Genomic DNA, 65,115 nt, shown 5'->3' on the forward strand with positions numbered 1-65,115 from the left:
CTTGCTACTTATAAAGATGGCAAAACATGTAGGAGTTGTTCAAAAAGAAATTAGAAATGCACCGTTTATTATGTTTGCATTATAAAATAAAACATGTTTAGGTTCATTAAGCTATTCAGATTGTAGGTATACTTTGAATTGATGTTAAGAATATTCAGAAAGCCCTTTACCTCTAGGGGGAGGGGTGGCATGATTTAAGGCCAAGGGTCCCTCCCCTAAGGAGCTATGAGGTCAGGCCAGGGGTGGGGGTAGAGAAGGGTAGAGAAGGGTATATAAGGCGGGGAGGGATCTTACCTGTCTCTTTCTTCACGGATCTGCTGAAGTGAGATTATTTTGAGTATTCTGGTATCCTGGCATGATGTCTGCGCAGCGCGGAGGAAGAAAGTCGAGGTCAGATGGGCCAGCGGTGATGATGGGGGTCGAGGACGGCGGTGGAGAGGCATGGATGCGGGAGCTGCAGGAGGAGGCACGTCGGCGCGGTCTGGTACAGCTGCTGGACAGAGTATGGCGAGGTGGGGCTCTCAGCTGGGCGGTGAGGCAGAGGAGTCGGATGGCAGTGTTGCAGGCCTCAGCGGCAGCACAGGCCTCCATGTAGGCCTGGAGGTAACAGCTGTGGACAAACTCAAGGAGCTCAGGTCAAGGGTAAGTACATGAAAAAGAAAACTACAAATAGTGCAATCCTGTATATACACAAAAATAACAATGGAAGTGATAGAAACTCCTACTGAATGCACACTCACAATCGCAGTAAGATGTGCAGGCCTGTAAATCACAGGGTCAGGTAGGATAACTGGATGAACTCGGCTGGCCAGGGTGCTTGAAGTGTAGTACAACGGGTAACTCAGCTGGAAGAGAAAAGAAGAAAGAAGCCCACTTGCCTGCGCTGCTTTCTTCTTTTCTCTACCATTTGACTTCTGCATCAGCGGCTGGCACGCCACTGCGGACTCGTCAAGACTCAAGGAGTGGGTAAGATTTTTCCAAGATATTCTTTATGTGATGTATGAATATGGATGAGTACCAGGACATATTTGATGTCCTCCAATGAGGTTACATCAAGGTGATTTTGAGCATTTTTGATTGTTTCCTTCAGGAGAAATTATATTGTATTTTGACTGGTCCCTCACAGATCACTTTAGTATCTACCCACTCCGTAGTATAGTCTTTGATAGGAGCCCTATACTTATGGATTTAATTGCATGAAGATGTCACCGTCTTTGGAGCACCCACCCTCTACACATATCGAACAGGTAACGCAGCTGACCCAGGCGCTGCAAGTGTAGTAGAACGGGCAGCTTCACAGCAATACTCGCCCAGAGGTGCAAAATAGAGACACAGACAGCATAGTGTAGAGGGTTCGGAATATATTGGTATATACACAAATGAGCTAAAATACGCACTCACATCTCCACCCTCATACAGGGCATGGTACGATACAGTGCTGGACCCTCCCTCCGGTGGTAGGAGCTCAAGGTGCCGCGGTCGTAGGGGCTCTCGCAACGGAGGCTGGTGCGGAAACAGTCTCCGCGTTACCTGCGTTCCCCAGCTTGTAACGGAGTGCTCACCACAAACAAGGCGTGACCGCGAGGCCGAGGTGGGGATTGATATAAACGCCACCCACAGCCGCGTGTGCGCATCTGGAGTGTAGATTAGTCGAGGTAGCCGGGTCGGGGTTGGAGAGTTAAGAGTAGTCGTGATACTTGCCGAGGTCGGGGTTGGAGAGTAGCTGATCGTTGCAGGTACTATTAGCCGTGGTCTGGATTGGAGAGGTACGGATCGTCGTTGGTAGCCGGGGTCATAATGTCAAAATGTTCATTTTTAATACTTTGTCGAGAATCCTTTGCAGGCAATGACTGCTTGAAGTCTGGAACGCATGGACATCACCAAACGCTGGGTTTCCTTCTTTGTGATGCTTTGCCAGGCCTTTACTGCAGCTGTCTTCAGTTGTTGTTTGTTCGTGGGTCTTTCTGCCTTACGTTTTGTCTTCAGCAAGTGAAATGCATGCTCGATCGGGTTGAGATCAGGTGATTGACTCGGCCATTGCAGAATATTCCACTTCTTTGACTTCAAACACTCCTGGGTTGCTTTCGCAGTATGTTTTGGGTCATTGTTCATCTGTAAAATGAAGCGCCGTCCAATCAACTTCGCTGAATTTGGCTGAATCTGAGCAGACACTATATCCCTATACACTTCAGAATTCAGCCGGCTTCTTCTGTCTTCTGTCACATCATCTGGCCTTTCTATTCTTGAGGCTTATGGTTTGCACCTTGTGGTGAACCATCTGTATTTGCTCTCGTGAAGTCTTCTCTTTATGGTAGACTTGGATAATGATATGCCTACCTCCTGGAGAGTGTTCTTCACTTGGCTGGATGTTGTGAAGGGGTTTTTCTTTACCATGGAAAGGATCCTACGATCATCCACCACTGTTGTCTTCCGTGGACTTCCAGGCCTTTTTGTGTTGCAGAGCTCACCAGTGCGTTCTTTTTTTTTCTCAGCATGTACCAAACTGTTGATTTTGCCACTCCTAATGTTCCTGCTATCTCTCTGATGGATTTTCTTTTTTTTGCAGCCTAAGGATGCCCTGTTTCACTTGCATTGAGAGCTCCTTTAACCGCATGTTGTGGGTTCACAGCAACAGCTACCAAATGCGAATGCCACATCTGGAATCAACTCCAGACCTTTTACCTGCTGAATTGATGATGAAATAACGAAGGATTAGCCCACACCTGTCCATGAAACAGCTTTTGAGTCAATTGTCCAATTACTTTTGGTCCCTTGAAAGAGATGTAATTCCTAAACCCTTCATCCAATGTGGATGTGAATACCCTCAAATTAAATCTGATAGACTGCACTTTAAGCCCATATTCATTATTTAACTGTAACTTGAATTTATTTTGGTACACAGACGAAATAACAAAACTTGTATAAGTGCCCAATTATTTCCAGACCTAACTGTGTGTGTGTGTGTATATATATATAAAACATGTGTGTATATATATATATATAAAACGTGTGTGTATATATATATATAAAACATACTTTACCACCAATGCAGATGGTAAAAGAGACGACAGCACTCACATGTAGAGCAATGAAACTTGTATTCCAAAGGTAAGACACAAAAATCCAACGTTTCGATCCACCAGAGGGATCTTTCTCACCTTGAGAAAGATCCCTCTGGCGGATCGAAACGTTAGATTTTTGTGTCTTACCTTTGGAATACAAGTTTCATTGGTCTACATGTGAGTGCTGTCGTCTCTTTTACCATCTGCATTGGTGGTAAAGTATGTTTTATGTTATTTTATGACCTTAGCACCAGACCCTATTGTGATTTTACAGGAGTGCTAGCTAGTATCTGCTTTTACTATATATATATATATATATATATATATATATAGTAAAAGCAGATACTAGCTAGCACTCCTGTAAAATCACAATAGGGTCTGGTGCTAAGGTCATAAAATAACATAAAACATACTTTACCACCAATGCAGATGGTAAAAGAGACGACAGCACTCACATGTAGAGCAATGAAACTTGTATTCCAAAGGTAAGACACAAAAATCCAACGTTTCGATCCACCAGAGGGATCTTTCTCACCTTGAGAAAGATCCCTCTGGCGGATCGAAACGTTAGATTTTTGTGTCTTACCTTTGGAATACAAGTTTCATTGGTCTACATGTGAGTGCTGTCGTCTCTTTTACCATCTGCATTGGTGGTAAAGTATGTTTTATGTTATTTTATGACCTTAGCACCAGACCCTATTGTGATTTTACAGGAGTGCTAGCTAGTATCTGCTTTTACTATATATATATATATATATATATATATATATATATATATATATATATATATATATATATATATATATATATATAGTCAGATAAGGCAGTTGGCACTCCAATAGGTGCTGTTAAGCCACAGGTGCACGTCCCATATAGAGAATGTAGTTATACGTTACCGTTCCAAGGATTGGTAAACAAGAGACAGCACTCAAAGTGTATTAGTGAAAGCAAAAATACATCCAGAAACCCAACGTTTCGGTCCTACAGAATGGGACCTTCCCCCTGAGGAAGGTCCCATTCTGTAGGACCGAAACGTTGGGTTTCTGGATGTATTTTTGCTTTCACTAATACACTTTGATCTTCAACATTGAGTGCTGTCTCTTGTTTACCAATCCTTGGAACGGTAACGTATAACTATATATATATATATATATATATATATATATATATATATATATATATATATATATATATATATATATATATATATATATATATATATATATATATATATATATATATATACACCACTTGTGGGTACATTTGCCTGTCCCAGATAGGTTACACACACATTACTAATACACATACATCTCTAATTCCTAACACTAAACATATATCCTCATCAATAACGCTTCTTTTCCAAGCTCTAACCATTTGAATCCCAACATTCCGAGCTATTCCTCATTATTAGTGATGTCATACAGAACATGTCCCTCTTACAATAAGAAAAAAGATATATACTGCATTTTGTATTTTTTTGTATTTTTAAATAGTATAAGCCACCCACATTTAGCATGTGCCATAGATGGAATCGAACAAGAAGGGGGCATAAGCTTTAGGGTGCTCTAATGGACATAACAAGGCCTGACATGTTGGTGGACGTTTTGACATACAGCGGAGGTCATCAGTTGCTTGGTTACTCCATTCTTAGTTAAGCAGAGATCTCACATTGACCACTCTATTCGAAGGTGGACACGGTCTGAATGGGAGAGGAGAACTCCCGCTACCACTTCAGCCACTATACGGCGAGTCTCAACCACGTCATCACTACACAAATACAATACCAAATAAACCACTGCGCAAAACACCTCTGCCAAAGGTCTTCCAGCACACTAAATGTTATTGCCCTTAAAATTCCCATCTTCCTTCTGGACACACTAAGAAAAAACTGCCCCTGTCTCATTCACGCAGCTCACCGTTAGAACATCTCCTCCTCCCCATTTCTGCCTTCCTGCTCCTTTTTTCTATTGCCTTCGAAAATTGGACTTTTAATTAAATCGTATATTTGAGCTGACAAGTGTTCAATTTGCATATCTGATGAAGAGCGGGCATTGCATTCTGCCTAATCCTTTGAAGCGCAGCCCATTAACCCCTTCACCCCTCAAGTGATGAGTTATATAGCATCTGTGGTCGCATTTCATGGTCAGCAACACGAAGAAGCCTTTACTCACGCCAGATGTCTTCAAGCAGATAAGACGTAGAGAGTGGGTGATCCGCACATGCAGCTTGCCCCTGTCAGCCACTGCAGGGGTACAGCATGAAAAAACAGGTCTGGCACTCTGTATAAATAAATGTAGATACTCCATGCAATGTAGCGTTAAGTTAATATAAATAAGTAACGTGTTTATTTCTGATCAAAATCAAATTTGATAAGATTCTGCATTATCACCACCATTGAACCCTTTGAAATCTCTGTGATGTTCTGCGTTATCAGTGGGTAAAATAAGGCACCCAGTGCCATACGAAAAACAACCTTTTTGAAGGATGCATGGCAATACAAGTATATCGCCATGCTGTCCAACATATGAAATATCACAGAGAAAAATTAGCGAGATCTCTACCATCAGCTTGCCTTGTTGTGAGGCAGAAGTTATCGGGGCCAAAGTAAAAACTGATTCATAATCCATCTATGAACCTGGTAGTATGTCTAATAAATCAGGAGAGCTGGTCAGTATGGACACCACCTGTAATATTTACAATGTCTGGAGTCAAGAGTCGCATGCAGAGCTCTTGAGCCAGGGATTGTGGGTAGAGACAGGGCCGCTTTAAGGCACTGGTGGGCCCTGGGCAAAGTATAAACTAGTGGGCCCTCTTGAGCCTTAACACTTAAAAATTATTCAACTAATAAATGTTGGGGGGCGGGGTTGTTACGGACCTGGGGGATGGGGGTAGGTATGGTCGTGAGCTAGGAGAAGGAGGTATGAGCCTGGGGAGCGGAAAGGTCTACAATGGGGGGGTGGCGGGGAGAGGGGGGCGCGAGTGTGCCTTCCTGTAGCCTCAGAGGATGCATGGGCCTGCTGGAGGGTGCCCACAGAGGTGCTTGAGTTGGTTTCCCTTCCACCAGCCTCCAGTCGGCCCCCTCTGATGGGTGCTTGCTGGAAGGTGTCCACAGAGGTACCTATCTGTTAGACTGCTCTACGGAGAACCTTCAGAAGGCCCCCTCTGACAGGTGCCTCTGCTAATCTGGTACTACGTTAATGTCGCTGGCAGGGGGGCTCGGGCCTCTTGACTCCACGGGTCACAGTAGTCCCGGCTGTTCCCCCTATCGGTGGCCCTGGGTGAGCCACTGATGGTGGTGGGCCCTGGGCAACTGCCCCTTTTGCCCATTGGATAAAGGGGCCCTCGGTACAGAGAGGGGCTGCTGTATAAGCAGATTTAGAAGCCATGAACGTCATCTTGTAGGGTTACCTGTCTGTGACAAGGAGGGCAGCTAGGATATCATACCACACTGTCCCAACATACTCACTACCCTCCAACATATCTCCAACTCTTGCTGCAAATCTTTTAAACATACCATTTAGAGCAGTGGTTGGCAATCATTTTCAACTGCCCCCTCAAAATGTAATTGTTGATTCGGTGCACAAATCAATATGGCTTGGGTTTCGGAGTTGAAATATATTTATTAGGTAGTGTATGCATGAAAACTATCATTCTTTCTAACACTCTATTTGTCACTCTCTGTTCCTTTCTGTATCTCCCCATATGCATATATCTCCTGTCACCAGGGTCTCCCCAGGGGGACGACATGCACCCAGTTGGGAAACACTGTCTTACGTGTGGGTGCACAAAGCTGTGATGAGCTTATTAGAGCTTGATCTGCATCAAGCTGCTCATTTTTAAAATAGAGTATATACATATATTATAACAGTATTTCGACCTGGAGCTGTACTGTGTTATTTTGAGCTCCGGGGAACCGCCGACCAATGGGAAGCTGCAACAGAAAACTGTAAATATCTCAGGGACGGCGATCCCCGGAACGGAAAAAAGTGTGGTCCAGCTCCGGGGGACTCTCCTGGTCCGAGTACTGTAAAAGATTGCGGCTTATCTTCATGCATCCTGGCATTCATGTGTAAGCCCTTTACAGTCTCCCACTGTTCAGTGTCATGTCTGGGCTTATAACGCTCATACTATTCTCTATATGCAAATAGATCTGGATTTATAATGCCAACATGTTGTGTACATAACATTCACTATTCAAATACCCAAGCCAAAAAAAAAAAAATAGACATGAAGTCACAAAGAGAGATGGAGAGAGAAAGAAATTGTATAAGAAAACAGAAAGAAAAAGCATTGCAAATCTAATAAAAAAAAACCCAGCTCCAAAAATACAACGCGGCTAATTCATTTATAGTTTTAATTAGTTCTTGTCTGGGGAGGGGGAGGAGGGGGGGCACTTTAGCACAGAGAGGTTGAGAGAGGGGGGGGTGGGGGTTTAGAAATGTTACCGGTGCAACAGCGCTTTTTAATTACTAAGCTGGGGTTCGGTCTCAGATCTGCTGATGTCTGGGGAACGAGTTAATTAAAATCCGCATTATTTTACTTTTAATTAGTTTCCCTCTTTTGTTTCCTCCTCGCCATATGGCCGTGTCCCGTAGTCAAATTAACTTAATTAAGCTAATTACGCTGATCAGTTTAATTATTCACGAGACTCTGATTGGGTGAGAGGGGAATTTTTTTTTTTAACTACCCTGAAGCTTTTTGATTTAAGTTTCCTCCCCCGCTTCCCCCCCACCCTTCCTAACAAACCCAGAACAGATGTTAACCCTTTGCTGCCAAAGCAATACGTTACTAGCCTATTGGCAACAAAATGGTTAACACTACATCTGCTGGAGAGACATGAAATAGCAGACTGCAGGCTATTGCATTATTGATTTCAATGCTGCAAGAACCCCTTTGCAATAGTAGTGAGAAGCACAGTTAACAACCAAGTGACTGTGACCTGCTGCATTGTTAACTGTGCGTTCCACAACCTCTCATTATATTGAACTGTGCCCCATATATTACGGCAAATTTGGGGCAACAGAGTATTTTCTGAACCACGGGAAACGCGTAGACCCGTCCATGAGAGCGGGTTTTTTTTTTCAACTTAAAATTTTATTGAATTTTCATCAAGTCAAGCAAACAATAAGGTCTGTGCATCATCTTAACTCCGGCGCAGCGGGGTTTAACCCTAACTCAATGCCTGGCCAACCAGCAGAAACCGCATTTAATAACATAAAACATAGACAGAGAGTTGTAACTCTGTGCCACAGAGTTCAGATATTCCTTCAGTTCTTTACGTCAAGTCTGGCCTGGAATGTGGCTAGGTCCTCATCTACACCTGTCCATTTCCTTGGCCTAAATCCCTTCCTCTCAGGACCTCTCCGACCATCAGAGGAGAACGCGTCTAACACTATCATAGCCAAGCAGTGGCATTGCTCACCCCTTGGAGATCCGTCTGGGCCAACCAAGGTAGCCGGGCTTTGAAGTCACAGAGTGTATTTGTTGCTTGTTTTATTTTTTTTGCGTGGGTGGGAGGTGGGGGAGCAGGATTGCAGATTTGACTATTTTGCTGTCAGATTGGCCTTGGCAAAAGACTGTGCCATGGACCTTATAGCTCCAGCCTGGGTCACTGCCCCCGATCTCCGGTACCCTCTCCCCCTCCTCTGCCAATGCTCACCAAGCTTCTCTATTCCTATCTTCAGGGCTTCAACTGAAAAGCATTACAGGAGGCATTACAATCTATTTACCCACCTTTAAACAAAGGGACTTATTCCTACTGTCTCACATTATCTCTACACTGCAAGCTCTTTGAGCCAGAGATCCATTTTTTTGTGTTCACTGAACTACCATTGGTGCAGCAGGTGCAAGGCACCGCCGCCCAGCAGCCATAAGGGGCTCACTGCACAGTACAGAGGGCAACGTGCCCCAGGGGAACCCAAACATATTTGTGCACCAGGGCTCCCCCTTTCACTAGTTGCTCGTCCGGTTGGCACTCCATGTACTTTCAAATCCTCCATATGCCCCAGCTGTGAAGCACAGTGTGCACCGCTTGGGATATTTATTCATTTCATATTAGAGGTGCTTAGCCTTTGAAGTGGGTGATCCCAGCTTTCCATGTGATATTGGGCAAGTCACTTTATTTCCGTGTGCCTCAGGCACCAAAACTATCTTGTAAACTCTTCAGGACTGCCACAAATTCAGCGCTGCGCACACTGTCAGTAATATGATCAGTAGTATAGTGCTCACATGGACCTGACTCCATCCCTTCCTACCGCAGGCGTGTTTGCCACCACTTGCAGACACAAGCAGTTGAGCGCTGGACCGTACGGACTTCACAGAACATTACAATGTAAAGGTTAACCCGAGGGTTCTCAACTCCAGTCCTGAAGACCCCCCCCCCCCCAACAGGTCAGGTTGTCAGGATATCCCTGCTTCAGCACAGGTGGCTCAATCAGTGGCTCGCCTGAGCCACCAGTGCTGAAGCAGGGATACCCTGAAAACCTGACCTGTTTGGGGGGGATCTTCCGGACTGGAGTGGAGAACCCCTGGGTTAATGTATACATGTTTCTTACCTTTTAATGCTGCAGGTGCACTCTCCATAAAAAAATGCCTTATTTGGATACACAGCCATCCTCAATATAGTTTCTGGTGTCAGGCAATAGCTCTCCGTATCGTTCCTAGCAACCAAGGGCTTAACATCCATGTCAACTTGCGGGGCTCAGTCCTATAATTAAATATATGCCCAGGTGTGGGACATTTTCAGGGGTAGGGAAAGCTCTGAGACAAAGCACCACGCTGGAACTGGAACAGATGAAGTACTGTATGTGCAAAGTCAGGTCGCATGTTTGGAAATGTATCAGTCATTTTCTATTTGGGAAAAATGATGATGTTGAATTAACTGCTCTCTGACTGAGCCATGGTCACTGCAGCTTTGGGATTGCTGATGCATTTCCCCAGTCGGTTAAAAGAACAGTGGTATTGTAACTTGGGTATTAAAATAAACAACTAGTGGTACGCCCCAGTTCCATATGACCACTGCACTCGGAAGTATTTTTGTACTTTTAATTTTTATATTTTTCAAGTTTTTTTTTTTTAAATAAAAAATGATATACACATATATGTATATATATCCCACACATTACAATGTTATCATCATCCTCCTCAGCCCTTGTCGATCCACTGCTGGATGAAGCCTCCCCAATGATCTTCCAGGTATTGCAGTTCCAGCCTCTCTTCTCCACGTTACTACAGCACATTTTCTGATTTCATCCTCTCATCTTACTTTTAGTCATCGTCTTTGTCTTTTAATCTCTCTGGGAATACAGTTGAGTTCCATCTTTTTCCAACGATGGTCATTTCTTCTGGCGATATGTCCACCCCACTACCATTTTAATTTCTTCACCCTTGTGATGATGTCACAGGCTTTTGTTTGGTTTTGAACCCATTCATTCTTTTCCCCTTCTATCTGGATAATACCCAGCATGCATCTGCCCATAATTATTTTAGTTGTCTGAAGCGTCTCAATTATCTTCACATTCAGGGTCCAAGTGTCATATCCACGCGTGAGCACGGACAGGATACACTGGTCGAAAACTTTCCTCTTGAGGAGCAAGAAGGTTCCCTTGAAATATGGTCGTTTCTTCTAAATATGCTCCACCCCATCATCATTCTCCTATTGATGTCATTCAAAAGGTTCCCATTCGTTGTTACTCCGGTTTGCCGGTAAAATAGACTAATTAATCAATATTTTTAAGTTTCTTTGAGAGAAAAAAAAAAATAAGGACTTCAATATTAGGTGATACTTTTTTTTATTTGGATTAACGATTGGTAATATAAGACAAGCTTTTGAGAGTTCTCTCTCTTAACCTCAATAATATTTAAAAAAAAAATGAAAATATGGCTTTGGGGTCACCAACAGACAATCGGAGAGAGATCGACAATCCGAAAGAGAGCACTGGACTTGTAAGGAAGGGACGGCATGATTTTAGGCCGAGGTGCCCCTCCCCTAAAGTGCTGTGATGTCAGACTAGGGGGAGGGGTTAAGGACGGGGTACTTAGGGCAAGGGGGAGGGACCCGAGCTTCCTCTTTCTTCTAGGATCTACTGGAACGAAGTTAGATTTTCCTGGTTCCTGGTATCCTGATCCTGAGAAGCTGCTGTATGGCACGGAGGAAGAACGACACGGCTGAGGGCCCAACGGACCTGATGGCGGTCACTGTCGGCAGAACCGTATGAATGAGGGAACTGCAGGCGGTGGCGCGGCGGCACGGTCATAAGTGGCTGCAGGCTCATTTTCTCAGCGGGAAAGCAGGGACTTCTTCTGGAGGGAGCGCCCGGCGGAGATGCAGCAGCAGAGGTGGACGGCGGAAGGTAGAAAAAGTGGAATGTTATGTTGTGGTTTTTCAAACCACCACAGATCGGATGGTTTCTGGGTCTGTGGATTTCTTCGGGCTGGGTTTGGGAGGGGTAGTGTGTTTGGGTGTTATTTGCACGGCGGGATGGTTGTGGATTCCAGAATCTGTTGGCGCATGATCATTTTGATGATCCTCTGGTTTATGGCGGATTCCACCAGGGTAGGGAGCTGGCGCTGTATCAGTGGATTAGTGCGGATTCAGCGGAGGGGGAGGGGGGCAGATTTGTTAGCAGAAACTCTGACGGATAGACTTTGGGCGGATTCCCAGTCATATCCACGCGGGTCAGATACCAGGGTTAAAATTTGCGCGGATTAAACACAGTGGTGGATTTTGAGGGTAAATCCCAGTGGATCCTATGAAAGCATGGAGTCTTGGGAAAATCCACGGGGATAGAGATTTGATCAAATCCGTCAACGGATTTCGCACCACTGAACAAATTGTGGAGAGCTGGTTAGGGAAATGGTTTTTGATGCCTTTACCCATCTTTCCTAGCAGGGCAGGCTCCGGCGGTGGAGGCCGGGAGGTGTCACAACCTGGACTGGCGAGCACAGCAAGGAGAGGACGCACTATGAGGAGAGGGAGTGGGGGCGAGGCTACACGTGGCAACGTTGCCCCAGCGCGGGACATCGTAAGGGGCGGGCCAAGGCAGCAGGGAGCCTGGGATCAGGCACCGCAGCAGGGAATGGCTAGGTCTACGGCGCTTCCTGTGGGTGCAGTGCGCTTCTGTTTTTTGTATCCCTTGGGACCCCGTGGCCGTGACACATGCGACTATTAGTAACACCAGCCCTTATTCATCACACACAAAAACATGGGAGCTGTTTTCTTATCCACAAAGTACATTTATTTATTAAAGGTCTTCAAACCTAGGACTCCGCATAGCACCAGGTTTAGCAAAGGGAAAAAGAATTCAATCAGAAGCAATTCTTTTCTTCTTCACTGTTGCAGCATGGAGTATAAATACCTGGCCGGTGTATTAAAAAAAAAAACATTTTCCATGGTCATGATCAGTGGTCTACGTGTGATGTTACCAGGAGGTAAGAAGAACCATTACTTTTATCTTGGTATATACACTGGTGGGTCCCACTACTTTTTTGTATATACAGAAACTTCAGCTGTACCACTGCTGTTTGTATACACCATCCCTGATTACCACTACTCTTGTGTATGCAGAAGCCCAAAGCACAATTACTTTTTGGATATATTTGTATATCATTTTTGTATATACAGTACAAGCCCAGAGTACCAAGACTTTTTTTATTTATGTAACGGTATTTCTGGCCCGGCCTGACCCACCCAATCTCACATTGGCCCCTGTGGTCTAACCGGACCCCATTACAGTGTAGATATGCCTGATGGTGCACCTGTTGGCTACAGGACTCCTGAGTCTCCCGCATGATGGTGTGTGGGGAGGACCCGTCAGACAGGCAGCTGAGGTAGTGTGCTGAGTCTCACCTAGTTCCAGTGCAGCGCCTCCACCTCACCAGGGTCCCTGCGTCCGCAAGGGGATGATCCTGGCGAGGAACTCCTCCGTGGTGCTCCTCTCTGTACACTCATTCCAGATAGATACACGAGAGGGTTTCTGGCTGAACTCATCTTTATTGACACGGCAGGGCAGCTGCCCTCCACAAGGAGTATCTTCAGCCGCTCATCTCGCCAGTGCTCCCTTTTGATAGGTATATCACCTAGATCAGGGATTCACTTATTCCCGCAGGAATCACTGTCCTGTGCCAGGTCCCTGGACACAGCCTCCCATGGAGTTACTATATCATAACTGACAGAACTCTTCCTCAACTGGACTTGAACTAGACAGCAACTCAGGTAGAACTTTCCAGCAACTAACTTTAGAACACAGTGCTGTGCCTTATGTAAGCTTCTGAGGCTGACACACCTCTGACATCACTAACCATGGAGTCAGAGCATGTGACCAGTCCCAGCCATACACAGAGCACCCCACCAGGGTGTGAGGGAAAACCTCCATGATTACTGCTGGCATGCCCACACTTACCAGGCCTTACTGCCAGCAGGAGAGATGACTGTAGGCATTTTACATGACCGCTACATTCTCCCCCTGGTGAATCCCATCGTCCTCGCTGGGACCTAAATTTGCATACCTCTTTCCAGGAAGCACTGCAACACAAAACATAATTAACATCACACAAATTTTCTCATAATGCAGTACAAATGAATACAGTACATATCTCCATCATAAACATTACAGATACATCCTAACATAGATGTATAACAACCAGAGTTACTCCCTTATGGAGTATCCATTAGTGGTACTACCATACCCTCTTACGGTGGCTTGCGCACAGCATGGTCCACGGGGCTTAAAGCAGCAATGCTGTAACCCTCTGTGCGACACTTCTCATGTAACCCGCCAGGATCCCAATCTTTCTCCCCTGATCCTGCCTCCTCATCAGTGCCATATCCCCTATCCTCACCAGTGGAACCCATTTTAAACTCAATTTCTCCTTCCATGAGGGGTTCAGGGACATACAGGTACTCCAACCTGTGGGGCGCTTTGTACTTAGCTATAATAGCCCTCTCGGCCCGGCTGCTCCTGGTTAACTCGGCATTCCCTGCCCTTCCTGGCAACACCCATGACAGGGGCTCGTCTGTGTCCACGGGGTCAGATAATATCCCAGGCCCCATAGGCTCTATATTATGCTGACATATCTGAAACCATCGTTCCTGTATCTTCCTCTTCTTCTGGGCCGGTGTAAATTCCCCCACCGCCCACCATCGGGTCTCCTTACGTTCCTCAGACCCCCACTCTAGTGAGTCCCCCTCCTCTGTATTCCCCCAAGAAGATATCCCCGCGGTTCTTTCCGAGCGAGGCTTGGACCATAGGTATGATCCCGGTACCTTTTCCTCTGCCGAATCGGTTACATTAGGTACCCACCGGGCCATTGATGCCATACCCAGTTGCCCTCCACCCCTGGAACCCCCCTCGGAAGCATAACTGTTCAGTCTCTCCCCAGTCCGTTCCTCACCGGTTCCCTGGGACCCTCCCGACATTCCCAAACTGGACGTGGACCCACGGGAAAAGGTGACTGGGACAGGGGCTTTATCTAGGGCATGGGTTTGGGCGCAGGGACAGGTAATAGGCATCCACGGGGTTCCGACCCGCTCTCTGCCTTCGGATAGTCCCGTATCATTGTGCGGAGGTGCCGCTGGTTGGGCCTCACCCGTCTCAGCTCTCCTCGCAGCCTGCCAGCTCTTTGTTGACACAGGTGATCGGGAAGCACTGCCCGATCGCGAGGCGTTGTGGTTCTCTCTCTGGTCGTTCCGCTACCTCCGCCGGAAGTGACGTCATCACCGGAACCGGATACTCCGCCATCTTGCGATGGATCCCCAAGCGGGATCTCTTCCTCCACAACGACATCCTCCGCCGGAAGTGATGGTTCTGCTCTCCGCTCCGCTCGGGCCTGGGCTAGGCCTTCCTCCGCCATTGCCAACACCGGCGCCTGGGAAGGGTAAGGATGTATCTCACCGCTCCGTCGGCTCGGGATGGAATCCTCTCCTCCTTCCGCGCTGCAAGTCACCACGGCCGTGGGACTCCGCCTCTCGGGTTGATTCTGCACCGACGACACGAGACTCTGCTCCGCCGCGACACAGGTAAGTGCCGGTTCTTTCTCCGAGGAGCCGAACTCCGACTCGGGGAGTGGCACTCCCGCAGGGGACCGACGGTGAGGTTCCGGGTTCTCACCGCGGTTGTAGACCCCTCTCTCTTCAGGCTCCGTTCTGATCATTAGGAGCGATCCCCATTCTTCGGGATCAACTGGTTCGGTGCAGGCCGCACGCGGGGCTTCAGCCGTCAGCATGGCTGTGTCCGCTCCCGCCTTGACTACCAGGGAGCCTCCTGGCAATAAATAGGGATATACCCCAATGTCTATCTCGCGCTTTGTTGTGCTGGTTACGGGGGACACTTTGCACAGTGGTCTCTCCTGTTCCATAGATAACGGGGCAGGTGATTCCTTATCTCCAGCTTCACTGGTGTGGTCCGCCGGCTGGGGCATCACCACAGCTGGGTGTTGGTCATGGGAGGCACTAGGTAACTTCTCCCTGAAGACAGCCTGAACTTCAGCAGGGCTCATAGTGATATAGAGTCCCGGCTCCTCCTCCTGGTGAACAGAAATGGCTGATGACTGCTCAAAACTCTCGCTCCCCCTGGTGGAATTTAAAGGAGGGGCGGCACACTCTTTCAAGGAGTGACTCTGGCTCTGCACAGCGTCACTCGGCTGGCGGGGGTGGGGTTTAGGTGTTCCCGCCAATCCCGGGCAAGTTCCTGCAATTTTATCATTTGCAGCATTTTCTGCAACTGGCTCTGGAAACTGTACTCCGCAGTAGGCACACTCGGGTACCCACGCCAATTCACCACCTGAAAAGTCACAAGTAACACAAGTGTTGTGCAGACACCTTATCCCTTCTATGAACACCTCCTTGTAGTCTAGTAGCAGCAGGTTGGGGTCATAGATCATACTAACAGGCAGTCTCAATAGGTTTTGTATACACGGACACAACAGAAAGGGTAGCTTCCTGTTCTCTGATAGCCAGACTCCAAATCCTTGAGGATGTGCTTGACTGCACCTTACAGTTCTATTGGTTTCATTATGAAGAACAGATTTGGCCGACTGCAGTTCTTCAAACAATCTGTCCTTGGGATAAAGCGGAAATGAGGCACATTCTATGAAGGAATAGACCTGGCTCTGCCCTGCGTCACTCACAGTGTAGGGGCGGGGCTCTGGTTTTCCCGCCAGTCCCGGACGGGTTTCTGCAACATTTTCCCGCGCGGCCACAGCTTTCGCGTCACTACCCCTGACAGGGCGGGGTTTCTTCATTGGCGCCAATTCCGGCCAATTTCTCTGCAAGTCTAGCAATGTACGCATTGTCTGCAACTGGCCCACGCGGTCTCCCAGGGAAGCGGGAGCCGCCATTTTGCTTTGCATCGCCATTGGATTACTGTGTTCGTTCTGATTGTACAATGGGGCTCCTCTCTGCGGGGCAGCCACCACACCGGTACAATAAAGATTAGCTTCAGATGCACCACCACATGTGTACCTTATCTAGGTGTGACCCAGTGTTGCACTACCTCAGGCTAGGCTCACTCTCTCAGTGTCTGCTGTGACTCCTTCCTCCCAGTCTGTGCTCCCTATGGTAAGTGTCTGGAATGGGCTAGAGTACTCTGGCTCTGCCATGCAGTACTTGGGGCGTCTACCTCTCTTGGTCAGCCTAGCGCAGACCCTCTCCAGGATTCCTGACCACGTTAACAGGCTATCCCTTCTGGCGTCCTACCAACTAGCACTACCTCAAAGTGACTCGGTCAGCTATAGCCCGGCTCCAGACCCCTCACTCCCTTCAGGCCCCTAGGTTGTCCCTGCGAACTGACAATATCCCGTCAGTCCCCTGACTACCCCTAGGTCCTTCCCTACGCAGCACAGAGTGGCAGCAGACGCTCTCCCTGTTTCCCAGTGTGCCTAGCTAGAGCCTGTCCTGATGACAGATCTGATCTCAGCAGCTCGCCTCCAAATGTAACGGTATTTCTGGCCCGGCCTGACCCACCCAATCTCACATTGGCCCCTGTGGTCTAACCGGACCCCATTACAGTGTAGATATGCCTGATGGTGCACCTGTTGGCTACAGGACTCCTGAGTCTCCCGCATGATGGTGTGTGGGGAGGACCCGTCAGACAGGCAGCTGAGGTAGTGTGCTGAGTCTCACCTAGTTCCAGTGCAGCGCCTCCACCTCACCAGGGTCCCTGCGTCCGCAAGGGGATGATCCTGGCGAGGAACTCCTCCGTGGTGCTCCTCTCTGTACACTCATTCCAGATAGATACACGAGAGGGTTTCTGGCTGAACTCATCTTTATTGACACGGCAGGGCAGCTGCCCTCCACAAGGAGTATCTTCAGCCGCTCATCTCGCCAGTGCTCCCTTTAGATAGGTATATCACCTAGATCAGGGATTCACTTATTCCCGCAGGAATCACTGTCCTGTGCCAGGTCCCTGGACACAGCCTCCCATGGAGTTACTATATCATAACTGACAGAACTCTTCCTCAACTGGACTTGAACTAGACAGCAACTCAGGTAGAACTTTCCAGCAACTAACTTTAGAACACAGTGCTGTGCCTTATGTAAGCTTCTGAGGCTGACACACCTCTGACATCACTAACCATGGAGTCAGAGCATGTGACCAGTCCCAGCCATACACAGAGCACCCCACCAGGGTGTGAGGGAAAACCTCCATGATTACTGCTGGCATGCCCACACTTACCAGGCCTTACTGCCAGCAGGAGAGATGACTGTAGGCATTTTACATGACCGCTACATTTACACACTTCAGTTCCCTGTTCTTTTCAAAGAAAAAGAGGAGTTAGTTTATAAATGATTTCATCCTTTCTGTGTCTATAGCATAAATATTGTTTTCATCTTTAAAGAAAAAAGTGGTTTGAAACAATACGGTGCATGGCACAGAAAGGAATATAGGTGACAGCTGTGTCTGTTACTGCATCATTTTAATTATTTGGGAGCATTGCTACGACCGTAGGGGACAAAGTCTGTTAATATACATTTTTTCTCTAAAAAATAAGCGTGTGTACTTTTGTGTATAAAAAACTAACAGCAGAACCTACACTTTGCAGTCAACATCAAAATTATGTCTGTCAATCTAAAAAGATGCAAAGGGGTTAAGCCAGGCCTAGTTCTCTAAATCTCCCTTCTACAAAGTATGGCACATCCCAGAATCCTCTGGGGTGTGCGTTAGAAAACCAAGGTTGAACTAAAACCTCAGGCCTTCGCTATTGCGTTGATAGAAACTTGTATATTTATGTAGCCCAGGGAACTGATAGGATCTCAGCCTGTGCAGAGGTCTTTCTGCAAAACTGGCATTTTGATAAGTTACAAAGGGATTTGTGTCCCTGCAGGTGTCTGCCGAAGTGGAATTGTTAATTGAAGCCTTATGTTTCAATCAAGCCAAAAAACAGGATCTCCACCTGATAAAGTGAGTGCCAGGCTGGGTGGTCTGCACTCGGCAGCTGTATTACTGGCGTGTGAAGTTAAAAGCTCCCCGTCTATTGATTCAGTTAAGAGTGAGATTTCTGTATAGAAAGATACAATCTCGTTGGCGTCTATAAGGGTAATTGATCCCCGCAAGAGAGTGAAACTAACCAAAGTGGGTGATAATGTTGAAGTGTAAAGGGTCAGCTGACCTGAGCAAGAAAGTTATATATGTTATTTTTTACATGGTTTGTCTCGAGTCGAGATATCCACAATGGATCAGCAAAATATTATTAGTTTTTTCCACCGAAAGTCAATTCCTTGCAAGAAGTTTCGCCAAGTCACAAAGAGAGAACAATGTCACCAAGTTAGTAAGCTTTTGGCAAAATATCGCCAGTGAGCGAAGCATGGTCTTATATATAGTCTCAAAATTAAAGGGGAAATCCAAGCGGGGGATTTTGTTTGTATTTTTTTTTTTACGCAGGGGGTCCCTGAAGCTAAACCCCATTCATTTAATCTCTGCGGCCCCCCTGCTTCAGAAGATAATTACCTCTGAAGGGGGCGCCAGTAAGTATCTCTCTTCTTTTTAAAGCACCCACATCGCGCGGGCCAATAAGAAGCCGTACCTGATGACGTCACAGTTTTCTATTGGCCAGCAGGGCGCGGGAGCTTGCAAATTCGGCCATTCCATGAACTCTGCTAGCCAAGCAGAGCGGCTACTGGCACCCCATACAGAGGTAGTTATCTCTGAAAGTAGGGGGTCTCCCCCGAGCTGAAATAAATGGGGTTCATCTCCGGAGACCCCCCCCTGCTTCAATCCAATGTAAAATATAAAAAAATTGCTAAAAGAAAAATACGCCGCTTGGGTTGCGTCTTGAAGCGAATTTTGAATGAAATTGCAATGCACATTGACATAATGATCGGCAAATATTCTGCAAACTGTGACTGAGCAGCGACTTTTTTGTCACGACTGAAAAAGGGCCAATTTGGCCTGCTTCGCGTTCTCATGCGAAAGGTTCTCACGCGTCTATTCTCTGGCAGAAATGGGTAACGACTGAAATCTAATGGGGTGATGTTGTGTAAGTCTATGGGGCAACTGATGACTGCGTGTGATGAAATGGGCAGTGGTTAAAAAAAGTATGAAAAACCGGTGCTCTAGGATCAGGGGTGTGCAAATTGGGGGGCATGCCCCCCCAGGGTGGGTTCAAGATTTTTCAGGGAGGGTGCGGGCAGGTTGCAGAGGCCCCACGGTATTTAAATTAAATGCCTGCGGATCGTGTGAGGCCTGTGCAATGTCGAACTACCTTGTCTTCAGTGTCGCCCTGGCAACGGGGTCGCGTGACATCACGCTGCCATGGCAACATGATGTCACATGACCCTGCGGCGTCATTAGACACCGGAGACAAGGAAGGAGGGGGGCGCGAGCAGGTAAGGAGAGTAGGTAGGGGTGCGCAGGAGGGAAAGTATGCGCACCCCAGCGCTAGATCAAGGATAGAAGAGCAACAATACTATGTATAACCACTTGTAATAGCATTTGTATTAACCATCCAGGAACTGTATGAACGCTGCACAGTGAAAGTTTGAATTGCAGGCCAAATTGTATACTGTGGATGAAAAACACAGGTAGGGGTAAAAGAGAGGGGGGGGGGACGATCAGCACCGGAGGACCCCCTGTGAGGTGAGCTGCACGATGCCGACCCGACCCCCACAAACCCCCAAATGTCCCGCTGTCACACACCAGCTCTGCATGGGGCGGAAGATAAGCAGAATAACTCACAGATAGAAGTGTCCTTCCGTCCGTCCGCGGTGCAGCGAAAGCCAGTCCTGTTAAGCGCGTGCTCCAGCCGATGAATAGATACACCAAAAATAGGCAAAGAAGGCGTGCACTGCAACCCGGTGGAGACTCTTTGATAAAGTACTCCTTGATTAAGGACACTTGGTGTCTGAAATGCGTAAGAGGGTTTTCACCTGCTTGGGTGATGTTCTGTTTCTGTACTGAATACATAGATTTTTACACCACCTGACTCCCTGGCAAGTGCGCTGCTTTCCTCTTCTCTCTATCATTAGATTGTAGGGGAGACAGGTGAGAGGCAGGAAGGCCGGACAGCAGGAGGTTACAATAATCGAGGTGGGAGAGAATGAGGGCCCGAGTCAGAGTTTTAGCAGTAGAGCAACAGAGGAAAGGGCGTATCTTTGTTATGTTATGGAGGAAAAAAACACAAGTTTTAGCTACATTGTGAATGTGAGAGGAGAAAGAAAGTCCTGGACTTGTAAAGGAAGGGTCGGCATTACTTAAAGCTGAGTGGGTCCTCCCCTAAGGAGGCCAGGGGGAGGGGTTAAGTAAGGGGTACTTCGGGCAAGGGGGAGGGATCCTAGCGTCCTCTTTCTTCTAGGATGTACTGGAGCGAAGCCCCCACCCACCCTATTTTGAGGCATGAGGGATGTCAGCATTGGAAATAAAGTTCGGGATTCTGCTCTATTTTTGTCGCAGCTGTGAGTATGTATTGGCGGGAATAATGTTACTGTGGGGGACTCCGCCAGTTTTATCTCCTGGAGGGAGATCTCAGACCTCGGAAGTATTTTAAATGGGGAAGGCCATACCACTGCAGGCTGTTGCGGCCCGAATGGTGGTGACCTTCCGGATGACTTTGAATTTGTACCATTCCAGACTAGACTCCGTTGGTGTGGTAGTGACCTTCTGATGGGGGCTCAGTGCATTTAGACTGAGGTACTGAATGGCTAGATGAGCACGAGCTGAGGGTATCCATCGTGCTCCGGTAGATATGAGCGGAGCAATCTGACTTGGTCCCTTGTTGGGGATACATCTGTTGTAATAAATAAAACTGTGGCCGTAAATTTCACCCAAAAAGTTGTATGGCCTGTTTATTGGGAATGGGAGAGAGGTCCATCTCGAGTAATGGGTAAGTCATGTGATGGAGGAATTGAATGTGACACCTAGGCAGCATGCTTGTGTGTATGATGGAGCTGCCAACAGTAATATAGAAAGGGGCAGTATAGCCAGGATTGTGGGGAAGTATGAGAAGCTCCATCTTTGACATGGTAAGTTTGAGTCAGCGGAGGGCCATCCAGGATGATATCGTAGAGAGACATTCAGAACTTTGTTCTGTACAGCCGGTGTAAGGTCAGGGGTTGAAAAGTAAATTGGCGTGTCATCAGCATAGAGCTGATATTTGAATCCAAGAGATGTCATAATGTGATCTAGAGAGAGTGTGTAAAGAGAAAAGGTCCCAGAACAGACATCAGGGGTAACCCCACAGAGAGATCAACAGAGGAGGAGATGTTAGCAAATGAGACACAAAGTATGATGGGAGAGGTGAGAGGAAATCCAGAATAGAGCTCTGTTACGGTTACCAAGAGTATGGAGAATGTGAAGGAGAAGATGGTGGTTCACAGTATCAAAGGCTGCAGAGAGGTCAAGTAATACGAGCAGAGTGTAATGACCTCTGTCTTTGGTAGCATGAAGTCATTAGTTATTTTGGTGAGGGCTTTCAGTGGAGTGAGCAATGCGGAACCCAGATTGTAGGGGATCTAGGAGACAATAGGAGGTGAGAAAATGGAGAAAGCGAGAGAATACAAGGACTTTAGAGGCAAAAGGCAGGAGGGAGATAAGGCGATAATTAGATTGACAGGTATAGTCAAGCTTGCGGTTTTTGGGTATACAGTAACTGTTGTGTGCTTGAAGGAGGTCAGAAAGGTACCAGAGTGGAGGGAGGAGTTGAAAATATGTGCGAGTGAGGAGATTAGAATAGGAGAAAGAGGTTTGAGATGGGAGGAATGGGGTCAAGAGGGCAAGTGGTAATGGGAGAAGAGGAAATCAGCACTGACACATCCCCTCTGTGATGGAGGAAAAAGAGTAAAGGAAGGCAGGAGTAGAGTTAGAAAGAGTAGGTTTAGAATATGAGGAGGATACAGAGAGGATGTCTGCAAGAATGGAATCCACCTTTGTCTTAAAACAGTCAGCAAAAGTTCTGAGAATAGATGGAGGTAGGAAAATATGTAACAGACGGTGGTCTGAGTAGAGAGTCAAAGACAGAGAAGAGTCTGCGTGGGTTAGACTTGTGAGTGATGATTAGTGAAGATAAGTTGGTTTGTTTAGCCTGATAGAGGGCAGACTTGAAACAGGTTAGGGTACATTTGTAGTGAAGGAAGTCTGCGAAAGTGTGATATTTTCTCCAGAGGCGTTCAGAGGAATGAGTGCAGGAGCAAAGCATGTGTGTATGGCAGTTTAGCCAGGGTCTGGGGTTAGAAGGACAAGAGCGCAGAGAAAAAGAGGGGCATGTAGATCAAAAGAGGAGGATATGGCAGAGTTTTAGTTCATGGCCAGGTTGTCAGAGTCTGTAGCGGAGCTGAGAGAGGAAAGTGAGGAGCGCAAATTAGAGCCAAGAACTGGTAGATTAATAGAGCACAGGTCTCTGCAGAAACAAGGGGTAGATGGAAGTGGATAAGGGGAGAAGTGAGAGAGAAAATTAAATGAGATGATGGCTAGAGAGAAGACTTGAGAAATCAGAGAAGTTTTTTTTTTGTGAAAACAAGGTCTAGGTGGTGGCCGTCCTTGTGGGTGCTGGCTGCAGTCTATTGGTGAAGGACAAAAGAAGAGGTTAGGCTAAGGCCCCGGTCACGGCGCTGTAATGCGCGCCCGCGCTTTTGGCTGCGCGTTCCGGCGATTCCCCGGTCTGCAGCTCACTGCAGGAGCAGAGACCGGGGGGGGGGCGTGGCGGAGGAGTGACGGGGGCGCGGCCATGACGTCACCCGGCAGGTTCGCCCTCATTGGCTGAACCGCCGGGGGGCGTGCCTAGCCGCTCGACGCGAGTTCCTGCTCTCAATTCTCTTGAGAGCAGGAATAGCTCTCGCGCGAGCGCTGTGGCCCCCCCTCGCAGCGGGCCCGGCGCCATTGCGGGGAGGGCTCTCGTGAGCGCAGCATCCGCCACAGCGGACGCTGTAGCAGGCAGCGGGGGCAAGGCCTTAGAGAGAGAAAGCGGGAAGCCCAAAGGAGAGAGGGGTCATCTGTATGGCAGTTGAAGTCCCCAAGGAGAAGATTAGGGGTCTTAGAGGAGAAAAAGGAGAGCCAAGATTCAAAGCAAGAGAGAAAGACAGAAGGGGGATGAGTAGAGGAAGGTGGTTAATGATTAGAGGTAGGTGGGCGATAGATGACCGCCACGTGAATGGGAGAGGAGAAAAAAGCTGGACAGTGTGAGCCTCAGAGGAAGGAAAAGAAAGAGAGGGAGGAATAGGAAGGATTTGCTAGCGGCGGGTTGAGGAGAGGATCCCCACTCCTCGGTTATATCAGAGGAGCAGAGTGTGAAGGTAAAGAAGTCATGTACAGAGAGGAACCTATTAGAAAGGGAGCGGACATTCCAAAGGGCACAGGAGAAAGGGAGAGGGGAGGGAGAGTGACAGGGGATGGGGAGGAGGTTAGAGGGATAAACAGCATGTGGAGTACAGGTTGGATGTGATGGGCGAGGACAAGAACATGTAGAAATCAGTCAGGGACCAGGATTAGGAGAAATATCCGCAGAAGTAAGGAAGAGAAGCATGGAAAGAAAGCGGGTGTGTGAGCAGGATTTGTAGGGGAGTAAAGAGCACGGAAAGGAGTTCATGTGAACTGAGAAGTGTGTGTGTATATTTGTGTACACACACTGTTACCTAATTTTCCTCTGTGTATGCGTGTATGTATATGCATATCTATAAGCATATGTAGATAGATAGATAGATAGATAGATAGATAGATAGATAGATAGATAGATAGATAGATAGATAGATAGATAGATAGATAGATAGATAGATAGATAATGTGTAATAATAATAATAATAATAATAACAGAAAATACACATATATATATTTATCTCTTTTGGATAGCATCTTTAAGTGAAACTCTGAGGGGGTGGAGGCCTTAACATGTATATCAGGCCTCTCTTATCTGCAAAGGGGTTAAGGCAGCAAGAAAAGCCTTTCATAGAACATCTGCCGTGCAGAGAAGCTGAGCAGGCAGACAGGAGTCTGGGGCTGGGAAGCAGCGAGCATTGTGAGGCTCATTAGTTTCAACAATCTGAGCAGCAAAAAAGATTAATGCCTCATTAATCCCCGATAATGAACACCTCTCCATTAACAAGTGCAGACACAGAGCAATGCAGCCTACACACACACACACACACACACACACACACACACACACACACACACACACACACACACACACACACACACACACACACACACACACACACACACACACACACACACACACACACACACCAGTGTTTAGCCTTACAAACTGACTTACTGCACAGACGCAATTAACCTCTTGTGTGCCGACAGGTAAATGGTGTCACGCTTCACCCAGCCAATCGCAACGTGACATCGGGGATGTAAAAGGAGGGGGCTGGTCCTCCTCTCCCGTTCATATGGCATTCAGCGCTGATTGCTGCAATATCCCCTAGAAAATCAGCAAAAAGTCAGAAAGTACAGCATACGTGACACGGGCCTCCAAGGTGTCGGCATTTATAGGGTGTACATTAATAGGGCACTCAAGTGGTTAAGAGTTTGGGTTTTTCATTAAAGCTGAATGTGTTTTCTTCACTGGGAAGTCTAAAGTTGAGATTCCCTTTAATATGTGCATCAATACAATCAACATAATGATCAGTAATTAGCTAAGTCGCTGATCGATCCGTTCTCCTGTGATCGATTGGAGAAGATTTGGCTCGGGGGGTTCACTAAATGGCTGTCAGTGCAGCAGAAGAGGACCAAAGATGCAAAGTTCTGGTGGGAAGATCATGTGACTAGGCAGTCACTAGATACAATTGGTGCACTGCTAGAGAGAGAGAGGGAGGAGCTCAAAAAGGATGTGCCAGAGGCTGTTTCATAAGAGAAAGGGGATGTGACTTTGTAAATGGTAGCTATAGAAACAAAAATGCTTGTAACATTATAATACATTAAAATGTAATTTAGAGTTATTTTAAAAAAATGCTACAAATATTTTCTCGTAGTACAGAACTAATTTATTTAAAAAAAAAAAACACAAATAGGATATTGCTTGGTCTGCAGCTTTAAAGGGGCAGTTCCACATCGTAATAAAATGCATTGTTTGAACACTCTATTAACTGAAGACAACAATGACAATATATATATATATTTATTTATTTTCAAATATAGATACATGTGTCTGATCTGAAAACAGTGTCAATCACCCACATTTAGCCTACAGTATTGCCACTGCCATTTATGTGTTCACCTTGGTCTTATGCTAAGGCCATACAGTGACGTCACCCGCGTGAACAAGTGCGTTCTCTGTCCATGATAGACGCGACGTCATTGGGCGAACCGCTCACGTGACCTGCCCGTCGCGCCGAGAAATCAGTTTCAACTGATTTCTTGCCCAACGCGCGCCCCCTCCTGCTGTCACGCGGTCTATGGGCGCCATCAATGCCTTTAGGCAATAAAGGCATACAATGCAATGTGATCGCGCCCTGCGGCACCAGGGACTTAGCCTTAGGATGGACGCGCCATTTTTAACCCTTTGCCTCCTGGAAAGTTCGACTCCTGAAAATAATCCTTTGGATAAAACTAACTCGCTGGACATTCTTGGCAGACGCCGCGCCCGACTCCTTAGCCTCTCTGATTTTTCTACCACACTTCATCGGATAGCCAGAAAAAAAAAACCGGCCTGAAATAGCAGCTGAAAGTTTCATTTCCTGCACGGACGGGTTCAGGGAAGAGCAAACAGCTTGGAATATGTGAATTGAAAAGCTCGTTTTACGACTTGCGGGCAGTAATTGTGGGGAAATCAGAGACGTGGCTGTTTTGTGGTACAAACTCCTGACCCTTCCCCTCAATATCCGACTAGCACCCTCTCCATCCACCTTTAAGACCAACCTGCTTAACGAAGCATATGGGTAGCTCCGTGGCTGATACTTTACACCTCATACATAAACCTTGGCCCCTTGCAGATGCACTTACCAGAACGCTCTGCTACTGTCTCTGTACGTTCTTCCTACCTGCCTATTAGACTGTAAGCTCTTCGGAGCAGGAACTCCTTTTCCTAAATGCTACTTTTATGTCTGTAGCACTTCTTCCCTTTATGTGTTATTTATATTATTGGTTATTTATATTATTGGTTATTTATATGATTCTCACATGTATTACTACTGTAAAGCGCTATGTATATTAATGGCGCTATATAAATAAAGGCAGACATACATACATAACCCTTGCACTGCAAAAGGGGGACCGCATTGCTTCTTTTTTTTTTAACCCTCCAACATAGAGTGGCACCCCTAAAATGGGTACGCTGTAGTTCCTAACAAATATAGAGAAACCTTGCTGTACTTGCAGAATACTGTGTGCTACCTGGAAGGTACCAAAAAATGTATCAGCCGGTACATAGGGAAAGAACCCCTTTCATGGAGCACGCTGTCAAAGAAAATGTAGAGAGATACTGGTAGATGATAAAACTTAGTTCTTAATATTAAAGAAAAAGAGAAACAGAGCAGAGCAAAAAGCGTGGAACTGGGGGCCAATAGAAAAAATAACAAAACCTTTATTGAAACATGCCAAGTTAAAAAGAGAAACCTCTGAGAGGTATTGGCCTCCAGTTCCACGCTTTTTGCTGTGCTCTCGGTTTCTCTTTTTTCTTTATCCTGCACTTACCTGTGGATGCACGCTGTTGTCACCGGAGGTCTTCGACTCACCAGCGGTTGATTTTGTGAGTACCCAATCAATGAACTGTATGCTGCGTTATTGTCCGTCACTAGGGGATTTGTTCTGGCGTCGCGGGGGTCTGCTGGTTCCCGTCGGGGGACCGCATGATCGCCGTGGTCAACTTTCCCTATACCTATGTGATTGCTTGTGGGCTTTATTAGCCACAGCTACAGTTTTCCGCGGTATACTCAGGACTCCGGTACATTAAGGGTTAACGTGGATGCCTCCGTGCAATGCACGCGCGTCTACCGGTCTAGTAGCGCCACACACGGAGGTTTATTCCTCTCTGTTACGATGCGCGGAACACGCCCCCTGTGGCGTGTTCCTTCCTTACCTGTTTAATTTCTGATCGCCGCCCTGTAGCTGCGAGTCAAGATCCTGTGTCTTTAAGTATTCTGAAGCTTCCTACGCCATCTTGCTTTCTGGCAATTCCTGCCCTCTTCCTCCTGACAGGAAGTAAGCCTCTCTCTTTCTCATTTCTATTAGTTATTTGCTGCCTGCCCTGGTTCCTGCTAGTACTACCATCGGATGCTGTTCCTGCCTGGACCTCCTTGGGACCTTTACTCATCTCCTTTGGATTCCGGAAGACTGGGACAGTCACTCATTTACTACTGAGGTTAGTTTACTGTCGGGTAGTTTAGGACCTGCTGATTAGGGTTTACCTTGATGTGGTAGCAGGCTTACAATACCTTGGCCAAAGTATTCAACTAAAGACTCCTTACTTTAGTATTTGCTGCACTCTTCTGTTACTGGCACAATGCCTTTAAGGAGGCTGGACGTCCTCCAAGAAGCTTTTCCCTTGTGGATGTGACCTTGTGCTCTGGACTCTTTGCTCCCCGACTCCTTCCATGTTCCTAGTTCCATGTTCCTGTTCCATGTTCCTGGTTCCTGTTCCAGACTCCTGTGCTGAAGTGTTGGCTTTTCCCCACGTTGGTGCCTGAGAACACGCGCATCCCCGCTCTGCTGCCAGAGCATGCGCACACTTGCAGCTGGGCTAGTCGTGTCTCTGAGCTTGGCTCCGCACCTCCGGACGCGTCGCGCATTCTTGTGTGCGGCGTGCTCACATGACTACGTGCGCCAATCCCCAGCGGCGCGGCAACTCACTCCCATTCTTGTCTCCTGCGGCTTCCCCACCTCGCTATCTGGTCCCTTCCTTTCTCTCGCTTGTGTGGGGAGCACAAGCGTAACACTCTCATTGCTAGTTATTAATATTGTTCAAGTAGCAAATATAGGCAGGGCCGCCGACAAGGGGGTACAGCTGGGACTCCTGTCCCGGGTCCCCTGCCCGCAAACCTGACACGTGGCCTGATTCGCAGAGAGGGCCTGCTGGAAGGTGTCTGTTGAGGTGCCTGCCCAGGCAGCACAGTGTAGGCTGGTGTAAGGGAGGCTCCCCTGACAGGCACCCTTTAGCAGGCAGCTCTGCATGCTCACTCAACAGGGCTCTTAACGGGTCACCTCAATCCTCCAAGGCAGCAGGTATGGGCACACTTAGATCCTCTGCTCCTATCCCCCCCCCCCCTCTCCGTTTCCTCCTCCCCTCTCCTCCATTCCTCTCTCCTTCCCCCCACTCTCAAATTTCCCATCCTTTCCACTCTCACTCCTTCCACCCTCTCGCTCCCCCCTCTTCCCTTCTCCCCCAACCCCCTCCGGCTCCCCTCTCTCTCCCCCCCCCCTCCATCTCTCTTCCCCCTCTTCCTTCCCCACTCTCTCCTCGCCCCCTCTTCCTTCCCCCTCCCTCTCCTCGCCCCCTCTTCCTTCCCCCTCCCTCCCACCCCCTCCCGCCCCCTCCCGCCCCCTCCTCCTTCTTCCCCCTCCCGCCCCCTCCTCCTTCCCCCTCCTCCTCCCCCCATCAAACTTATATAAGAGCAGTAGCACCCAGCCCGCTATTAACGCTCAGTTTATGGAGAAAAAAAAGCCAACAGTCTCAATATAGTTTTAGATCGCAGCAAAGAGGACATACAGTAGATATCACAGGAACAAGAGGGTGTTCGTTAATATGAAGCCTGTTGATATAGGTTCAATGAAAGAGATACTGATCTGCATTAGGATATTAGATATATATAGCTTGCTGTACATAGCAACAGAGTAAATACCCTCTTACAGAGCCATGCTTTAGTAACTGTGCTGCGTTTTGTCCAAGACGCAGGATTGTCGGCAATGTGATGGGACAGGGAACAGTCTCTCAATAGAGAGGTGAATGAAATGATTAGTGCCTGTCTTATATATGGTGCCTAGTATTAAACTATAGCAAGTAGGGCAGAGTATACCATCCCCAAGTTTAGCCCTCTGATCATATGTAAGGTTAATGATTATTACCTCTGGTGTCTCCCCCAGGGCCGCCGACGGGTTTCCAGGGGCCGATGAGTAGATATTTGCACCCCCCCCTCTCCGTGTCAGCGGCCTTGCCAGCCCTCCCCTTTCACATTTGTATTTCTCACCCTCCTGCGTCTCTCGCTCTTCCCCCCTCTCTTCCTCACTCAATCTCCCCCCCCCTCCGTTATCACTCAATGAGCCCCTCACTCAATAATTACCCACCACAATACACACTATACCCCCTCCTAATACAGACACCCCCAGATACAGACACCGTCCCCAAATATAATTTCTACCACCCCCCCAAATACAATTACCACCTCCACCACCATCCCCCCCAAATACAATTACCACCTCCACCACCATCCCCCCCAAATACAATTACCACCTCCACCATCATCCCCCCCAAATACAATTACCACCCAACCCCCAAATACAATTACTACCACCACCCCCAATACCATTACCACCTACCTCTGGTGGTTTCTGTTGCCAGGATACGGCTCTCCCCAATGGCTGCTTTCTTCTTCCCACGCCATCCTCTCTCTCCCCCGCCGGTGCGTGCGCCAGATGCTGGGCCTGACTTCTGGGTGTACCCAGCTTCTCGCGCACACTGGTGGGAGAGAGAGGTCGGGTGGGAAGTAGGCAGCAGCTGGGGAGAGCCGGAGCCAGGGCCTGCCAGCTGCACTTACCGGCCAGGCCCGGGACACTTTTCCCGACTCTGCCCCGTCGGCGGCCCTGGTCTCTCCTATGTGACAGGTACAGCAACCTGCCTAGTAATCGCACAACAGCAGAATGAAGCAATGTAAAGTGCTCATGATAAACTCACTGGGCGGCTGCTGTGCGTGTGGAGAAGTCCAGGTGGAGATCAGCAGTCGACAACCAACAAACGTATCCTGCCGAAGAGGGGGATAGCAGGATTGGGGTAGAGCCAGATCCGCTGCAATAGTAGAGAACTGCTTGCTGTAGCGATCAAGAGATACCGCTGCAGGGAGTATAGACTGACATGCAGCTCGAGACCAGTGTGCAGGGATGAACAGCACCGGACAAAATACAGCCGGCAGGGAGCCGACATACGTTTCGCTGTTCGTGACGGCTTATTTAGTCAGTCTATTCTCCCTGCGGCAGGGTCTCCTGATCACTACAGTCAGTAGTTCACTACTACATAGTATATCCGGTAAAGTGTAAACAGAGTTATTAAAATTATGATTTTACACTATGGAGCTCGTTCTTATTCTTGTTTTATATGGATGTTTATGTAGCGCCACCAGTTGACAGTACAGGAAATTAATATACAAAGTTTTACAAGTGTTAAACCAGATGTTAAACATAAGGAATTAGGGCGTACCTACACAACAGAGCTTTCGATCTAAATTTAATATAATAGGGGACTTACAGAATACAATAGTGGCAAGTGCACTTTGCCGTATAGAACATATTTGAGGGGGTAAGTGCATCACGAATGCAAGAAGCCACAGTCTTAAACGAACTAAACGTGTAACGGAGGTGACATTTCAGGAATTATATGACGGTGGGGAGGGGTGGATTGGGGAGTATGGAGGTAGGAAGGCCAGAGAGAAGGTTGCAATAGTCAAGTTGGGAAATAATGGCAAGCATACGTGTCTTAATTGTACAGCGACAGAGGAAAGGGTGGATTGTAACTGAAGAAACATCAGCAAGATTTTGCAGAAAGCACGAATGTGAGAAAAGGGAGGAGTAAAATCTTACATCTAAGCAGCGTACTAGTGAGACAGCAATCCCTCCAGCCAATTAGGGTCAGGCGGGAGCGTTCATTCTGCTCCCGGCTGTAGCAAAATTCATTTGCCATACGGGGCTTAGGGGTAGAAGCGAGTGGGCGGTGTCAACTGAACGTGACTACCGGGAACCCACTTGCGACAACGGCCGGATCTTTGGGGCTCGGCCGGATACGGGGCAGCAGGACAAGGCCTGGCTGACCCCCTTCCCTTAACCCATTAAGCGAGCACTCTGGCAGGGACAAGCGGTTACTCTATTAGTGCTTAATAAACAAAGCCATGTCCTTTTATATTTCCAAACCGAGTCTGTCGTTACTTGTCTGTTATATGTGGGTATCGGTTAGCGAGGGGAGTGGGGGGGGTCCCTCGCAGCCTCAATAGTAATGGTTGGTAGGGTTATTGAGCGACAAAAAGGAGCTATGGTTAGGTGGGAATAGGTTGACTGAGCTCTGTATTCGATGTTACGTTCCAGGCTACAGCGCATGCAATAGCAGAGACAATCAGCATCTTGGGTTGAAAGATACAGTTGTGTGTCATCTGCCTAGAGGTGATATTTGAAGCCAAAGCTAATAAGACTGCAGTCTATAGAGAGAAAAGGCGTGGGCCCAAGACACACCAACACACCGGGAGACAGGAGAAGAGGAAGAGCCAGCAAGAAAGACACTGAAGCAGCGGTTAGAAAGAGGAAAAACAGGAGGGCTTTGTTACAAATGGCAGGAGATTGACGCCGACTAGCCGCTCCTACAAATGATTCAAACAGCAGAAATCAAGCAAAATGGGAAGGGAGAAGAGCCTTTCAGATGTGGCAATGTGTCGATAAGCGATTCCCAACAAGTGGTTCTCTAAAGACAAAATATGTAATGGTGATCCCAGGCAGTATAACGGGTTCGTTCGCACGTGTGGGTGGTTCCTAAGTCGCTCCCCACAATGCTTTGCATCCTAAGTGGCAAGGCATTAAGGCATTGTGGGGCGTGACTTAGGAAGCAGAAATTGAGCTATACCAACCATGCCGTCTACACACACACCAAAGTGACGTTTGGGGCTTGAAGCATATATTTCTTACCCCCTTTCCCACCAGCTCAAGGCACTACTTTCTAGCAGGGGGCGCAGTGTAAAATAAACAAAAGAAAGATGGTTGACAACCACTGGTGTAGATCCTATCAAATCCCATATCATACATTCAATTCTCCTCACTTTTAAAGCTTTACACTCTTCTGCTCCTCCTTACATCTCAGCCCTAATTTCGCGTTATGCACCATCCCGACTCTTGCATTTTGCTCAAGGATGTCTTCTCTCTACCCCCTTTGTATCTAAAGCCCTCTCCCGCCTTAAACCTCTCACTGACTGCCCCACACCTCAGGAATGCCCTTGCCCTCAATACCCGACTAGCACCCTCTCTATCCACTTTTAAGACCCACCTTAAAACACACCAGATTTAACGAAGCATATGAGTAGCTCCGCGGCTAACACTATACACCTGATACATAAAGCTGGGCCCTCTGCAGACTCACTTACCAGTATGCCCTCCTACTGTATCTGTATCTTCCTCCTACCAATTAGATTGCAAGCTCTTCGTAGCAGAGACTCATTTTTCCTAAATGCCTTTTAGGCCTGAAGCACTTCTTCCCATGTTCTGTTATTTGTTATTTATATGGATTGTCATGTGTATTACTGCTGTGAAGCGCTATGTACATTAATGGCGCTATATAAATAGACATACATAAATACAATTGAATAAGCGCAAATAGACCTGAAGTTCACAAACCTTGGATGGAAAAGGCAAGAAGGCATCAGGCCGATAGTTGGATGAGGAAGTAGGAGTTGAGGATAAGTGCGAATATTGCAAGTTTGAGAGCAGAGAAGAGGTCAGATGGAGTTAGAGGGAATTTGGTCAAAGTTGCATGTAATGGAAGGAGAGGATAGTATCCAACTACTATTCCAATTTGCGCGCGAGACAGATGAGCATTAAAGGGGAATGATCTTTACAGATTAAATCTACCTTTGCCTTGAAGCAGTCAGCGATGAATTGAGTAGTTGAAAGAGAGACAGCTAGGAGTCATCGCACGAGTCAAAGACAGAGAAAAGGCAGCACGGGTTACATGTATGAGAATGAGTGTAGGAAATTTAGTGGGATCGAGATGAAGCAGGAAAGGAGAAATTTGTACCAAAAAAAACAAAAAAAAACACCAAATCGATGACCACTGCTATTTTTTTTTATTTTACAAGCATATGTTGATATGTTTTTTTATTTTGAAAAAGAATGGTTCCCTTTTAAGAAAGAAAAAAACGCATTTATTTTAGGAAGCCTCTCCTCTTTTTGCTTTCCAAGCATAACATTGTAGATGCCTAAAATATGGTCCGAATGACTTTTCCCCTCGATGGGAAGTCAATTTAGGATCTTTCAAAGTCACTGTATATTTTTTTTTTAAAAATGTAAGAAATAAAATAAAGCCGTGGTATACAGACTTTGTAAGTAGATCACGGCTTATAATCAACTACATAAAGAACCAATAAAACACAATATTTGCACAGATTGATAAAAAAAAAAAAAGACATTGCAAGCATGTTGTCATGGAAACCTGGGTTTTATTATTCAATATAAGATCAAAATGGGAAAGGGAAAAAAAGTGCAATTTATAGCTCATTTTTTTGTTACAAAACTGGTTTTATGCCCCAGGACTGAAGCTACACACCAGGGAAAAACAAAACAAAAAAATAAACACAATAGGAATTTCTACAATAAAAAGCACAATACCTTTGTCTTTTAAAATATTTACAATTGTTAAGCCTTCTTTTTGCATATACAGTAGGCCTTGGAGGGTGCAGTCATGAACAGATGTAGAGTAAAAATACAGAAATAAAATCACAATTACAGAAAGATTAGCACAAATATTGAAACGTCAGTTCAATAAGGTTCGTTAACCCCTCTGGTAAGGAAAAGGTTAAAGTAGCACTGCCAATGGTGCAGGTTGGGTGTGCAAATGTAGACGCTTCAACGCACAGAGATACATGTACACATCCAGGTACGCGTCTCGGTGCCAAACCCCTTCGGTTCTACATGGCAAAAAAACACTTTCTACAGGTTTTTATTCGAACATGGCGAGAAGTTGCAAACCGTTTATTCCCATTGAAGTAAATGAAAGTTAGACGGTCGTTAACCGGGTCTCAGATTCTCACTTTAACGCAATAGCGGCCTCGGGTCAAACGCACGGCAGCGGATCTCCGCCCTGCTTATGATATAAATGGTGGCAGGATAGGGCGCCGACACGCTAGATCGGAGCAGAATGAATGCCGCCCTTTGCTGCTCAGCAATATCCAATATGGGCCACCAGTTAGGAGCCAGTCGTGGAGCGGTTCCAGAACGTTTTTCTGAATGCAAATGTAAATCAGTGGCTCCCTACAAAGGAAGCAGTTTATTTTCACCATATGGGGAACCTCGGTAAGAAAACATTAAAAAACAGCCGGTATAATGGCTTTAATCACCTAATTACATAGGACAAGGCCTACTTGTAGCAAAGGGGGTAAACCTCTTTGCTTCTTGATCACGCATGTAATTTAGCGCCGATTTTGTCAGTCTCACTTGATTATTTTTTTATTTTTTTTAACAGCCGCCATCCCTTGATTTTTTTTTTTGGCCAACTCCAAACTTCACCGATTTCTGGGCACAGAGATGAACATCTGAATTCAACGAGAATGGGAATCGATACTGGGATCCTGCTCAAGTAGCCCAACTTCTCCACTTAAAAAAAGGTGCAATCCCACTTACATTAAAACTGCAATAATGCAACACCTTTATAGATTAATTCCTGTCAGATTACAAGACAGGCCTCAGTGGCATTGAAGAGGTTAAATATTGGGGAGAAGCAATAACCGTATGCAGTCATACTCCGAATAGCTGTATATTGTAGTCCATATATTTAAATCAATTACTTTCTAGTGACCAGTGTTTGTGTGATGAGTTCCTATTTGTCATAGGGTCTGATACCTCTTAATAAACTTTTTAAACACATCAGTTCTTTCTATGTGCAATATTTGCAAGCCAAATCAGTCCCTGCCAATCACTTGCAAACTATATAAAACGGAAAAATGTGCACAATAAAAGAAGGAGCAGGGACTGAGGCAAGAGAAGTACCACACCGCTCATGATCCAGACACGGCTTTGGCATTATGGGTTTGATCTTAACAGGCTTTCAGGTGATTGGGTAAAGATATGGGGGGGGGGGGGAGAGAGGGGGGAGAAGAGCGGTAAGCTATGTTTGAGTGACGTTGGGGAGACATCCAGTAGTCACTAGGTGAAGACAGTACCTACAAGTTAGTCTAGTTGGTTATGTCACAATGTGTGTGGCTGTGCTGAGTGAGACCATTATCCCATGCAGTAGAACAGTATCCCCAATAGAACCTTAATTAGCCACTCCAGCTTAGCTCTAAAGAGGGTATAAAGGGGTGAGGCGCATATAGTGACGTGACCATGTAACTTGAATTAAGTTGTGGTCTGACTGCTTCCAATATCTATATGTGGTGTTAAGCGGTTTGGTAGTGACCCGTGGTAATGGGAAAGGGGGTTTAGATGGAAATGCAACAGGGCCCTGGTCATGTAAGGCAGCAGCTCTAAGTTATTCACTCAATTCATTTCTGTCCCATGCTCAGGGTCTTATTCCAGCTGCAACCATTATTTATTACTTTGCAATAATCAAGAGTGTTCCCATCAGCCTTTCCCAGAATTTAAATGCAATTAACCTTTGCCCCATAAAGTCATTCAGGACGGATTTGGCCATGATCCTCCTCATTTGTCAACCCTGATCCCTTGAAAATACTAGCTGGCACGGTTTGCATTGCGAGTGAAAGCACTGTTTCCCAACACCTCTGTCATTAACTGTTATTGCATTTAACGGTTTGCCTAATTTCATCATTCAAGACACACTGAATAGCTTCGGTCACACAGGCCATAGGCGTAACCGAACAGAACACATTATCTAACAAAGATGGAATGGATATTGCACTCTATTCAGTTAACTTCTTCCCTGATGCATTTTGCAGCCTTAGGCTGCGTCCCCGCTAGCGCTGAGCGGGCAGCGCTCACTCACATCTATATATGCAAGTCTCCGATCATGGTGCACACGGGCACATGCTCACCCGCACTCAGATAAACAAAAATGTACACTTTCCCACGCGCTCAACTACCCGCAATGCCCCCCCCCTCCCCCCCGCGTAAATGAAGGACACCCAGTGCTGAGCGCCAGCAGGGGCTCAGCCTTAGGCTACGCTTATAGTGCCAGCGACGGTCGCTGGAAAATCAAAGAGATGACTTCCAGCGATCGCGACCAATCCGTTGCTCCGCGCTTAGTATAAGCGCACCCGACGGCAGAAATGCATTTGTTTTGCCGTGACGTCGCACCTCTGTCGCCGACACTATAAGCGCAGCCTTATACTGTACACAACTTGAGTAATGCAGCAAGAAAAGTTATTACTGTCCATCCAATTGCATTATTTGGCCCTCAGAACATGTACTGTATGCACCAGGATATTGCTCATTTCTGATTCAGAACTTGGGGCGAGTGAAATATTTGGGCACAAATTGAATGGATCATTTCTTAATTTTGAAAGAGCCACTAAAATGGCAAACATCTGCTAAACCTGTCTCAATTCTGGACATAACTGCACACTTAAGAGACTTTCACAAAATGTACGTGAAAGTGTATAAATGTACACACAGGCTACATATATACATTTCAACTAAGTAAGACTGCAACTTTAATCCCTTTAAACTGTGAGGCATTCCTCAATAGTAAAGTACAGTGAACCCTTTCCCTGCCAGAATAGTTCTGCAGATCAACATGCTGGAGTCTCCACATGGCAGAGTGGTTTAGTTTCAGAGAGCAACATAAATAGCTAAAGATCCAATATTCTTCATCCAGGAAAAGCCAGCTTGGCAGCCCAGCGTTGTGATGTCACAGGAAGTGATGTGCAAGGTTGGAGAGTGGACATCCTATACCATGTACAGAGGGAGTCCTGTTCTCTGCCACTCCCAATCCAAATGATTCTTCAACCTGCAGTCCAACAAGGTAGTTCCCAAAAAGTTCAAGATCCTCCGTGGATTTTGAAACACAGCTTAGATGTTCATGGTAGATGCTAGGTGGGCACAGGCACCTGATGTGGAAACCAAGCATGGAGGAAAAAAAAAAAATACAGATGGAAAAAAGGAGGAGAAAATATATTTATATTTATATATAGGTATTTATATATGCCAACAATGTGACTCCAAGGTAATATTAACAGAAGGCACAAATGATTGAAGTTGCTCTCTCTTAGCAAACCTGTTGGGGACAAAGGGAAAAACAAATGTAAACAATGCAGTTTATTTTTTATTATAAAATCAGAATCGTAATAGATTGTCAGTTACACATTTTTCTGTGCTGCTCATTACACACCCCACTTCCTCCCACATTTGAATCACACCCCACTTCCTCCCAGGTTTGAATCAAGGGGGTCTCCCAGAGGCACCGCGGTTCCCAACATTCCATTTGGAATTTCCCCTTCTAGGAATTCTTGTCCGGAAGAAAACAATATGGCCCCTGGGTAAGCCTCACTCTGCCGACCAAAAGAAAGCCGTGACATCGTGAAGCGGCATTATAGCTTCCGATTGGGTGACCCCCGAAGCCAACTGTTTGCCCCACAAGTACTAGCAAAGGTCAAACAATGAATCTCGGCAATGGGGGGGGGGGGGGAAATCCCCAAATTTAGTTATCTGGTTCAGTTCTAAACTATCAACCAACTATCAACCCTAGTTCATAGAAGATAAACACTATTTCGGTGGGGATTGCTGCTTTAAAGATAGGTAAACCAACGCCTCATGATTTAATTGGTCATTTTTAGTTTAGTATCTGCTCTTCCCCTAGAAAACGAGCCACATGACTACGTGTCTGCTACGGCTCAGCAGCCTCTGGCACCCCAGGGCCAGTGCTGTACAAGGCACATCATTAGGGCATTTTAAAGGTTACTGTAAAAGCTCGGGAATCTTATTCACCCTTTTCTTAACACTACACAGTCCAACTTGGGACTAAATTCATCTACGATGTTTAATAGGTCAAAATGAGGTAAAAGATACATTCAAGGGAAACAAACAAGCCATGTATAATTAGTCATATTTATTTCGGGTCTCTGGAGCGGGAAATGGCATGTTTCAGCGTTTAACCCCCTGCTACCCAACCACATAATCAAAACCAAAAAAAGCAGTCAAATTAAAAATGGCGTAGGGGGAACTGCTCATTTTCATTCTCACAGGGGCTCTGGAACTGCCTGATAGACAACCTTATTTGCTTCTCCCAATTAAAAATGAGCCATATTTATGAACATGCTCCTATTAAGGAATAGGGGCATAATAACTAGATTAATAGTAAAACTAGTCAATAGTAAATTTGTTTTTAAAAGACCCAATTGCCTATTTTAGACTAAACATCTAAGTTGCACTTATGTACAGTCCTACCTAGAGCCAAGGTGAGCTATGCACCCATGTTAATACAAAGAGCAAAGGTTTTTGATGTTCCATCTGACGCAGAGGCCAGAATATACAAGTGTACTTCTGATATTTCTATTATCATAAACATCTTAAATAAATAAGGCGCGTTTGTGCAAATCTAGCAGAAGCAGATGCCAGAAGAATTAGGTCAGTAATCTCATCCTACTACTACCAATGTCAAGATGACATCACAAATCAAAAATGGCTGCCGTCTTGACATCCAAAGCGTATAGCTTTCCTTTTACATCAAAATAGATAGGACATTGGATTTGTAGACCCACGTGGATACTCACTTTCTGGTCAGGCAGCATAGGGCTGCTTTGGAGGGGGTTGTTCTGGAGGGGGTTTAAGTGGCCGTTCAGGAGACCTGTGGGCCGGTCATGTTCACAGAAGATGGTGCCATTGACGTAGTGAAACCTGTCGCCTGGTACCAGTCTGTTCCTGCATGTGGCACATGTGAAACACTGAGGGGGAAAAACTGGGTTTAATGAACACACCCAACAGCAGAATGAACATAATACAGAATTGGGTAATGGATTCCAGCGCGGGGAACTACACCAGCACCTTACCCAGCAGGAATATGGTCACATCGTTTTCCCATCCTCCCATTGAACCTACAAGATCAGAGCGCCAGCAATGTGCAGTCCTAACACAACCCAATAGGTGACGGCATGAAAAGGCACTATATAAATACAAGGTAATCGCAGACCCGAGTCGGATCCCAAACTTGGGAGACTTCACTGTTGATGCTCTGCTTGCAAGTTAATTACGTTTTTAACTTTCCTTGTTGAAAAGTTCTATCCTATTGGATGTGTGTGTTTCCAACCCAATCATTGGAGAGTTTAATTATTTTATTGATTATAATTTTTTTAATTTTTTTTATAAACTAGCTTTATATTCTTATCTGGTACCTTGCACTGAAGCACATTTTGCTTTTTATTTACAGACTAGAAGATGGGTATACAAAATCAAGATTTGTCACACAATTATGAACTGGAATCACCTAGCAGTGTTAGAGGTGCTGCCTAATGAACATTACAAGATTATATCCAAGACCACTGGTAACATGCCCTGCTTGGTCGGTCTACCAGGTCTTACCTTCAGGTGGTACACACTGCCTTGTGCCCTCATCACCATTTCGCTGGCAGGGATGGACTGTCCGCATGCACTGCAGGCCCCGCTGCTCCCAAACAACCTGCCGAGAGAACACAGAGCACAAGGATGTTTAAAGGACAGCTGCGGGAACATCTATACAGCTCGAGCTTGTTCATAATGAATGCCACATGGATAGTTTTGGAAATGGCGGGTTACCCATGCCACAGGTGCTTTCTAGAGGTGCAGAGTGCTTCTCCCCCACATGCACTTTGTGGCAGTGCTTTCTTGCAACAGTAAGGTGGGGGAGAGGGCGGGGTCCAGAGGGTTAAAAGTGTAGTTTACAACCTGGTCATGAGGGACTAGGGTGCTATAAAGATCATGCAAGTCAGAGTTCCAGTATCTGAATGTCTTGTGTAGCGCATACAGAGAGCCCTACTCCCATGCGCTTGTTAAAAACTTCAAAAAGGTGACGCGAAGTATCAAGCGGGGTTCGGAAAGGCGATGTCAAAGAGCCAGGTCAAGAGCCATTTTCTGAAAGTAGGATGGTCCGATATGGGGCGGGCATTCCATGCACTGGCTCCCTGTACCGAAGGGCCACAGCCAGCTCGTCTAGTGCGATTCAATCTGGGGACATTTATACGTTGAAGGTTTTGGGATCGTAGATGGGTCTGTGGAAATTAAATTTAATGTGAAGGTAGAGGGGTCCTGTGTCATGGAGTGCCCACTGCACCATAGTGAGGAGTGACAAAGTATCACAAACTTGTACCTTTTACTAGAGTCGGGCAACAAAACTATTCATGTTACTACAAAGATGCACCATATTTATAAATCGCTATACATTTGTTTAATCGGGGGGAAAAAAAAAAAGTTAAAAACTAAAGATCTGCCACATGACGTACTACAAGTTAAAAGGTACTTTTAAATAAGTTATATTTGGAACCATTTACTACGGCTCATCACCGAGCAGAGATGGAGATTCAAGGATGGTGCTGGAACCCTTCATACATTGGTGGATCTGCCTTCTAGGAGGCTGCTGCGTCTTAATATGGACAGTTCCATTATGATCATATTACTATTATAAAATCGGTATAGTGGTCAACTACCTTCCGGAGAAAGAATGTTGCAACTAAGCCAATGCTGCAGTGATCAGGGAACTTTTACAAAGCCGGAAACGATCCGTTGTGATCAATAGTATTGCTCAGCAGCAAAATAGCTAGAGGGTTTTCAACGTGATCAAGAATTAAAAGTGAAACCTATTGTGGTATTAGATTGACAAATGCTATTGATTAATTTAGTAGGATTCCACCACAACCTAACCTCACTGCCCCTGTGGTCTGTAGCACCAATGACCCAACTAGAATGACCCCCGGCCTGGATTTCAGCTCTGAAAGTCTGCAACAGGAAGGGAGGTAAATATACACTCAGAATTAGTCATTAAAGCTGCAAGCACAAATATAGCCGACTCTTCACCGGCTGCGGTAACGCAACCTGACCCGGTGTCAGAGGATCAACGCCACGGGGGTCCGATGCGGAAATCATGGGCCCTGCAGCATTGTCGTGGCCATCTCCATCTCCGGAGCCGGAAGCTTGGTTTTTTTCAGCCACTCCGGAGACTGCGAGTCTGGCTACATCTGTATACGCATGCGAAATAAAGATACAAAGCGCGCACAGACGCGGTCCTTAAATGGCGTTTCCATTTATATAAGCCAAAGACTCGAGACGGGTCCGAGCCAGAGACAGACACCACTTAAATGGGACCACCATTTAAAGATGACCAAACGCGTGCTTCCTAACCATTTCGTATGCCAAGCTGGAACCTCTCTCTGCAGCCGAGCCAGCACTACATACAGCTCGAGCAGGGCCGCTTTATACATTAGGCCGACTAGGCACAGTGCCTGGGGCCTACGAACCTTTTAGGGCCTACTATATTTCACATGAAAAAATACCTAAACAAAATAAATAAAATCACAAAAGAGAAAACAGCTCATTTTAATTTAAAATGCCTTCGAAGTATCGAAACCTTTAAATATCGCTAGTATCGAAAGAAACAAGCAAACGATGAAAATAGCATAAAAGAGAGTAAAAATATCGGACACACAGGCCTCTAGAAATAAAAGTGCCGAGGGCCTACGCAGGTCTTAAAAACAGCCCTGAGCACGAGTGCTTCTTTCATAGCTCCGTATTTAACTGTACACATACAAACCTTAACATCTTTATTGTAACAGTTAGAACTTCTATATATTTACACACACTTTTATACATTAGGCACTGCACCTTTAACACATTACACCTATAGCAATAACTGGGCCACAGTTTAGCAAACAGATGTGTGAGAGTCGGGGGGGGGGGGGGGGTATGGAGAAAGAATGAAATTTACACAGAAGCTTCCCGAATCCCCTTCTCGCTTTAACGAAAGAAAAAAAAAAATCTTCAATTAAATGAGCTGCTCTTTTTATTAAATTTTTTTTCCTCCGTCTCCTTGAAAAGCTCGTCTGAATCGGCCGTGTAATTGATGTGAGTTTGCCTTTAATATCCTGTTCCCTGGCTCTTTGACACAATCCCAGTGCAACCGCCAAACTGTCGTCCAATCTAATAAAAAGGGCCCCCGTAATGAATTTTTCGATCTTAATTTAAACAGTAATTTCAGCGAGGAAAGGAGGGCGGGCCGGACAAGAAAGCCCTGTTATTCCCCCCCCCCCCCCCCTTCTTTTAAATTGGTCTTTCAGGAGAGAAAAGAGGGAGTGGGGGATGGTACGGGGTGTCCAGTAAAAGCACAGCCCTATTACAGGACAGTCAGGAGACGGGCTTCCAGAAACCAAGAGATTTCACAGAGTAATATGGACTTGGTTTCGTCCACACGTCCAGTAATTGTTCAATTAGCAGAGCATTTTCAGGGTGCTGTCCTGTGCCCTCCCTGTGTATGACACCCCCAATTCCTACAATGTGCCCTCTATAGGGTTACTCCATACACAGATTGCAATTTGAGTTTGTGCCCTAGTGCCCAGATTGGCACCACAGGTTAATTAATAACCACTTATATGGGATATACCCAGCTATTACAGATACAGGAAGGGCACCGCGTAAGGGGGTCGGAGGGATTTTAGATACAGGAAGGGCACAGCGTAAGAGGGGGAGGGTATATCAGATACAGGGAGGGCAGAGCATAGGAGGGGGGTATATCAGACACAGGGAGGGCACAGTGTAGGAGGGGGTATATCATACAGGGAGGGCAGAGCATAGGAGGGGCATGTCAGATACAGGGAGGGCAGAGTATAGGGGGGTATATTATAGGGCACTGTAGGCAATGTCTATAATATATCCTCCTACACGTCCTCCCTACTTATGATATATAGCTTCCTTCAACAGTGCCCGTGTCCTCCTTATGCAAGAAATACAAACATATCCCGATCTACAGGAAAAAACACAAACTTTCTAAATTTGAGCTCTACGCTACGTAGCTCGGTTCTCCCTCATCGCTTTTCTATTGGGGGAGTTTGCTAGGGTGTGCGATAAGCCTCCCATTGAGATGCGCATGAGGGACATCAGGCCAGGGGCCCTTCCGTTCAAATAACCAGGGGGACAGAGTCACGACCATGTGACTGTTACTAGAGCATATCCCATGGTCACGATCCCAGAAGTCTGGAGGGCACTTGGGTGCTGGTGGACAGCCAAAGGGGAAAAAGTTGCATTCAACTGGTGTAGGAATTAAAGGTCCAATTTATAGTTCTGCTTGTGCAGGAGTGTCCAACTCGTGTCTTCAAGGGCCACCAACAGATCAGGTTAAGGATATCCCTTCTTCAGCACAGGCGGCTCAATAACTGAGTCACCTGTGTTCAAACAGGTGTATCCTTAAAGCCTGACCTGCTGGTGGCCCTTGAGGACGAGTTGGACACTCCTGCACTGGGGAAATGTAGATTCACACTAGGTTTTAATATATCTTTAATGGACCCGCATGAGTTCTTTACAGACGTCAATTTACTGCACAAGAGCCGCCGATAACCGACAGGTCTCGTCAAAGTATAATAGTCTATTAAGACGCTTCTGAGTCAGGGAAGTTTTAAAGCTCCACCCAGGCAATGAATGGGTTAAAATGTATGTATGCTGCCATCTTCTGTGGTTAGGATAGGCTGAAAACGGAGAAGCCGTTCTAAGTAATGTATAACAGGAGCCGTTCTAAGTAATGTACAACAATGTCATGAGGCGCTACACTCCCGAGGTTTCACCATGTTATAAAACAATCTACGGTATGTTATGTGGCTGTGGTGATTTAACACAAAGCCCTGTGTGCTCTAGAGGCCGGCAAAGCCGAGCCTTCACTCTGACGCCTCTGGCAGAGGAGGTGTTAACCATCTTAAAACAAGGACAACTGCAATTGTCCAAGACGGCAGCGTTACAAGGCTGAGCGGTCTCGTTTTACGGAAAGAAGCTACATAGCGCTGCAGCTACACATGCTTGTGATTACCATTAACCCTTTCACTGCCAAGAGCCCAGCTGGGGGAAGGCAACGGGATACAAGGTTTACAGACGCTCGAAGCCACGCGTTGCCGGACCTCTCCGGCAGCAACGGGGTTAATAAATCTAGCGGGTAGACAGAAGGGTCTAGTAACGTAGGAGGGCTCCGATCCCCAAATCTCTCCCCCCCCTCCCCCGGTGAGGTACAGAATTTAACTTAATAGAAAATAACAGGGACTTAATTGATGCCATATGTTTCAATAAAGCCAACAGGGAACTTCACCTGCCAAGGGGGGAGCTGTATTAATATCCAAAAGACGCTTTGTGTTGATGCGACTAAGCCAGGGGGAAGCTGTTAACCCCTCTGCTCTCGGAGGGGGCATAGCCAGGTCCACTGGAGCTGCATTCAAATAGCCCATCCAGCACGCAACACTGTCATGCTGCTCCGTGACTTGGACCCTTTGCCGTCAGAGGAGGCTGGCCACACCGGCAGCAATGGTATTCCTGTTAACCACACGCGTTTGGATATATACATTGATTTATATACCCTTTTCTATATACCCCCACCAAACCCCGGCAATGCACCCAGGGCTTACACCCGAGCGGTCAGCTGAACGCCGGCAGCTCAGACGTCTCCGTTACTCCAGCCTGGATTGGTGCCAGAGCCTGGAACAATTTGTCACCGGCCTACGCACTGGAAGCGGGAGGAACAGAGGCGAGGAAGGCCAGAAAACGCACGTTTCATGCTGCAATTAAGTGAAACCGCAGGCAACGGCTCACAACCCAAAGTAAACAGCCCGAAGGCGGCAGGCGGCGTGTTCATACCTCACTGGTATTAGAGAATTTCTAATTATATGGGGTGATCTGCCAGGGTGCACTGCAAACTCTTCGACAGAGGCTGTGTGACAGAGAACAAGCTAGCTTCTCGGTGTAAGAAAAGGCCTCTATACACAATGGCGAGCGGTTAACGCAGTAATTCCCACCTCAAGTTAACGCACGTGGAAAAAACATGCTAACTTACTCTCCAAAACGAAAAATCCAGCACTGGAAGCAGTCGTCCCTGAAATACTTACAGGTGTTTGAGGAAAACAAAAATGGCCGTCCACACTCTCGCAGGTTCCGCAGGACAAGAGAAAGCTGCAACAGTTTGCAGTTTCCTACTGGAGAGCCATTTAAATCCCCTCATGAAACCGTGACTACACCTGTAATTATCTAGGAAACCAGGGGTTGCCCGGAGCTGAAAGAAGCACGTTTTAGTGCCGGAGGAAGCCCCCCAGTTTCAAAGCTGTAATAAAGAAAAACTTAAGCGGGATTGCGGCAATATATCTTGGTGAGCAGTATTCGGATTAGATTTCCCTTCACCCTCCCAAACCTCACAACTTTCCTCTGTTCTTCATTACAGCAGTGACTAAAAGGGATGGGGAGTGACTACACATTCTTTCATCACATATCAAGATGTTGGTCTGGCCTAACATCGGCCATCTTGGAGCGAGCGAGCGAGCAGATTGTGCGTTAATGAGGAGCGTGCACCCGTGGACTGCGAAAATAAAAAAAAAAAACGCACAACTTTTACTGGCTAACAATAGAAACTCTTAAACGCTCACCAAGATCTCATCCATTCTATCCGTAAGCAAGCGGCGCGCAGACTGGGAGGCGCGATATTAACTGTGGGGGACGCTGGGTTTACAGATGCCCCGTGGGCTTCCCGAAGGCACTTAAATTAAGTGCCGGAGAAGCGGCGAAGGCCTCTGTAAACCTCAACGTGGTTCAGCCGGCATCTGGAGACGCGTCGCCATGGCGACGTGACATCATGACACCCAGAACCACAGGAGGTAGGGAGCGCACGGAGAGCAGGACAGCCGGCAGGGGGCGGGGGGGAGGCGTGCAGGAGAAAAAAAAAAGATTGCGCTCCCCTGCGGTAGGCAATATGTGATATTACCCAGGCCCAATCCCCCCAAAACATTTACACCTCACTGCAAAGCTACGCACTGCAGCCACTTTCTCTACACTCCCCACTAACTGCACTTGGGTTTGATCCGTTTCATTATACGAAGCTGCCAATTTATAACAGAAGCTCTGATATGATTTCAATGGACCTGGTTGTAACCGCTACCAGCTCCACATTGCAAAGCCAGTGACCGCCCTCACCCTGAGACCCAAGGTCAAAGACTGAGGAGGTTTACTGGCTGTGCACTTTAACCCAGGCTGGGCTGAAAAAGCTGTCGAATACAGCAAGTTAAAAATGGACAAGAAGCAAAAAGGAGAGACTGCTCATTTGCATGTCACTACCCAGAATCCCTCTCAGCATACAATCCTTCCACTGCAACGATAATGGGGGGAGAGAGGGTTGCAGACCTGGCTGAGATGTGAATGTGCTCACCAGTGGTATTGTTATTTGCAAAAGACCACTTGGAACTTAACAAATAGTCATATTCTAACACAAAACACACTAACCGGGCATTGTTTGAAATGGAGCTGAAAGCTTCCCTGGCACAGGGCAGGTGACGACACCAAATGGAACAGAACCTACGAATACTTGTGATTCTTCATATGCTTTTAAAAACTATTTGTTGCACCAAGCTGCCTGCTGAACCCCTCCCCCCCCCCCCCACCCTGAGACAAAATACTACCTCTCATTTCATTTCCGTCCAAATTCACAGATGTAGAAATGCCTACTTAACATTTTGAGCCTGTGTATTAGGGTGGAGCTTCCCTTTAAAGGGTCAGGATTAACAAGTGGGAATCGGAAGTAACAAGCCCTGCTTAGGGCATTCCTTAATAATGAGTGTCTCAGCTGTCGACCAGCTGCCCTCTCCTTCCATGCCCTTTTGGACCCATCTGTCCTCCCTACCCACTAGCTTGCCAGCTCTGCCCGAGCATAGTCACGTATACCATGTGACTCTGCACAGGCCATAGGAACGTTATCTGCACTGGACCTAAAAATAGGACTAAGACCTAAAAAGTAGTCCTGCAATCCTTCAGTACAAAGGGAGACTGGTCCCCCTGGCAGCAAAAAGGGGTAAAAGGACAGACTGAGTAACCACTACTTTAGGCTACCCTGCTTCCACGTTTTTGTTACAGTAAATGATATCTGTGCCCCCTCCCACCAGTTTAAAGAGCCACAGACCACAAGACTGGAGAAAGTTCTAATAAAATCACAAGTGGGTTGGCTAGTTAACATTGGTGAAGTCTGGAGTCAGATCAAAAAGGGGGCTTGTGGTGAGCTCAGAGGGAGGACCGTTACATGTTTATCGCCTGATGCACTGCAAGCTCACCCAGAGGGGAGGTCTTTGGGAGTGTGGCGTTATGCACAGGTAGAAGGACAGAGCTCATATTGAACTTACCAGCATTACAGTGTTGTACACATAGGGGAAAATCCATGGAGGGAGGACGGGTGGCAATATTACTATATATGGATGTCACTGGGTACTTAAAGTGTGTCGTTACGCACTGTGTTTACATAACTAAGATACAACCACATCACACACTAGGTAGTGTGTACAAACGTACATACAATACCGTTACCACCATATTTTATTTCAACAGCGTTACACCGAGGCATCTCGAGTTTTCTAGGTAACCAGGTTGGGTTCCACACAAATCATTAAAGTCATGTTTGTGAGAATTAAATATATCCACCCCCTCAATCATACATGGGAAGCTGCCGGTAACCACTAGGAGTGAGAGAAGATGGTCACATTATGTTGTCTACCACTCAAGCTGTATGTAGGAGTGATGGTCACCAGGACACCTTCCCTGTCAACGCTCAGAAGACCGTGCCAATCTTTTAAACCCTTAACAGCAAGTCCCTGGCCTCTCACCGTATGTAGTCGTTCCGGCACAGGATCATGCCACTCTTGGTATAGCAGGAGGTGCCAATTTCACCCAGCTGGGCCTGGCAGCAGGAACATTTGAGGCAGCGGGTGTGCCAGTACCGGTCCATAGAGTACAGCAGGAAGCGGTCTGCGATCTTGCCCCCGCAGCCAGCGCAGGCCTTGGGAGGGGAGCCGTTGCTGCTGACCGCCGTGGTGGTGGATTCAGAGGTCCGGTTATTCACCATGGCAGATCCTGGAACGGTCTAGGACAGAAAGAAAAGGCAATGGGTCAGCTCCTTGCTGGGCAGATGCTAGACGTCCTATTCAGTATGCAAGAGGGACATTGGGACCGTGAGACAAAGGGCTATGTATTTAAATGGGCAAAACCACATTTAACACCTAATCTGCTTCCTCAGCAAGATTACATTTTTCCTCCAGTAACATTTTCACGTGTACTTTCTCAGGGTCTGTAATTCATCTGGTAATTATTGTTCTTTCCCCATAATCTCCTTAAACAAATGACGCCGCCGTTATTAGTTGAACACTAGAGAAAGTCTGGATGAACAATCTCCCGGCATATAGTGTGATCCCCGAAGAGATTAGGTGAAGAGTGTATAAATACGCCAAAGACTTTGGTTACCATGGAGAAGTTCATACTTTGAAGGTTCTAAAATACTTATACAAAAAAGGTGTTCATCACCTATATTCGCCTATAGGATATGCCACCACTATGTAAGGGATTGCTGCTTTAATGTGTTGGAGTTCAGCTGCTTTCGTATGAATGGGATTAACATCTTCAGCAAAGGGAAGGCCTTGTTTGACCCTCCTAAAAAGATCCTACAAGTTGTCTTAGGATCTCATTCAATTGTGCTATAGCTGCAATAAGGGGTCAACCTGCCCCCCCTTCCCCATCCTAAAATTACCTACATCTTTAGCAGTATCCTCAAATGATATTGAAAGGTAACAGAGGGGTGTCTGTTATAAACTAAAAGGGGGGGGGGGGGACGGCATTTCGATATTGGGACAGTTCCCACTGAAATCCCCAAATGTCCCGATGTCCATTTCTCCTGCAGCTTATAAAACTCGTTATGGCAACTGTGGGGCTAGCACCAACATTGTGGCCGTTTCTCGGGTTCTGGGTAGTTTGGAGAGTGGTCTTTTACTAGACTTGTAATAGGGGGCACCACTATGAATCTTGGGTGGGGTTTTATCCCACAAAATGTTTTTTTTCCCCCCTAGGGTAGAGTTTTTCCTCTATGGACATTTAATATGGCTGGGCATATGGGAAGGGTCTACTTTTTTTTTTATATAGTAAATAAAAATACCACATTGTGATCACATTCACGTCCCAGGCAGGTCTGCAACCCTGCCGTCCCCCATTATCTCTGCATACAGTGCTTCCACTGCAGCGAGGGATTCTGGGTAATGACATGCAAATGAGCAGTTTAATAAAACGTTTGATATATTTGTAGATAGGCAAACACCACTGAAACTCCTTGTTAATACCAGTTTTACATACCACATGCATCGGTAAAATACAATTTAATTACATTTTTATGCCTTGCTAAATCTAGGAAGACATTTGTCCCCCTCGGTCCCCCCCAGTGTGTTTCCAACATGTTTATACTACTGAAGCACTTTACAGAAACGCGTGGATGTAGGAGGGCAAGGAACATTATACAAGGTGTCCACACTAAGAGGCAAAGAATAAGCGCCTGCAATGGTCCAAGCCTCAGTGTGGACCCCCCGTATAACAGAAGTGTGACAAATGCAGGCTTAATGCACGTTCATATTCACAACTTTTCCTTTTAAATGCATGTTATAGCAGTCGGACTGAAATTTCCGTAACATGTGAAAACATTAAACCACGGATAGAATGATGCCCTACAGGACCTGTACAGAGCATATATGATTTATCAAGTTGTTTTTGTTTTTTTTTTTAATACAAAGGAGTATTGTCTTTACTGCGGTGTGATCAGTTGCTCCGGAAACTCAGTTTATTCAACACGCAACGGGTTAGTGTAGCCTATGTCTTCTTATCCAGCATTAACAAAGCTCATAGATTGTAAGCTCTTTGCAACAGAGACCCATTGTGCCCGAGACATGGAGATAGTGTGACACGTGGCTGACAACTGAATTCCAACAGGGGGCGTTGTACCCACTTTAAGAGCAACAGCGTTCGCACCGAAACGCAGGACCGTGAGAAGTTGGGTAACCATTAACACATCAGCTTACACTGCGTAGGGTAACGGGCTCTACAGATCAGAGAAGTTGTGACCGCCATCTCCTACAGGTGCCCAAACTGGGAGCGAGCCGGGACGGGTAGCCAATCAGAGAGGAGCGCTTCATGTCAGGAGCTCTCTCCTTACTGATTGGCTGCCAGCTGCATCATTGCTTAAAAGCCATTTTGTTTTCATTATGCAATTAAACATTGGCCACATCTAACGCCATAAATACTATGCACACCCTGTGAAGGTTTCTACTACATTTAAACTCCAATATGGATTGTAAAACAAAAAAACAAACTAATTATCTTCGTATGGAGGAGGCCTCTAAGGTTGTAACCAATGGATTTAAAAAGATTTAGCTACCCTTCAGCTGCTAATCCCCCAAACATGGCCTAAAAACCCCGTGCTACAACAGCTCAGACCGAGTCCTAGATGGGGCCGGCGCTGGGCCTATTCCTATCCAGTTTGTTACGAAACATAATAAGGTGATTGCAGCAGCCACTTTGCGTGTAATAAGCTATTTTCTAGTGCTTGAGCAGAGACCCCCAGGGATCTGCGTTAATCGCCACTCCTGCAGCTAGAAGAGCCTACTCACTGCTCCTAGCACAGGCTGAACGATTAACACTTCCCCTGCCACAGGGCTGCAGCAGACCAGTGTTTTGGTTTTTTTACATTTTTGACAAGACCAATTAAAATATAGCATTTTAATCTTTACTTTGGAAGTGATTTTTTTATTGCTACTGAAAACAAATCGTATATTTGTGGACCAATTTTTTTTATATGTAGTGTAGGACTTGCACTTATTATGGTTTACCTTGACGATTTGGTGTGCAGGCTTATGATGTTTTGGCCAAAATTGCCAACTAAAAAAACATATTTTATTATTATTAGCATTAGCATTATTATTTACACTGAAGCATCATTTCTTGTAATTATTACCATGTATGTTTTGTCATTTGGACGTAGCACTGGGCACCCCCTGTGTTTGCTGTATTCATGTGCCACAAAAGCCCAGTTGCACTCTATGTGGCATAACATATAGTCAAGATTAGGTGGGTGTGGGCGTTTGAGCTTGCTGGGTGTGTGAGATTATATATATATATATAATTATGATGGGTAAAAAAAGTGACAAACCCTCCACAGTAAAGCATAAAGCAACTGTAAATATTCCTGTATATTCATTTGCATGCAAATGAATATACAGGAATATTTACAGTTGCTTTATGCTTTACTGTGGAGGGTTTGTCACTTTTTTTACCCACGATAACCTTAATAAATGTGGTGATTACCTACTCTTTAATCTCATCTGAGCAAATGTCAGCGACCAACCTCACACTGATAATACCCATCAAGGTTGAAACATGTCTGTGAGTGGGTTTACTGACTTTGCATCTCCCAAGCCCTTGCTTGAAAGAAGCATGCATTGGCTAAGGGTTGCTCATGTAATGTGAGCATGAGATAAAAGGTGGCACTGTGTGCTCATTTGCATGTCATTTCCCAGAATCCCTTGCTGCAGTGGAAACACGCGCACACACACACACACGGGAACCATTACTTAACCCCTGCACTGCCAAAGATTATAGATGCCATCGAACTTTGCGATATATTTCAGCATTGCGGTAGTAGTGCAGGGCAGCTCCGCTGGTCCCTATATAAAAATGATAAACGTTCTGGTATTATCCCGATAATTCACTGCAGATTGCTTGCACAGCGTTTTGGGATTAGGGGGTTATATAAAATGGTTGCCGCGCTTTCGCCGGTTCAAATCCCTGGGCAGGTAAAAATAAATGCAGTCAAATATGATCTGCCGATTTGGAAATATTCAATCCCCCTGCAAGGAACGGTTTCACTTATTTGCATCTAGTAAAACGATACACTGGACGCAAACATATCAGCGGCATGTGTTTATCTGTTTGACGGATGGCACAGGGATTGCTTTACAAACAAAACAAAAATAACTATTTGCCTGGGGCTTTGGGGACTGTACTACAGCGCCCTCATCAAAAAAGACATTGGATAAATATTGTAAAAACCCTCTAAAGCATTTACCATGAAAATTTAAAGTTTATAAAATACAAAAATTAAAGTTGTGCGTCAGCTCTATTAAATCTATTATAGCAGCAAAAAGTGTGAACCCCCCCCCCAAAAAAAAAATCAGTTCTGTAGTATTATACAAATAAGGAGGGGAAAAGGGAGAATGTTGTATTGCTACTGTGATGTCATTGTGATGTCACCCAGCACTGCCGCCGAGCAGCATCTGCCGTCCGCGTTGCAGCAGGGACACGGCGCGACCGTCGCCAGCGGTATGAGCCGCTCCATAGGACTTTTACTTTGGTGGCGCCGCTACACACAACGCTGCACGTGTTTTGGGGTATAAATCACGGCCTTAAACCTGCGATAGAAATCAAAGGACGCTTTCAAAAACTTCTTAAGAATGGCATTAAGAGTTGAATAAAAACAGAAAAAAAGTCACTATTATCTAATGCTACAGAACAGATTAATTTAAATATATATATATGATGTCACATGTTTGATTTCTACAGCAGATCTTTCTACAGTTCAAGATCTTTAAAACATATTCCTGTTTGTGATCATTTGTTGCCATGTTTCCCAGCAGCTTGAGCTGCAAACTAACAATAGGAAATGTTACCTTAGTAATATAAGAATACATTGTAGCTGCTGAGTTACACTGACTGAAGGATTGATTGAAACTGCAAGGCGGCCATTATGTTAGTCACACAAACAGGATTTTTACAGCTTTCCAACAGGCGCACCAAACGATTGCCAGCTTAGAAAAAAAAAAATGTGGTATTGTGTACACACGAGAAAGTAGCATTGCTGTTTTAACCTTTGCCGTGCCAGGGGTACGACTGCACCCGTGTGCCACCAAACCGTCGGACATACGCATCACGTGACCGCTCCTGCAGCGATCACATGACATGCCCAGATGCCGGAAACTTAAGTGGAGCGGGTTACACTTCCACTGGGATCAGGCCACGTTGGAACGATCAGCCTGACCCGCATTCAGAAAATGGGCATCCATAACGTACAAGGGCACTGCTGGAGGTTAAAGAGGTCACAGTGCTTTGTACGCATTCGAGAAGGGACCACCACTTATTAGAACTGCTATTGTCCCTTTAGGTCAGGGGTGCCTGCCCAAAGGGCAATTACAGGTCAGGTTTTTAGGATATCCCTGCTTCAGCACAGGTGGCTGCACAAAGACAGCCACCGAACCACCTGAGCTGTCCTTTAAACCTGAGCTGTTGGTGGTCCATGAGGACTGGAGCTAGCCACTCCTGCTTTAGGTGCTCTTGTGATGTCCCACTGGATGTCCCCATACACTGGTGGCCCTTGTGACACAGTAGAAGTCCAATGATTTGCCCGTGATCTAGTGATCACATGACGCATGAAGGTCTGTGGCTCTGGTGAAACATGCATTAATACTCCTGCTGTGATAGACCGCAAGTGGAGGAGACAGGTTAGCGCTATTGCAGAGGGTGCCAGGGTGTTTAGTAATTAATCTCCATGTGCTTCAGCCTGGCTGTCTCACAAATGACATCACCAGTCAAACATTACATCCCAACTTTTTGTACAAGTTTGCATCTGCAGATCACACACCCAGCAGTGTTACTGAGAAGATGAACGGTCTCTGGGCTAGAGCTTCTGGGAACTATGGAACTGTGAACAGTTTCATGGAGTATTTAAAGCACAAGTGACTCTTCAAGAAGGGGTGGCCAATGCCAGTCCTCAAGGGCCACCAACAGGTCAGGCTAAGGATAACCCTGCGTCAGCATAGGTGGCTCAGAAGCAGGGATATCCTTAAAACCTAACCTGTTGGTGCCCCTTGAGTGGAATCGGCTAATCCTGTTTTAACCCATTAGATGTTTTAGTACCCAAGATGGCACCTTTAAATACAGGGAACTGCTACAGTAACAAGGATAGGTCTTAGCACCAAGCAATAAAATAAAGGGCCCTAATCCATTAGCTGTGAAGCTTTCTCCGCAGGTTTGAGATATGACTCCTATTCATTTGAATGGAGCTGAACACTTTCAGCACTGAGACGCTGCTTCCAAGCATATTCCATATGCGCATTGCATATATTCTTGGGAAATATGTGTATTTACATGGCAATGTCTTCTGCAATTTAATTTCGTTTTGGAAATATCTTAAATATCACAAAATTCTCCGTCAGCTCCAAAAAGTGCAAGAAAATATACACAAACGGGGGTCGGGACCTAGGGTCCAGAAACGTTAAAAACAAAGATGTACAAATTTCTCATTTTGATTGCTCTATATCCTAAACCGATATAGAAAAGGTTAACGTTATGCATTACTTCCAATAGGAGCCAATCAGGCCATTAATGAGATGCAGCTTCTCTCCAGCAACGAGGAGTGTGAACTTTCTCTAATTACCAGCCTGATTGAAAATTCACACCTGCAATTCCCAGGGCAGCCACAGTGTGTCGCTCATCAACATGCAAGTCAAAAAGGAAGATCAATTGCTGCAGTTCCACCAAGGCTGTGTGAACCGTTTTGCTGTGCTGTGTATTTATAGCGTATGTAAAATATACATACACAGACAAGATGTGATTAAACTAGATTAACATCAACCACAAAGTGCAGAACGAGCGGCTCAGTGAGTAAAGGCGCCGACGCTATAAACAATGACTGAGTTTGAATCGGGAGCCTGGCTCAATTCCCGAAATCAGTTCCTCGGGCACCAAAACCAGATCGTAAGCTCACCTGGGCAGGGACTGTGTCCGTAAGAATCCGATGTGCCGAGTACTGTGCGCTGTACCGTAATTGTGAAGCGCTTTGAGTCCCATTGGGAGAAGCGCGCTATACGAAATAAAATCATTAGTAATACAATGTTACCCCTTGGTGCTGCTGGAATGAGTTAAGATGCTCAATACCCATGATCGCGTCCTCAACGCCAATTAATCAGATTTTCACATTATCGTGCATCATATCCCTGGGCTTTCAGCAAGCCGGCTAAATCTCACATCAACAGCTGTGATAAACGTGCAAACTTTTAAGCGGTTTGAAACATGATGTACTGGCAGTTACGCAATGTGCAATTTATACAGCGCAGGACGAGCCTAGGCCGGATATATTAAGCGGCACGGCTGCGATGACAGCGTTAACCCCTGCGCTGCCAGGAGGCGGACAGCCAAGCTAATTGGTTTGCAACAGACCAAACGCTACAGATCTGAGAGGCTGTGGAAGGGAACATGATGTAAGACCGGCTACAGCTGGGCCAGACATTTTTATAGCATGTTTAGTACATAAAAAGCGGTTAACCTCTGCAAACAGAAATTGAAACAATCTGTATTCTACCAAAGTGCAGCTCCGCTCCCAGCTTCCCTGCAATAAAATAAAAAAACTAAATCAGGTCCAGATTTACTAAACGGTGTTAAGCCTCCGGTCGCTTCATTTATACAAAGACTACGCGCCATTTAGTAATTCGGAGCCCGGAGTCTTGCAACATCACCCAAGCCATATTTTACATCCATTACTTTATTTAAAGGGGAAAGCGCCATACTGCGCAAAAAAAACTCTGCGGACAGTTGCATCACCCTTAGTGCAAAGACAGTGTGATGTGAACACTATTTTCAGGGGTGCTCAGATACTTCTATTTATTCTACTCTATCGAGTAATTAGGAGGTCGCCCATAACCAAACATCAATTAGGATTGTCTGTTTACCTGCAGATGTCCGATCTGCAAATCTTACCTAGAAAGATTAGGTAAAGATGGTAAAAATAAAATAAAGAACATTAGACGTTACATCAATATTTGGAAATCTTTCAAATGTATTCAACTGCACCAAGTCTTTGCACCGTTTAGTGCCTCAATTTAACCACTTTGCTGCCAGCCGGCAGTTGACACCTTTTTAAAACAATCAATGGGGTGAAGGAGCAGCTCAGTGACTGGCACAGAATTTGAAGCAGGGCAACCTGGTTCAATTCCCGGTGTCGGCTCCTTGTGACCTTGGGCAAGTCACTTTATCTCCCTGTGCCTCAGGCACCAAAAACACAAGATTGTAAGCTCCACGGGGCAGGGACTGTCTGCAAAATGTCTCTGTAAAGCACTACGTAAAAACTAGCAGCGCTATACAAGAACATGCTATTATTACAATCAGACTGTGAGGCAATATATTTTAATGTGCTTATGGTATCAGCCTATTACACACAAAGCTGTTCTTCGTTCCATTTGGCCCCAAGTGGAACTGCACCTTTATTAGGCCAGTCTAATGCAGACCCTGCTGTTCGATCATGTCGGACTTGACCCCCCGCTCTCCCCACCTGACCGCATAAAGCGTTACATTTTCAGAACGAAACGCAGTCAGAGGGAAGAAGTAAAAAGAAAGGTAGTTAAAAAAAAAAGAACTGAAAAAAAAAAGCAGTAGATATATTTGTGGACCAATTAATGGAGAAGTGAAGACAGCTCGATGTGAAAGAATTTCAGGCAGTCCGCTACTTGTTGAAAGTTTTCCGATCCGCGAGAAAAGGGGGTGAGAGCGGAGAGCTAGTCCAAGAGAAAGTGCCACATAAGAGCAAAGCGTTCCTCCCCGAGGAGTGGAAATCCAAGCACTTAACACCAGAGGCTCGGCATCCTTTCTACACCGAGAAGTTTGAAAAGAATAATAAAAAAATAAGTCAGCTAGACCCTTAGTGCATGTGTATAATATATGTGTGTATAACACAAACACCATAAATGTGTGTATAATATACGGGCGTATAATGCACACCATAAAAATGCATCTGTGACAGATACAAGTGTATGTATAGAAATGCACTTGCGCGCATATATACGCATACAAGTGAGCGTCTGTGCATATATATGCATACAAGTGCTTATATATGTGCATGCGTATATGTAGGGACGTATGCGCTTGTAGACGTGCGCGTAGGGTTGTGTGTGCATGTATATATACACATACAAGTGTGTACAGTATGTATGCATATCAGAGTGGGGGTGTAAAGAAAAATATAAAGGCCTGTAAACAGCATAATAATGTCCATTAACATTAATATACTTTATTTCTCTGTACTCTGCAGTTTGCTGATCTCACTTAGAAACATAAGGTCAATTGGTTTATTTGAGGCACGACATGATTCCCGCGTTCAATACAACAGGATTATTTTTCACATTTATCAACTACAGTGTATTTCTATAGTTTGGCTTTTCTCAAAAACACACCGCTTTAAGGTAGTTTTTTTTTTTTTTTTGGTAAACAGGGACCAAACCAGTTCAATGCAGGTTTTGATACAAACATTTCTAGAGAGTGTTGTTCATTGTTAAAACACGGGTCAAGAGAACAGCCACCCAGATGTAGCGTCCGGGACATACACACCCATTCCCAGGGCTGATTTCTTGTTCTCTGCTCAGAGCAGTGTCCTGTAAGACCTACGCTTACTGTCTTCCCCATTTGGCTCTACTGCTCCTGGACTCTCTCACCACTCTCTGGTTTTCAGTCGCCTACAAATTGCCTCTTTACTCTTTGAAGAGCATGGAAACATTACACCCTCTAAGCAAATATACTCAAACAGCAATGCCTAATGCACATCTATTCATGCCCGTTTCCTATATACACGTCTCCTGGCATTAGATCGCAAGCTCTTCAGGAAAAAAAAGAAAAAAAGAGATTGCGTTTCTCAGCTGTTAAACTGCTAGATCGGTTTATCCCAGTAATAAATATAAAGATATATAAAACTTCCATGGATCATAACCCTCTGCTCTAACACTGCAAGGTTTATATTATCTGTGTTTCTACCCCAACGGTTTCAGCGCATGATAAACTGGAATATAGGACTTGAAACACTATTCTGCCATATTTAACATTTTTGATCGTTTTTTTTAAACAAAATGTAATTACGCCATCGCAAAGAAGTTAAAAACGACTTTATGTAATATTATATGTGCTATAGGGAAACAACTTTATTTTAATGCACCTTTGTCCCAGCGTACAGGTTGTGTTTATACAGGCGAGCGGGGCGCAAAAACGTGCATTTGTTGCAGATTTTCCCTATGTAACTGGTTACCCTAGAAAAAGTTTGTAACGCCGCAAAATAAAGCAAAAAAACGCTGCTGTATGATGCGAATACGTATGCATACGTTTAATATAAATATTTAACGCAACGCTGGAGAAGAGATGGGCTTCAATCAGATGAGTGGGACCAAAACGGTATCTAATATACGGTGTCAGGTTCGCTGTAAATTGAATATGGCTGCGTTTTTAGCCACTTCTTGGCTTAATCTGGACTTGACGGCACTCGCCCATTGATATGGCATTAAAATACTGACCGGGGCGCACTTGATCAGGACATGGAGAGCAGTTTAGAACGTTCCCATTGCAGAACAGATTTCCGTCTTGTGCCCGTGACCTTTATCAAGACATATTCTGCGATATATACTGTGTGTCTTTATGGTTATAGACCGAACATTGCAAACCCTCAGTCCCCGTCCCCAGTCATTAGGATCCTTAAAGAAAGGGAAGATTCCACAGGAGGAACGCAGTGTTAAAGTCACCGCCTTCGGAGGGTGTTAACCCACTTCAAAACACTGTGTTGGCTCTATTGTGACCTCAGGCAAGTAAGTCCCAATCTCCCCGTGCCTCAGGCACTCAAATTAGATTGTAAGCTCCACGGGACAGGGACTCAGCGCCTGCAAAATGATCTGTACAGCGCTGCATACACTGTCAGTGCTCTATCCGCAGAAAATGTATGAGATATAAAAATAGTGGAAACAGGTTCTATGCAACACTGAAGCATCCGCTTACCCGGGAAATCTTAAATGGGCTCCCAAAATGCAGACAAAGGGTTAATCGCCCGGTTTAACCCCTTGAGGTTAAGCACAAGGCATTGCGGTAGACCACAATATGAGATTTCTTTAGAAACTGGTTAGAGAAGTCTCGAGCGATCCCTGCAGTTCCCCCAATTCGCTGCTCACAGAGAACGCCAAGCAGATCCCTCTGGCAGCGAAGTGGTTAAAAAGATGAAGCCGACTGTCGTACGGGCAAGTGCAGTATACGCTGCTGAAGGTGTGCACAGTGCTGGTTTTCCCAGCAACACTAAACTCTGTGCCGTTTCTCTTTAAAAGGCAAAAACAACTTAGTTCTTATCTGCTACATTCCATCATACTACCCCTCCAGTGTATATACACCCCTCCAGTGTATATACACCCCTCCAGTGTATATACACCCCTCCAGTGTATATACACCCCTCCAGTGTATATACACCCCTCCAGTGTATATACACAAGGCTCGCCCCACCCACCCCTATCCCCATGCCATCTGCAAACTTCTGGGGGGTTGAAATACAATCATGGAAGACCCTTAACCCCTTAAATGCCAGATGTTGTGCAATGTGTCATTCAGATTACATTAGAAAAACCTAAACTTCTGCACTCGCCCTAGGGGGGAGCGGCGCCATCAGATAAGTTGGGCATTCAACGCAATATTGTTTGTAACTTCGTATGGAAAATACACAAATACGGTTAGCAATTTTGTGATGTGCACAACTTTCAATTCGGTCTGGTGTATGTATATCCTTCTACGTATAGATATATACAGTCACTTGTATGAACATATATACACATACGCAAACATTTGTGAATATGTTTACATATACACACAATTATAAGTGTATATATACAAAGCACATATGGATACCCACATATGTGCACAATTATACATAGATTCCTCAAGTTCCTTTAAAACCAATGCAAAATACATCAAGAAATAAGAGGACACTGCTGGAAAGAAGAGGTAAAGTGTTGGGAGAAGTGGAGAACTTTGCTAGGGCTCTCATACAATGAACAGGCTTTTGGTGATTTCATGGGCACAGCTGAACATACAGACGATCAGTTACACTTAACACAAAAAGCATGCAGGGATCTGAAAACAGATGCATGTGTATCCCCCAAAGCACTGACCACATGGAAACCCTGCTGCAAGTTTGCAGGTCAGGGGAAGGAGGGGGGGGGGGGGATCAAAACTGACAACTGGGGGGTTTCTCAGATCAGACTTGGATTGCATGTGGAAAATCAAAACCATACCCCCCCCCCCCTTTCTTACCCGAGTTCTTGCTCCTCCTGGGTTAATCTGTGGTCTCAGCAAACTGAAGAGACCAAGATCCAGTGGGATTGCACTGCAAGTCCTTGAAACAGACAGATTTCCCCCCCTGTGTGTGAGAGGAGCTTCCTGCAGCTCTCCCCCAGCAGGACCTGCTACAATGTAACACACACAGCGCTTTGTAATGGATCTGCTGCACAATCAACTCTACTATGCAAGCAGCTCCCAGGACAACGAGCGGCTTCTGTGCACACAAGTGTTGCTCACTTCCTTCTATAGCCGCGGTTGTGACATCACCAGGAGGCCCGCGCCACTTCCAATCAGCTGCCGAGGGGGGCGTGGTCAGTGTCAATAAGATAGATGGATATTTAAAGAGTTAAATGTCTCTTTCCTGCCCTCATCAGGGCTGTCTAAATATGTATAAAAACAGCATTCAGCCAGACTATTATTATTTACTAATATGAATATTATTATTTCAACTATGAACTAATATTTATAATAAGCACACACAGCTATTAACTATAACTTGTTAATTAATCTAACATAGAAAAATAATAATACATGACAATTATAGTCCTAATAATATTATTATTAATAAGAATGTATAAAATCAACATCAATAAAGAACATTGATGTTAATACTAATACATCGTAACATCATGTTAATACATTATCATCATTATTACAATTGCTACTATATATCTATTAATCGATTGTAAGATTGTATAAGAAAAAGTAGTCAGTGACACACACACACACACACACACACACACACACACACACACACACACACACACACACACACACACACACACACACACACACACACACACACACACACACACACACACACACACACACACACACACACACGGAGAGGTTCACTAAGCTACTATTGGTATTGCACCCTGACCCCACGCTAACGAACATTCCATTCCATGCGATATGTCAGAATCCCAGCCTAAGGCAGTAATTCTATGTCTAAATCAAATATAATTTTATTTATCTTGTCTGAAGTGACAGATCATATCGCAATCAGCCGAAACTCCCCACTCCCTACCGTCTAACCGTATCTATTTAGCAGGAACACTGCAGATTTGGTCCTGTAAAACCAGCTGCCCCTATTAAACAGAAAGGTTTTACACCTCCAACTTAATGTTGGGGGAACAAAGTTGGGAAAGTCACGGTGATGGAGGAACTGGCGAATATTGCGCACAACGTCATACATTTCAAGAAAAATGGTGACCGTGGTTACATTGTAATAAAACTTATTGTCAGAGGTTATGTTTCTGGATGGGAATAAGAATGTATACATATCTGTGTATGTAATATTGTATCACTATACCAGGGTTGGGTAACTCCAGTCCTCACGGGCCACCAACAGGTCAGGTTTTCAGGATATCCCTGCTTCAGCACAAGTAGCTCAATCAGCGGCTCAGTCGAAAGCTGAAGCAGGCATTTCCTGAAAACCTGACCTGTTGGTGGCCCTTGAGGACTGAAGTTGCCCACCCCTGAACTATACTAACAGACCATATCAATGCATCTACTGTGCCTCCTTGCCTATTCTTAATTTAAACGACCCTGACCTGTTTAATTGGTAAATATCTGACAACATGTGAGAACAAACCTTCAGTTGGAATGATACCAAGAATTTGGTGATCATATCTAATCTGCTTTTCTCTCGTGTTACACGTTTCTTTAAAAAGAAAAAAAAACCCTTGTTTTTTTTTGTACTTCATACTTCCTGTACAACTTGAAGTTTTGAAATAAAGGATAATACATTGTGTTTTGTTTTTTTTTAAAACCTCAGATTTTGTGTTTGTGGTAAACTGCATAGGTTATGGCAGGGGGGTGCGTGAGAGATTTTTCCGGGGGGGCCTAGCGGTTGCAGAGGCCCCGCGCTCTTCCCCAAGGTATTTAGATTGAAATGCCGGGGGGATCGCGTGCGGCCTCTGCAACTCAACTTATCTATATTCTGCCGGCTTCAGGGCTCATCTCCATGGCAACGTGGGGTCATGCGGGGACATGTGACGTCACATGACCTCGCGGCATCATTTGACGCCGCACCAAGGTAAAGGGGGGGGGGGGACGCGAGCACCAGGGGAGGCGCAACAACAAAAGTTTGTGTAAAGCCAGCACGTGTAAAATTTCTGTAATATAGGTGGGGTGAGTGGATCAGCACCTTCCTCGGTCAGAACCACATACAGCAAATCTGCAGTTTATGCGTCAAAGTGTCAAAGGAGAATGATTGGTGTTGTCTTGAAAAACATTTTTATATAAGTAACCCTCCGTACCCGGCTCTAAAGGAGGGCACGTCAGATTACTTATGTACAATTTCAGTGCTCAGGCTCTCAGGCCTATACAGGGCGCTGGGCAGGTGCAGGCTGGGCGTGGATTAAACTACGGTGAAAATGACAGGTGCTAAAAACGTTTAAAAAACAAAAAGGTGCTTTATTAACAGCCGTCTAAAACACTACACGTGTATTGCCATACGGTGTGTCGTGACAAAACTGGTGGCAAATAATAACGCTCAGGACTTCATCCCCTGGTAGTTTCCCATGTTTTCCAGGGAAGGCGCCTGACTTAGTCACCCATTGAAAAGGAGGGAGTGGGACATCTTCAGGGAGGTTAGGATGCAACGAGAACATGCCGGATGGGCAGGCTCACTGTGAGCACAGGCTGCAGCATAGGCAACCATACAAGGACAGAGGTCAGGGGTCGTCAGGCTGCGGTTGGGGCAACCCTATGAGACCAGGACAACCTGCATCTCTCTCCCACAAACTAAGGTTTCTTGTTCCTTTAGGTGGCTTAGAAGGGGCACATTACGAACTAGAAAACAATAAAGGGCAACATGACACATCGTAATACACATTCCTAAACATACAAACCTGTGAACAGTGCACAGTGAGGACCCCAGTCAGAACTCTGAGGAACCGGCTTCTAGAACATAAGGGGTGGCTATATATACCCTTACATGGGCATCATACATCACATGATGGGGAGGAGAGTTACCTAAGTGAGCCCACACAGTTAACCCCTTGTTTGTGCCACCCTGCCTGATCTCCTCCTCCCCCCCCCCCCCCACCTTTTCTCCAGCATTGGCGGCGTCATTTGACGTCACGCCGGCATGTGAAGTTGCGTTGCCATTTCACCCTGCGGTGTAATTTGACTCTGCATTCTCATGGCGACACGTCGACAGAAGCCGCCGGAGAGAAGGTAAGAGACATACAAAGGCCTTGCACGCTCCCCAGGCATTTTATTTAAATGTTGTGGGCCTCTGTAAGCGGTGCCCCTCCCCCACCCACCGCCCCAAAAATTGTGTGCCCTAAGGCAATGAACCCTTTTATAGAAACTAGTAGTACTCCAAGAGGGGGATACGTCTAAGTGATACCAGTGGTATTTTACCTTATGTTATAGTCAGTAATTATTACGTGTTATCTATATGTCCTGTGTTCATTTTCTTCTGTGCTTTGATTCACCTGAAATATATATATATATATATATATATATATATATATATATATATATCAATGAAATGGCCGGTCCCTCCCAGGACCACAGTGAACTAACGGAAGGGATCCATGTAATAAGAGGTAGTGGTATTTTCGTAAGAAAAAAAAAAAGGTGCAGAAACCCTTTGCAAATAAAAATGTATTCATAACTTTACTACAATTAAAAAAAAAGACAAAAAAGGCCTCAAATAATATGGTATAAAAGGCATATAAAAATAAATGACCTGTACATTTGGAAACTGCCAAACAGTCTTATCAATAAAACGACATTAGATAAAGGTTGTTAAAAAATAAACCAAGCTTTGCTGACCGTGGAAGTGTTACATTATTAACACATTATTTTACCATACTTACCTGACTTTAAAAAAAGGTTTCAATAATAAACCCCATTTAATCTATTTAATGGACACTGCCTCTAACATCACAGGGCTTTGTGTATCAAGGCAAATGTGGGGAAATCAATAGGTGGTTGTCCTTTGATACATGTGGCACCGTTGTTTTGCCCCAGATTTGCTCCACTTTGTCCTTGATATAGAAACCCCATAATGTCTATGTCCATATTCCCCTTGTTCTCTAGTCACTAGACCCTCCACCACACCTCCACCTCCACCTCCACCAGCATATCCACTTTAACAGTGATTCTCAACTCCAGTCCTCAAGGGCCACCAACAGGTCAGTTTTTAAAGCTATCCCTGCTTCAGCACAGGTGGCGCGATCAAAATGACTGAGCCACATGTGCTGAAGCAGAGATATCCTTAAACCCTGACCTGTTGGGGGTACTCGAGGACTGACGTTGGGGATCACTGCACTATACTCCCGACAGTATCTCCAGTTCCTTGTTTTTGCTGCATACTTTTGCCCGATACCAGCAGGCTTACCGCAGCTGTGCAAACACTCAATACCTGCATAATACTGTACTCTGAACCACCCTACAATAGATTCTGCATACCTGCCCTTAATTCATGTGTATACACAATCGCTACGCTATTTCAGCTTCCTTTTCCTCAGAATACAGCGTTTCAATTGTGACGGCAACGTCTATCCCTGAAAAACAACGCAGAACTGGCCTTCTGTTCTTAACCCCTTCAGGGGGTCGAGAAGTGGGGAATTTTTGAACAAATGAGCAAGAGAGATGAATATTAAACGTTCGCCCGCACACCAAAGTTGCTTGGAATACTTTAGTGC

At 45.8% G+C, this 65,115-nt stretch overlaps 1 protein-coding gene across 1 annotated transcript; it reads right to left on the minus strand.

Annotated features, from left to right (window-relative positions):
- Positions 1–33,805: 33,805 nt before the first annotated feature.
- Positions 33,806–60,657, minus strand: LOC142472274 (LIM domain transcription factor LMO4-A). Its single transcript, XM_075579240.1, has 5 exons — positions 60,422–60,657; positions 48,124–48,380; positions 39,854–39,950; positions 39,049–39,219; positions 33,806–37,553 (listed from the first exon to the last, which is right to left on the minus strand). Exons 2-5 carry the CDS (start codon positions 48,360–48,362, stop codon positions 37,545–37,547), a joined length of 516 nt encoding a protein of 171 aa, XP_075435355.1. The 5' UTR covers positions 48,363–48,380; positions 60,422–60,657; the 3' UTR covers positions 33,806–37,544.
- Positions 60,658–65,115: the final 4,458 nt, after the last annotated feature.

Source organism: Ascaphus truei, chromosome 21, assembly GCF_040206685.1.
Source record: "Ascaphus truei isolate aAscTru1 chromosome 21, aAscTru1.hap1, whole genome shotgun sequence".
In the NCBI taxonomy this organism is placed as follows: domain Eukaryota; kingdom Metazoa; phylum Chordata; class Amphibia; order Anura; family Ascaphidae; genus Ascaphus; species Ascaphus truei.

Bases quoted from the DNA above. Each gene is read 5' to 3' on its own strand.
- LOC142472274 (XM_075579240.1), bottom strand. From the start codon at position 48,362: ATGGTGAATAACCGGACCTCTGAATCCACCACCACGGCGGTCAGCAGC. The intron at 39,951-48,123 runs GTGAGAGGCCAG...TTCTCTCGGCAG, and splicing joins TGCCGGAACGACTACATACG to GTTGTTTGGGAGCAGCGGGG. The intron at 39,220-39,853 runs GTAAGACCTGGT...TTTCCCCCTCAG, and splicing joins GCAGTGTGTACCACCTGAAG to TGTTTCACATGTGCCACATG.